General features: G+C 38.6%; 2 protein-coding genes and 1 pseudogene across 3 annotated transcripts in view; 2 read left to right on the forward strand and 1 right to left on the reverse strand.

The window, feature by feature from the left end:
- Positions 1 to 2205, forward strand: part of LOC108700555 — a 3202-nt pseudogene extending 997 nt beyond the window's left edge.
- A 16374-nt stretch (positions 2206 to 18579) lies between these two features.
- On the forward strand, positions 18580 to 59408 carry LOC108700181 (integrator complex subunit 6-like). 2 transcript variants are annotated; one of them, XR_005963894.1, is made up of 19 exons: positions 18580 to 18984; positions 19113 to 19190; positions 33969 to 34118; positions 34602 to 34691; positions 35838 to 36021; positions 37160 to 37288; positions 38564 to 38727; positions 41074 to 41226; positions 44140 to 44272; positions 45723 to 45817; positions 47324 to 47434; positions 48238 to 48453; positions 48885 to 49008; positions 49149 to 49291; positions 49615 to 49849; positions 51763 to 52140; positions 57110 to 57203; positions 58459 to 58819; positions 59085 to 59408. XR_005963894.1 is itself a non-coding variant. In XM_041575128.1 (18 exons), the coding sequence occupies exons 1-18, from the start codon at positions 18874 to 18876 to the stop codon at positions 58556 to 58558; spliced, it is 2688 nt and encodes an 895-aa protein (XP_041431062.1). In that variant the 5' UTR covers positions 18580 to 18873; the 3' UTR covers positions 58559 to 59408. The 2 variants fall into 2 exon arrangements, 1 of the variants encoding a protein (XP_041431062.1); XM_041575128.1 differs by having other exon boundaries at positions 58459 to 59408.
- Positions 59409 to 66211: 6803 nt separating this feature from the next.
- The window catches only part of mmgt1.S (membrane magnesium transporter 1 S homeolog), a 6571-nt gene continuing 693 nt past the window's right edge, over positions 66212 to 72089 (reverse strand). Inside the window, 3 exon segments of the mRNA NM_001092064.1 lie at positions 66212 to 66665; positions 68410 to 68513; positions 70272 to 70324. Of these exon segments, the coding sequence (NP_001085533.1) occupies positions 66503 to 66665; positions 68410 to 68513; positions 70272 to 70324 (320 nt within the window). The 3' untranslated portion in view covers positions 66212 to 66502.

Raw genomic sequence — 72089 nt, forward strand, 5'->3', positions numbered from 1 at the left:
AAAAATGCCGTATGTATGGACATAAAGAAGAAGCTTGTAAGGTGTGCCGGAATTGTGGTGAGACGTTCAACGATTCGAAAAGATTACAAAGAACCGAAAAGGTGCAATTTGTGCTTCAAAAGTAGTCATTTGTACGCCAACTGTCCACAAGAAGTGGAAAGACGGGGATGAGTGCTGAGAAAAAAGAAGTTTCGGTTGAGATCCTCAAAGAATCTCCGCAGTCTAAAGTGGTAGGAGAGAAATCTACTGCTAAAAGTGACCTTTGTGACTGACAGTTTGGTAAGTGTGCCTGAAGTACCAGTGAAAAGAAAACCATGTAAAAGAGGAGAGAATTTATAAAGGTACTGGAAGGACAGAACAAACAAAGAAATTCAGGACTATCTAACTACGTGGTCAGATGAAGACGAGATTAAGGCTGTGGATGAGTGTATTGTCGAAGCAAGGGCTACAGGTGACTATAGAGAAAGAGTCCTAGACTTTATTAGAAAGTTAAAATGAATGTGTTGTTAATAAAGTTCTTTTATTTCATTGGTTTCCAATGATGTTGTAGAGTTATGGTGGATCTTGATCTACTGTTAGCTTTATTACTGATTGAAACCTTTTTAGAACTTATATAGGTCTATAATTTTGGACATCCGAGTGATCTTTATCAGGTTTGGGGATTACGGATAAATTTGCTGTGAGCATTTTTTGCCCTGTAGCATATTATTAAACATGGTTACTAGATGTGGGGATGTAATGACTCTATATTTTTTATAGTAACAAGGTGGAAAGCCATCTGACCCTGGTGCTGTGTTATTTTTCAAGTGTTTTATTGCTTGTGTTACTTCCATAATGGTTATTGGTGTATTTAAATTAGCTTTTGCCATATTTGAGAGTCTAGGTAGGGTAATGCTATCTAGTAGTCGGTCCCTTATATGAGCTGGAGGGGTTGTGGGAGGTGTATACAGAGCAGTATAAAAGGACTTTACCATATCTACTGGGTTAACTAATTTAATACCCTCCTTTGATTGTATGTAAGGAATAGGGTGATAGCCATGGTCTTGACATAATTTTTTGGCTAACAACCAATCTGGTTTGTCTTTAAATTTAAATAATTTTTGTTTGGTCCAATTATATCCTCTGTCTGCTTTATTTTGTAATAAACTCTGCAATTTGTGTCTGGCTTCTAACAGACGGGTGAGGATTTGTTGGGTGGATATACATGTATGTAATCTCTCCTGGTCACCAATATCCTGCTCCAATTTTTTTACATTTTCTAAAAACTGTTTTTTCTTATGTGTCACTAATTTTATAATTTCTCCATTAAGAGTTGCCTTATGTGCAGCCCATATTATGGACATTGGGAGATTTGCATCCAGGTTATGAGCCCAATATTACTGTAGGGCATCTGCTATATTAGAGGAGGTTGTGGGGTTTATCAAAAGTGATTCATTCAGACAGCACATTTGGCGAGTAGTTGTATACGAAGTAGGGGTGAAACTTAGTGTTATTGCAGCGTGGTCGGAAAAAAAAAATAGGACAAATTTGTGTTCTCGTAACCACTGGGAGAATATGTTGAGGAACCATAAAAAGATCTATTCTAGAATAGGAATTATGAGGTATAGAATAAAAAGTGTACCGTATTCCAATTCAGCTGGGTGTTGATAGCGCCAAGCATCTGTTTAGTGAGATTCAGTGAGAAGTCTTTTAACTATTTTAGGGGTAGCATTTGCTGTGGTAGTCGGAGAACCTTTTCGATTTATGATAGGGTTGATAACTAAATTAAAGTCTCCCATCAATATTATGGTCCCTTGTGAATGTTGATTTATCAAAGCAAATAATTCTAAGAAGAATTTAGTTGGATTTATGGAAGGGGCATAAATATTAATTAGTGTATATGGTCTACCTTGCAGTAACCCTATCAAAATAATATAGTGACTCTCTGGGTCCGTAATTATTTTCTGCCCCAGCAAAATGGAAATGAGAATGAAAAGCTATTGCAACATCTCTTTTTTTCTGAATATAGTGGTGCAAAAATTTGAGTGTAAGATCTATGTAAATATGGAGAAGGACCCTTATGGGGGGAATGATTATCTATTATTATTTATTATTAGATTCGCAGTGTGTGACGATAGTGCACTGACTGCCCTTTTACAAATGATTTGCCTTTTCTCTGTAATATTCAAAGAGTACCTTGTACTTTGCCCTTATTAGAAGCAGAACCAGGCTATTGGGTTTATTTAATGTTTAAAGGATTTTCTAGTAGACTTAAGGTATGAAGATCCAAATTACAGAAAGATCCATTATCCAGAAAACTCCAAGCCCTGAACATTCTGGATAAAAGGTCCCATACCTGCACATAAATCCCAAACCAAAGAGGTAAGGAACAGCATGAATCTTATACAGTAAGTGCATTAGTATCTAAAACTGTATTTCACCAATGCAAACCTACAGTATTAAGGGGTTAAAAGAACTAATAGTTTCAGTAGTTTCCTAAAACAACAACATAAAGGCTTCTGAAAACAGAAGGTATTTAGTTGCCTCATGCCATATACATAGCACTGCCTAAATACCACAAACAAGAGGTTAATTCTCATGTGAGGCTTATTGGGCAGAGACATGCAAATCACTCTTTTGTGTTCCTTTGGCATCCAGAACCTACTCTACCCCTACTCTCCTACCCACTCAGAAACCATGTTCCAATATCTTGCACTGATGAGATCTAACAAGATTGAAACATGCTGTAGGCAAGTTTGGATATATGGCTCTGAACTATTAGGCTTTATCTGCGCTATTAAACCAGTGGTTCTGGATGCATAGTTGGCCAAAGGAACATAATGGAGTGATTTACATGTTTCCACCCATAATACCTCATGTGAGAGTTAACCTCTTGTTTGTGGTATTAAGGCAGTTCTATGTATATGGTACGAGGCAAGTGAATACCTTCTGTTTTCAGAAGGCTTTATGTTGCATGTCTTACACGTTAAAGTGGACCTGTCACCCAGACATAAAAAACTGTATAATAAATGTCCTTTTCAAATTAAACATGAAACCCAAATATTTTTTTTTATTCAAGCATTCATAGCTGTTGCAAACTCATTTAGAAATATCAGCTGTCAATCAAATATTGCCTGGCCCTCCTCTATGCCTTAGATGGCAATTACTTTTCACTTTCCATTCAGCACTTATAAATGTAACTGCACTCCTCATATTCCCCCTGTTCTCTTCACATGGTGTAACCAGTGTATGTGGATGGACATCAGGTCCCCCGTTCTGGTGCACAAACAAGATTTTAAGATGATGCAAGGCTTGCCTTAAGGCTAAGGCCACACTAGGCGATAGCGCCGCGATTTGACTCGCGGCGACTTTTCGCCGCGACTTTTAAGCCGCAATCGCTGGGGAAACTTTTGCGCTGGCGACTATGGGGAATCGCGTAAAATCGCCAGCGTAAAAACACACGCGGCGATCTTTTTTCTATTGTTGCTCGAAATTGCAATTTCGTGCGACAGTAGAGAAAAGATCGCCGCGTGTGTTTTTACGCTGGCGATTTTACGCGATTCCCCATAGACGCCAGCGCAAAAGTTTCCACAACTATTGCTTAAAAGTCGAGTCAAATCGCGGCGCTATCGCCTAGTGTGGCCTTAGCCTAATAACAATGTCCACAAAATGACTCCTGTCTGCTTGCTATAATTATAAATTCCCAGAACAAAGGAAACAAGATTCAAACACTTTTAACAGTGTAATTAAAGTTCGTTTTGCTTGACTAATGTGATAAAATAGGATTTGAAATTATTTTCTTTGGGTGACTGTTTCCCTTTAAGGGCTTTTTGGCTCCTTTTAGCCCATCTCACCCTTACTAGCCTTGGTTCTTTGCTTCAGTAGTTCAGTAGTGATTGGCGAATTTATTTGCCATGCACGGATTTGTGGCGAATTTCCATATTTCGGGCCCGCAAATGTTTTGGCGAAACTACAGTAAAAATGCGCTGTGGAAAATTTGCTGCAACAAAAAAAATTGTCACGTGCCCAGTGACTTCAATGCGTTTCACAAATGTTTCAGATTAGCCCAAAACTACTCACAAGCAAAATCAAACATCAGCAATGTGTAACAAAACTTAGTCCCAAACCAAGGACCGGCCCCATACTAGTGTTTATCAGAGTTTGAGGCCTTGGTATTATTAATTAATAAAGTGAGATATAATCCCAGGTAAATTGTGTCAGTATGAAAAGTCAGAGGCAGTATTTGATACTTATCTAGCCACTGAGATATCCTAACTAACAAGTCTGGGGAGCTGGAACATTAGATTAGTCCATGCGTCTCATCAGAAGGGCTTTATTGGGTGTTATTCCTTTAGGTATTGTACCACTGAGGCCTAAAATTTAGGTGGCTGTGCAGGAATAAATTGTTCTATATGATAAATATTTATTGTGCTTGTCACATAGTAACAATTTTAATGAAGACTGCTTCTCATAAGGAGGGTGTGGGTGTGTGTTGCCTAGCTTACTTAAAAGTTGACATAATACTAGGCTACATTTAGTTAAATAAGAACTTTTCATAATTTAACTGCAGATTTCTTCACAGATGGCAATAGAATTTTTATGAGATACAATATGATGTCACCTGACCAAATGTATTTGCTATAACACTGTTAGGGGCTGATTCATGAAGCTCGAGTGAAGGATTCGAAGTAAAAAAACTTCGAATTTCGAAGTGTTTTTTGGGCTACTTCGACCATCGAATGGGCTACTTCGACCTTCGACTACGACTGCGAATCGAACGATTCGAACTAAAAATCGTTCGACTATTCGACCATTCGATAGTCGAAGTACTGTCTCTTTAAGAAAAAACTTCGACCCCCTAGTTCGCCATCTAAAAGCTACCGAAGTCAATGTTAGCCTATGGGGAAGGTCCCCATACGCTTGCCTAAATTTTTTTGATCGAAGGATATTCCTTCGATCGTTGTATTAAAATCCTTCGAATCGTTCGATTCGAAGGATTTAATCGTTCGATCGAAGGAATAATCCTTCGATCGTTCGATCGCAGCATTTGCGCTAAATCCTTCGACTTCGATATTCGAAGTCGAAGGATTTTAGTTCCTAGTCGAATATCGAGGGTTAATTAACCCTCGATATTCGACTCTTGATGAATCGGCCCCTTAGTGTCTATGAACTGATGTATATAAAATGCTTTCATCACAGGAAGTTCCTATGCAACACTGCACACTTGTGTAAATGCTGAACAATTCTGACTATGCTTTTCTATGCTGCATGAATACAGTTTAGTTTATAACCTATTATGCACCTCAGTTTCTTTACTAATGTTATTGTAGTAAGAAATGTCCATTATTAAAGGGACTATAGTGACTTACCTTACACAGCACGGGAAATTATTTTTTCAATTCTGACAATAAATTAAAAATGACTGCATTATTATGGTGGGCTCACAATACTTTTACAACAAATGAATGGTGTAAGGTAATAAAATCTATGCTACACAGAGGGTTTATTTACTAACACAGGTGCTAAACTACACCAGATATCTGTCAGGGTGGCAGTCTTGGAGGGTCAATACACAGGACATGCTGCTGACTTTGTCTGAAAGGGCCTAATTGGCATCTTAAATCTGCCACCTTCAGAAGATTAATGCACATAGCTTTTTTATCTATCTATTTATTTTTTATTTTTTTCACTGCGAACGTAATTTTTTTTTAAAATCTCTCTTTATTGTTTTTGATTAAAAAAAAGGTAAGATGAGTACAGAAGGAAAAGGGGGGCTAGGAAATACATAAGACAATTCACATCAAATTCAATCGAAAAAGAGTATTGACTTATTGAGTAACAGTAATTCACCTCGAGTCACTTTTATACTATATTTTGATTAACAGACCAGTTTTACCATTACCCTATTAAACCTTATGCAGATTAATTCTCCAAATTCAAGTTGTCTAACCATGGTCTCCATATCTGGAAGTATTGTGGTATATTATTATGCAGTAAGCTCGTAATTTAGTAGTTTCTTGAACAAGTTTCCTCCATTCGATTTCTAAACGAGGTACCTGTAGCTTCCATTTTTTTGGTATCAATGCATGTAGTAAATATAATGTTAATCTATCTGTTATCATTTTATTCTGTCTGTTATCTATATGAAACAGTATTAAAGTAATATTTGAGTGATGTAATTCAGATCCTGTTATTTTATTTATCCTATCAACCACCTTAGTCCAGTATGGGATAATACCCGGACATGTAAACCATATATGTTTATATGTCCCTATTTCCGAGTTACACCTCCATCACTTCTCAGTAGAAGTTGGGAAGATCCTATGTAACTTTTCAGGGGTATAATACCACCTACTTATAACTTTGTATAACATTTCTCTAACTCGTGAAGCTCTAGAAGTTTTATGTATATTTCTCAATATTTTGCTCCTGCTCATCAGAGGCAGCTCCATCTCGAGCTCCATTTGCCATGCATCAAAGAACTTTGTGTGATAGTTAAAGCTTATATATTAGGGAGATAGGCCTATTTTGTAACTTATTTGAGTTCAATATATTTTCCCATGCAGACATTTCAATCTCCTCCTGCTTTATATTCAGTGCTTTCTGTTATTCAGAATGCTCGGGACCTGGGGTATTCCGGATAACTGATCTTTCCGTAATTTGAGTCTTCATGCCTTAAGTCTACTAGAAATTCATTTAAACACTAAATAAACCCAATAGGCTGATTTTGCTTCCAATAAGGAATAATTATATCTTAGTTGCGGTCAAGTACAAGCTACTGTTTTATTATTACAGAGAAAAAGGAAATCATTTTTAAAAATTTGGGTTACTTGGATAAAATGGAGTCTATGAGAGACAGCCATTCTGTAATTCGGAGCTTTCTGGATATCGGGTTTCCGGATAAGGGATCCTATACTTGTATAATTATTGCTTCCAACTATGTCTTTAGTGGCGTCAAACCCTGTCCTCAGACAATGAGCCCCACCTCGTACTGGCTCTTTTTACCATTTCATAAGGAGACCTGCTAAATTTTTCACTGAGCTGCAGCCTGATGCATTTTTCACTGTGTACACAGACCTGGTCTGACATCATGGGGGTACAGAGGGTACTGTAGTAAAAGACCCTGTGGCAGAGGGGGGCCCAGAGATGGAAATGCATGATTCATGAAAGGGTCATGAATTGTGTGGAGTGGGCAGGGTTTGGTGGATTGTGAGCAGAGTTTTAACATAACTGAGTAATGCTTGGGCATTTCTTTTATACTGACAATTTTTATTAGTTTTCAACAGTACAATCATTTTATGGTATATAATGGTTTAAAACATTGCATACTCATTACATTTGCCAAAATAATATGCACACAATTCAACAAACAAACAAACAGAAAAAATAGGGTAAGGGTAGTGTAACCTGTATTATATCTGTATGTCTCTCAGGGTAGTTGCAATTCATACAATACATATAAGCTGTATATACTGTAAACTAGATATTGATGCTTGGGCATCTCAAAGACATGGTCCTGCATGAAGGGCCTTTTTTTCCATTGGGTCCCCATTTTACTTGAAGGCAAGTGAACAACCAGAGATCAAATGGACTAGTCATTGGGGCTCTCTAGGTGTTGACCCTGCTGATGTAGTTAGATAATCCACATCTTATACTGACTTCAATTAAATTTACAGAACAAAGAAGGCCTGGAAAAGTTTTGACTGAGCTGCAGCCTGATGCCTTTTTGTCTGCTCTAGAGCAGTGTGGCCATCAGGGGGGTATGAGGGTACAGTTGTCATAGGCCTGGTAGAAAGGGGAGCCCTGAGATGAAAACATATCATTTGGGGGGGTCATAACAAGGTCATGGCTTGTGCATAATGGACAGAGTTGATTTGGCAATGGGCAGGGTTTGGCATAATTAGAGAGTGGCAGGGGCATTTCAAGAGTGTTGTTGGACATGTTAGGTAGCTTTTTCAGTGGCGACCCACTAGGCGGCTAGTGTGATTATAATTGGGGCCCTCTGGGGAGGCCCCCTGCTAAACCCCATCCCTTACAAGGTTTCTTTTTATAGCTACATATGCATTTTTAACTGTGCTGCATCTGCTTCCCTTTAAGAACAGTAAATGTAATACCTATGGCATATGCAGGGAATGTCAGCTGGGGATTACTTGAGAACACTTACACGAGCATAACTAAGATGTTCTCACCTAACTGCACGAGTCTCTGCCACAGACAGCACATTTAATGTTCTTGGGAATGGGAAGTGGACACATGCAAGCAAGCAAATTTTTTGATTTAGTCACCAAATATCTCCCTTAAAGAAATGCAGTAGTCAGAACACCATTGGCCATAAGGTTTGAGTAGAAACTAGAGAAAAACAAAGAAAAACAGTGGAAAGAAATGATAAATATGCCTTTTTAAAACAGTTGCCCTAAAATAGGGGTACCGAAAAGGGAAACGGATCTTCCTGTAAATTTTGAGCTGATGGCTAACAGATCACAGCAACTCAACAATTAGGCCATTCTTATTGGTACATTCCATTCAGGCTTTTACAGGCCCGGATTTGTGGTGAGGCCACAAAGGCCTGGGCCTAGGGCAGCAAATTATTTGGGGCAGCTCCCCAGTGCTCCGGCGTGTGCGCACAGCCGACGGGCACTAGGACCGCGTGGCCTAGGGGCACCCACGATCTGAATCGGCCCTGAGCATTTAAAACATTTGCTTGAGAAACAGGTGTTGTTGTTTTTTTTTTTTTTATTATTAATGCTTGACAAATTACAACACAAGTAACAGTTGGCAATGAAGTTACATATGCAGTACGTCAAATAGATATATACAAAAAAATCAAATCAAAACAAATATTCAGATTCACGGCATACATACTTGTGGGCTTCATCTTCAAAAACTTTTCAGTTCAGTTGGTTTTAGATAGTTCAGCAGAAATAAAGACTTTTTCCATTTTCTTTCTATTTTCTATTTGTGATCGCTTTTCTAATATTGAAATGTAAAGTTTCATTTTTCACCTTCTAAAGCAGCTTAGGGTGAGGGTTGCAGAATCTTTAACTGTTCTAAACTGATACATTTAGTTGATACATTTGCTTCATTAAAGGCAGCTGTTAGAATTGATACAATAGTTGCTAAAATTCCACCGATACTGCTGAGAAATGTATCCTCTAATGGAGCAAACTGTAAAAGTTCAGATTCTGCACCTGGATCACTGAGCTGCCAGACTCAAACACTAGAGACAGGAACATTTAATACATTTCGGGAAAACGGTAAAAAATAAAAGGTGAAAAACTATTGAAAAAGGTCTTTGTTTATGATGAACAATCTGAAAACAACTCAACTGAAAAAAGTGTTTGGAAGGTTAACTAGCCCTTTAAAAAGTGTGGACTATGCGGACTTATCAAGGGTCGAATTGAAATTTTGAATTTATTTTAGTGTAATTCAACTAGGGAATAGTCCAAATTCGTTTTGAGTTTTGAAAAAAATTGAAATTTATCATGTACTATCCCTTTAAGAATTCAAAATCGACTATTCGCCATCTAAAACCTGCTGAATTAGTATTTTAGCCTATGGGGGACGTCCTACCAGGCCCGGACTGGCAATTTGTGGGTTCTGGCAAATGCCAGATCGGCTGCTATAAGGTCCCATAGAAAGTCAGTATTTAGTGGGCTGCTGGGGGCTGTTTGGGCCTCTTTGTGGGCTGATTGGGCCTCTGTGTACCTGAAATTGCCAGGGCCTATTTTAATTCTCAGTCCGGACCTGAGTCCTACAATCAATTTAAAATCAGCAGAAAACTGCACCGACTAGAGCGATCCTCCTCTTGCTTTTTCTTTCTTCTCGTGGCTGCTTCTGTGCAGTAGAGTAACAAATGGAACCTTAATGAAAAAGCTGGCTATTTCATTCTACTGCTCATGCTACGTACCGGGAAATCTGAAGAATTTAAAATAAAAAGTGATGCAACTGGTGTGTGTGTTAAGAGGTAGGTAAGTTCTTCTTTTATCTTATTTAAAAATACAAGTATTTTTAACAACACATTTATAAATGATACTGCAGACTTTCATAAAAAAGTGCCATGTATTAGTATAATTATATCTTACTTTTTACCATGAATGAAGCATGCCGACAGATCCAACAGGGAGGATAATGGCAGAATACATGCTGACAAACTTGTTTTACTGGACCTAGGCAACAAGTGGTAATGTTTTTGTAATGTCAAGGTAATCAGTAAGGCAGTTTGCATATTTTATAAAGTTCAAGTAAGTAGCACGCTTTATGAACTAAATTAAAATGCCTGCCTGCTTTCAGAGTTCACATTCAAATGAACCTTTAGTATGTTTTACAAGAAACAATTCTTAGCAACCTTTTAATTGGTCTTTCTTTTTTATAGTTTCTTAATTATTTGCCTTCTTCTTTTGACTTTTTTCCTTTTTCAAATGGGGGTCACTGATTTCAGAAGCAAAAAAAAAAACAAAACAAAAAATGAACTATTGCTCTGTGAAACTACTGTTTTTTTGTTATTGTAATACTACTTATCTTTCTATTCAGGCATCTCCTATTCATATTTGAATGTCTCACTTATACCGCTGCTTGGTTGCTATGGTAATTTGGACCTTAGCAACCACAAAGCTGCTACAATTCCAAGCTGGAGAGCTAAAAATCTAACTAATTAAAAATCTACATCATCATAAAAAAAACTCTCTACATAATAAACATTTTTTTTAAAGGTGAACAACCCCTTTAGGGGATGTTGCAAATGTCTATGAGTTATTATGGTTTAATTTCAGTCTGTGGAATCATATATGTTTGTGTAGAAAAAAAGTACATTTATATTTATTTATGGAAGTTCGGATAGTGTCTATATACCTTTCACTTAAACAGGCATTTAGGTACTATCATGCATATCTTCAGCTATACAGGTATGGGAACCGTTATGCAGAAATCCATTATCCAGACAGCTCCAAATTATGGAAAGGTCGTGTCACATAGACTCAATTTTATCCAAATAATCTAAATTTTAAAAAATTATTTCCTTTATCTCTGTAATAATAAAACAGTACATTGTACATGATCCAATCTAAGACATAATTAGTCCTTACTGGAAGCAGAGCCTATTCGGTTTATTTAATGTTCACATGATTTTCTAGTAGACTCAGGTATGTCAGGTTTGAAGATCCAAATTACAGATCCATTATCTGGAAAGCCCCAGAACATTCTGAATAACAGGTCCCATACCTGTAAAGCATATTTCTGTGACACATTGATGGTATATAAAAGCAATATATCTACCATATATTAGGCCTATTAAAATTTTACAAGACTTTGAAAAGTACTTTATATTACCTGCTTAAAAGCTTTGTCCACTCCACTACATTATTCAGGATTTCTTTAAAAAATGCAGCTCCTGTGCAAAGGCAGAAGCAGCCATAACAGCTGAAATATGCTTTTAATGTGCCTAGTTTTTATTTTAGCCTTTTAGGTGTCTAATCTCTTAGTGACGGTAAATAAGTACTTTCCCAGTGTTGCCATGGGATTTTATATCCAGTGCTACAGGGGTAGTTACAGATAGAAAAGCGCTGGTGAGTTATGCACACTACACAGGATCCAGTGCTGATTCAGGCTGTCTGCTTATTCTCCACCTTGCTTAATGAGCTCTGCAGATACATGTATCAACTACAAAATAAAACATAGAAAGATGAGCTTGCATCCAACAAGCCAAGAGCAAACACTGACATACTTTTCTGATATGGTTCAGCAGGAAACACAGTGCAAACTGAAGAAAAAAACCACAGTCACTAAATGAAAAGTTTGGATTGTCTTACTGCCAATGATTTTTTCTTGTGTTGTCAATCATAAATAACACATTGTTTTTCTGAGGTTAAATGGTCTGCTGTGCCTCGGTTTAAGAAGGAATCCATCAGCCAGGTCTGTGTTAATTCACTTCATAATGAAACGATTCGCCTTTACATTGTGGCAATGTAGCACTTTTAGGATTAGGTTTTCTACGTACGAAGTGTTTTCAGAACTAACGTTAGACTCTGAAAGGATAATTTAAATCAACCGAATGCTTGCACAGAAGGGCGTTATACTTGCACTGTGCCTAAGGATTGGCAGGGTTTCCAAAACAATACAGGATGCACACCACAAATGTTCAAGTTACTGTGTATATGAGGTCAGCCCATGAGAAACTGCAAATTAGATGCAAGAACCAAAGGAAACTCATACAAGGACATGGAGAACTTATACTGTCCTTGGAGATAGTGCCCTGGCTGAAACTGAACAGGCCCAGATATGTTGACGTTCAGCCTTGATTTTGTGGGTGCCTGAGCCACCTCAGATAACCTCAGTAAATGTAAAAGGTATACCTGGGTTTTTCTTCTTGTTGTGTTAGATATTGTGCCAAAATTGGATTATGCTTCAGTGTCTTTGTTTCCTTGGGTTCTGTATTAGTAGGGGTAATTAGTAGAAAAAATGTTCAGTCCAAAGAAGAAGACGTTGTATTTTCAGTGTAAATATGCTTTTTGTATGAACTCTGAATCCAGAAAAATGACTGTACATCAGGTGAATCTGACATCACCTTGCACCTCCCTGCTTTATTTCCTGGGAAATTAAGAGCACTGCTGTCATAACCATTTAAGGACAGCAATATAGCTATTGCAACTGTCTGTGCTTTTCTTTTGTTCTTAGGTGTGCAATTTTTTTCTTTAATAAGAAGCTTTATAGATCGACTCTGATGAAGTTCACTGTACATGTGAAAAATCTTTTTTTATCTGTTTACTTTAAGGGAAAACATTGCCCCCCACAATGCTTAACTCACAGATAACAATGAAAACCGATAGTTACCTATCAAACCTTGAAAACGTAACTGTCTTTGAAATCAGCCTAAAAGCCACTTTATCAATAATTTTTCTTGAAAGAAATTGGTGCAATAAAACGTTGAGAAAAAAATAGAGCGTCAGTTCGAATCGTGTAACTTTTTCGAATTGACGCTCCGAAAAGTTTTGAGTTGCCTGAAAAACTTGAATAATTCCGATTATCGGACAAAAAACAGTGTAAACAGCCCAAAACGTTCAAGAACCAGAAGAAGGCATAAAACATATGTTCCAAAGGTAAAAGGGACCATCTGCCATTGACTTTTACATGATTTCAACAGGTTTTAGATGGAGTATTTTTGGATTAGAATTGAGTTTTTTCCACTGTAAAACATAACTATAAAATTTTAGTATTAGTATATAACCCTTAAGATTCGCTCATTTGGCAAAAGGGTCGGACTGGACATGGGGGGGCCCACAGGGTAACTATACTCCGGGCCGGGCCCCCCCCCTATGTAATGCGTGAATGTCTGGGCACACGCCGGTGTGTGTTTGCAAATGCCGGTGCGCATTCGATATCGGCGCACCGATCAATTTTTATTTGGGGGTAAGGATATCGGGGGAGGGGGGCAGGGCCAGGCGCTGTTTGGCGAGGACCTGCGGATCTTTCACCAATATGCCAACCTTAAAATTGGTGATAGGCCTTTTTCAGCCGGATTCGGATTAGGCCAAATCCTTCTGCCCGGTTGAACCAAATACTCATATGCAAATTAGGGACGGGGAGGGAAACCGCGTGACTTTTTTTCACAAAACATTTGCATATGCAAATTACGATTTGGTTCGGCCGAATCCAAAATAGTGGATTTGGCGCATCCCTAGCATTAAGTGAATACTAGACAGAGGGTGGGTCACAGGTCTGGACTGAGAAAAAATATAGTATCCCAAAACGCTCCGCCCGCTTGGCTCAGGAAAAGGGTGCAACTTTCCTCGATCAGGTCACCAGTATCCTGATATCTGTAACTTGATTTGTAGAGAAATGAGGAGAGCACTCTGCAAGCAAATATGCTGTGGTTATCTTTTTATTGCTTGACTACTTGTACACGACATGTTTCGGGCCTATATGCCCTTTATCAAGTGTTACAAACAAACAGAACGTGCAGGCTTCTTAAAACACCCCCACCATCCCCCACCAGTCAGTGATTGGTCTTCAGAGAACCCAGGGAGGTGTGTGTGAAGGTCCATCTATCCAGTCCATATACAGTTAATTAATCAACAGGTGTGTGGATCTCTTGGAATGTAGATACAAAGTCTCTTAATGTGCATTTCTTCAAACTTTCCACGCAATTGAAACATGGTAACAACATTTATAATAACCTCAGTGTTCAAAAACATTTCGATACATTTTGATACACTGTTACGTTTACACTGTTAAAAAAAAAAGGAAAACATTATTTACAAGAGTTACCACCTGATATAAGGTAGCACTAGTACTGCACACTTCTGTGCCTACTAAGGACCGAAATATACATTTTATATCTACTATTAGTTATATGTTTAACACCAGCTTATAGATATCTTACCATTACTTTCTACTTGTTAACGCAGCTGGTGTAGTCTATAGTCAAATTCAAGACCTGCAAAATTAAAGAAAAATGTAGTTATAGGGATGGTTACAGGAATGGTTTTAAACTCCAAAAATCATTTAACCCTTCTGGGATTTGTGTGTTTAATTTTTTATCCATTTCCCTTCTGCTTGTAGTAATTTCTTATGTCTGTCACCACCTCTTCTATCCTCTTCGATTGTTTCTAGTACACACCATCTCAGTTGCATGGGGTTATGTTTATGTTCATAAAAATGTCTAGAAACTTGTGTGTCGTTCTGTGTATTTTCTTTAAAGTTTCTGATGTATCCCTTGTGTTCTTGTATCCTTTTTTTGACTTCTCTCTTTGTTTGTCCTACGTACCCCATGCCGCATGGGCACTTCAGCAAATATACCGCATATGTAGAATTACATGTAGCATGACTTTTAATGTTAATGTTATGTCCTTTAGTAGGATGGTTAATCGTTTTACCTTTTATTATTGAAGAGCAGCAATTGCATTCTAAACATGGGTACGTTCCATATTTAGGCTTCCCTTTAAATTTTCTCTTTTTACATCTTGTATCAGAGGGGCATAGCCTATCTTTTAGAGTACGGCCTCGCTTATAGCAAAACAGAGGTGGTTGTGTAAACAGGTGCCCAAACTTTTTATCTGATTGGATAAGGGGCCAGTATTTCTTAACAACTCTTTCTGCTATGTCGCTATATTGATTAAAAGTGGAAACAAATGGCATTTTCTGTTTAGCTTCAATTTTAGGTTTTGTAGTCAGTAAACTTTCTCTTGGAATGGTTTCAACTTCTTTTATAGCTTTATTAATCACAGTTTGTGTATAGCCCTTTTCAGTAAACCGTTTACTGAGGCTCTTTTTTGCCTCCATATAGCACTCTGGACTAGAGGAAATCCGTTTAGCTCTCACATATTGCCCCTTGGGTATGGCTCGTTTTACCTTAGAATTGTGGAAGCTTTTAGCATGAAGCAAGTTATTCCTGTCCACTGTTTTCCTGTATAGGCTGGTACATAGTTTACCATTGTTTAGGCTAATTTTTACATCTAAAAAGTTAATTTCTAGCTGTGAACATTCATATGTAAATTTTATAGTCTCGTGGTTCAAATTCGCATCCTTCATCATACTCTCTAGTTCTCCCATAGGGCCATTCCATAGTAAGAGGATGTCATCCACAAATCTAAAATATTTGAGTATGTATTTACAATACAGTTCATTTTTCAAAAAGAACCTCCTTTCCAGGCTATGTACAAACAGGTTGGCGAATGAGGGTGCGACCGTGGCTCCCATTGACGTGCCTTGTGTTTGCCAGTAGAATTCATTATCAAAGGTGAAGTAGTTTTTAGTTAGAACCATATTCAAACAGTCGAGAATGAAAAAAATTTTTTGGTTTGGTAAATTGGTTTCTAATAGCACTTCTTCTATACACAACATACCTTCATTTTGTGGGATAGACGTATATAGGCTTTGAATATCTATTCCACATAAGATAACATCGGTAGGTAATGCATTCAATTCATTCAGCCTGCATAAGAGATCTGTAGTGTCCCGTAAGCATACACTGATTTTTGATACTTCACTCTGTAGGAAGTGGTCTACGAATACAGACAGGGGTTCTAGCACTGAGCCTATGCCCGAGACAATGGGTCTCCCTGGGGGATTGACTAAAGTCTTATGTACTTTGGGTAGGGTGTATAAAACAGGAACCCTTGGATTATCAGTTATTAGGAATTTTTTCTCAGTATCGTTTACTATAGAGTTTAGCCATGCTTCTTCTACCATTAGGTCTACTTGTTTTTTAATCTTGGCGGTTGGATCATATCCAATTTTATTGTAGTGCCCGGGGGTGTTAAGCTGTCGTAATATTTCAGTATTGTATTGGTCCCTGCTTAGTACTACAATACTCCCCCCTTTGTCAGCCTTACGAATGATAATATCATTATTTTCTTGTAAGGTTTGCAAAGCTGCTTGTTCGGTACGGGTTAGATTAGGTTTAGATTTACCCTTTTTGTTGGCCCATACTTTTTTCATTTCTGTAATTACTACATGTTCAAATGCTTGTACGGATTCGTTCTCTAGGTCTGGTATAATAGTGCTTGGTTTTTTAAAACAACTTACAGATTCAAGTGTACTGTGGTCAGAGAAGCACATTTTCAATTTAATCTTACGAATAAATTTCAAAAAATCAATTTCCCAGTCCTCCATATTTGTAAAGTACGTGGGTACAAAGCCCAGTCCCTTATTTAAAAGGGAGAGTTCAGAGGATGATAGTTCGTACGAGGATAAGTTTATTACTAGGGTATTTACCTCTGTGTTTTCTTGTCCCTCCGTGGGTAATTGTCCCTGGGAATCGGGGTTCTCGAGTTGTTCCGTCGCTGCGGTCTTTCTGTGGCGTCTTCCCCTATGCGTGCGCCTAAAAAAGGCCGCTGTGTACTGCTTGTATGTGCTGCTTGTGGGAAATACGAGCTGCTAGGTAGATCCTCGTCGCTGCTGAACTGCACCACGGGGTTGCGCCTTTCTCTCCACACTCCTCTGTATTGCCGATGACCTGGCAGTCCGGCCCTCGGGGATCCCCCTTCAGAACGCTTGGAAAAGTTTGAAGAAATGCACATTAAGAGACTTTGTATCTACATTCCAAGAGATCCACACACCTGTTGATTAATTAACTGTATATGGACTGGATAGATGGACCTTCACACACACCTCCCTGGGTTCTCTGAAGACCAATCACTGACTGGTGGGGGATGGTGGGGGTGTTTTAAGAAGCCTGCACGTTCTGTTTGTTTGTAACACTTGATAAAGGGCATATAGGCCCGAAACATGTCGTGTACAAGTAGTCAAGCAATAAAAAGATAACCACAGCATATTTGCTTGCAGAGTGCTCTCCTCATTTCTCTACAAATCAAGGTCTGGACTGAGATGCAAAATAAGCCCTGGCATTTCAGCTACACAGAGGCCCAAACAACACCTCACCAGCCCACTAAATAGTGCCTATCTATGGCAACTCACAGTAGCTCCTCTGGCATTTGCCAGAACCCATAGATTGCCAGTCCGGGCCTGGTGGGTCATTTCTACTAATTTTGTGAGTTTCTCAAATTGCCTCATTGACGCAGTGCCCAAAAGGGCAACTGCAAGTGTTATAAAACCCACTGAGCTGTAAATCACACAGAAGGCAGACACTGGCATTATTTTAGAGACAGGTATGGGACCTGTTTTCCAGAATGCTCGGGACCTGGGGTTTTCCGAATAACAGATCTTTCTTTAATTTGGGTCTTCAAGTCTACTAGAAAATCTTTAAACGTTAAATAATCCAATAAGGATTAATTATATCTTAGTTTGGATCAATTACAAGCTACTGTTTTATTATTACGGAGAAAAAGGAAATCTTTTTTAAAAATTTGGATTATTTGGATAAAATGGAGTCTATGGGAGACAGCCATTCCGTAATTCAGAGCTTTCTGGATATCGGGTTTCCGGATAAGGGATCCTATACCTGTAATATATATTAAATTAAATGCTGATTAATTTGGAGAGTATGGTTAATTGTGAATGTTGGACATTGTTTCAATTAAATGTGGGCTGCAGTTTAGTTATAGTTTAACTTTGCCATACAAATGAGTTTGTACCAGATAAAACAATTCTTTATTTCATTACCAGACAAGAATCAACCACCTACAATGGACTTGAACTTGCCCAAGGGACAAAGGAAATCTTATGCAGCGCGCCACGTGATCTTGTGAGGAATGGTTGATTGACAGCTCGTATCCAAGGAAGAGCTTCTGCAGTAACAGCCCCACAAGCAAATAAACCATGGGCAGGCTAAACTAAGGTCATTTTCTGACCCAATAACTATGCTTTGTTTCCCTAGTAACCTGAACAACAGCGTCAGGAAGAATAATGACCTTCCCGGCGGCAAGAGACGGTTTCACCCAGTAATCAGATCAGTGCGGATTACCCAGAACCCGCAAGAGGTCAGATAAAATAAAAAAATGGCGGCCGCGCAGTCTGAACTACATTTCCCCAAACTCCACGCGGAGCTAAAATAAATAAATAAATATATAATAAATACATAAGCCCCACCCTTTCTTATTCACATACCACGCCTGGACGTCGCGTGGAACCAATAGCAGGGCAGAGCGATAATCAGGAATATGCTAATTTCGGCTGAGGGTTGCCAGCCAATAGGGCGGCGGGGCGGTCACATGGTGCGCTGGTAGAGGTTAGGAAGAGAAGTTATCTATCAGTGAACACAGTACAGAGACTCAGAGCTCAAGTGAGCCGCACGGGGGTAGCCCGTTTTTTTTTGGGGGGCCGGGGACCCACACATTACATCTTTCCCTCTACTGAGACAGGGGTCCAATATCGCCGTCCCACCAAACAAACTCTATAAAGGCAGCAGGCTATACCAAGGGGTGGGCACAATAAACCACCGCAGCGCCAGGGTAGTCCAGGCTGGCGGATCCATCGGGTTTCCGCCTATAGTATGCGCTGAAAATGCCGATCTTACTTTTCCTCATAGACACGTCCGCCTCTATGAACCAGCGCACTTACTTGGGTACCACCTATCTGGATATTGCCAAAGGCGCGGTAGAGATATTTATGAAGGTAACAGGAATTGTTGGTATCTCCCAGCGCGGGGGAGGGCTGATGGGTTTATTTTATTTGTGGGTGATTTATGTAATTGTATGACTGTGTATTCACCCCTGCCTTCCCTTGTGTTTGTGTCCCCGCAGCTGCGTGCCCGGGATCCTGCTAGTAGGGGCGACAGGTACATGCTGGTTACATATGACGAGCCACCACACTGCATCAAGGTAAACGCATATCAGCTACTACCCCGACTCCGTGGCGGGTTGGATCTGGGAAAAGCTAGGCCCTTTAGTTGCCTCCAGCCGCACCTGTAACAAGACATCTTGGGAACGCTCCCTAGAACTGAGGAAAATGGCAGGGCGGACCCGGGAGCTTTGCAGGCCGCGGCGGGCGGGGTGTAGGGGGTGGTTTCGGCGGGAGTAGACGGGTCGCAGCCTCCGAAGATGGCGGACATCTTGCTTTTGTATGGGGCTGAGGCGCCCGAGATGGAGGCGGGGGGAGAGCGCATTGGTGGGAGGTGCTTATGATGTCACCGCTGCTCGCGGAATCATTGGCCATTGTTGACGTGTTGAGACCGCCCTTTCCTGTTTTATTGAAGTGGGCTGCACCATGATTGGCAAAAAAATAAATAAGCAACGGAGATTGCACGAGTCAATGAGAACACGCTTTGCCATATGTGAGGCTTCAGGGAACTTTAGGTGTTTACTTACATCGGTTCTGCTTTGAACAAGTGCAGTATAAACTATATATGATCCATTCCCTTCATGCGCGCGTTTATTCAAGTTTAATTAATGCATTTGAACTGTCCATATGGTTAGTTATACTTTATAATTATCAGTGAATCCAATTGTTCAACATGAGTTTGGGGAATAGGTCTTGTCTGTTGTTTTAATTAAAGGGGTTGCTCACTTTTATATTAACTTCAGTATGATGCACAGAGTGATTCACTGAGACAGTTTGCAAATGGTTTTCATTTTTTATTTGTATTTTTTGCGTTATTCAGCTTTTTATTCAGCAGTTTCTGCCATCTGGTTGCTAGGGTCCAAAATGACCCTAGCAACCATGCATTGATTAGAATAAGAGACTGGAATATGAATAGGAGAGGCCTGAACAGAAATGAGTAATAAAAAGTAGCAATAACAGTTACAAATGTGTAACCTTACAGATCATTTGTTTTTTAGATGGGGTCAGTGACCCCCATTTGAACGCTGGAAAGATTCCGAAGAAGAAGGCTAATAATTCAAAAACTAGAAAAAAAACAAAGACAAATTGAAAAGTTGCTTAGAATTGGCCATTCTATAACATATTGAAAGTTAACTTAAAAGTCAACCACCCCTTTAAGTCTGGAATTTTGTTCATTTCTGTAGTAGATGAGGCAAATGGTATGAACTGACAGCAATATCACTTTCCATCCCACCTCCCAAGTATAATGAATTCATCCTTATCTGTAAGCCGGATACAGACTGCACCTGGGTGAAAGGCAGGGGTTACTTTATAACGACCTAGAGAAAACAATGATCCAAAAAATAAAAAAAACAATTAAAGTGTATCAAAGTAATTACAATATAATGTACTGTTGGCCTGCACTAGTAATAGTTATGTGTTTGCTTCAGAAACATTACTATAGTTAACATAAACTGCTGTGTAACCACAGGGGCAACCATTAAAGCTGGAGAAAAAAGGCTGTATTTAAGGGCAGGGGCACAAGGAGATATTAGTTGCCCAAATCGATTATTCTTCGGGCGACTAATCTCCCCGAACTGCCTCCCTGCCGGCTAGAATCTAAATCGCCAGTGGGATGTCACTTGGAGCACTTAATTTTCCGAAGTCGCCTAACAAGGAAATTTCATGTGACTTCAAGATAACGAAGCGCTCCGAGTGCCACCCCCTGCGATTCAGATTCTCGTCAGCGGGGAGGCAGTTCAGGGAGAAAATTCATCCGAAGAAAAAGTGTTTTGTCGCTGGCCGACTAATCTCCCCCAGTAGCTTTGTGTGCCCCTGCCCTTATGGTGTGTTATCTGCTGTGTCTCCTGTGACTTTTTTCCAGCACATGTTTGTATTAACTATAGTGGTGTTTCTGTAACAAACCCAGAACTCTTAGGGGCCGATTCATGAAGCTCGAGTGAAGGATTCAAATTAAAAAAACTTCGAATTTCGAAGTGTTTTTTGGGCTACTTCGACCATCGAATGGGCTACTTCGACCTTCGACTACGACTTCAAATCGAACGATTCGAACTAAAAATCGTTCGACTATTCGACCATTCGATAGTCGAAGTACTGTCTCTTTAAAAAAAACTTCGACCCCCTAGTTCGGCAGCTAAAAGCTACCGAACTCAATGTTAGCCTATGGGGAAGGTCCCCATAGGCTTGCCTAAGTTTTTTTGATCGAAGGATATACCTTTGATCGTTGGATTAAAATCCTTCGAATCGTTCGATTCGAAGGATTTAATCGTTCGATCGAAGGAATAATCCTTCGATGATCGTAGGATTTGCGCTAAATCCTTCGACTTCGATATTCGAAGTCGAAGGATTTTAGTTCCTAGTCGAATATCGAGGGTTAATTAACCCTCGATATTCGACCCTTCATACATCTGCCCCTTACAGTGCAAGTGCAGAGCAACAGTACATTACATTTTAATTACTCTGATGCACTTTCATTTTTTTTTGTGTTCCTGTTCCTTTAAGCCAGTGCTGTCCAACTTCTGTGATACTGAGGGCCAGAATTTTTCTTGCTTACATGGTGGAGGGCCGATAATGGAAGCCAGTCTTAGCCACTCCCTGATTTTAAACGACACCACTATAAACCACACCCATGTTACCATAAGACCATGTACACATTAATTGTAGTAACACACCAAAAAAACAATTGGTGCTCACTAAAGGGATATCACTGATATGTGAAAAAAGTTGTCGTCGTAAGACATACCCTTGATTCTATATGCCTCCTCTTCCCTTGTGGATAAAACAGCACCCCCAAGCACATCATTAAACACCTTAGGGGCCCCTGACAATAATTTTTAAATGCTAACAACCCCCCACAAATACCAGGCTCATGTTCCACAGGCAGAACAGGACACACACAGGCAGAGTATGGCACACACAGGGAGCATATGGCAAGCAGTGTATGCAGGGGCGATCCTCGGCATTTGCCACATGAGGCGGCCGTCCTCCCCCCCCCCACGTCGCTAGTGTAGAGAGCGCAAATGCATTCTCTGCACTAGAAAAGCTGAATTTCCGGGTTAAAAAAACGGAAATTCGGCTCTTCGTTACCAGGAGCGGCATTCTTGCTGCATCTGGCAATCTCAGAGGCAGTTTCAGTCTGGATCTCGGGTGTTAACAGTACAGGGCTTTAGGGTGTGAACAACAGAGGTGTCAGAAGTGTGAACAATGCATGGGAGATTACATGTGTGAACAATACAGGGGATTAAAGTCTGGATTTGAGGTTTAAACAATACAGGGGCCAGTTAATCTCTGTAGTGATACCATTTAAAATTCGCACATGGTAAGCAGGCACAGGGGGTCGCGGGCCGCATGCGGCTCGTGGACCGCCAGTTGGGACAGCCCTGCTTTAAGCAATTCATAATGCATACATATGGATTTGCTAAAAAATAATGTATTTCATATTTGCTTAACTTTAGTTGAACTAAGGCGTATGTGGGTGTTTACTGCACCAATTATGATGTCACATGGGTTGGTTAGGGCTTTAAGTAGACAAAAAACATTGTGTTAAATTATCCAAAACAACCCCAATAAACAAACTTCCATTACTGTGTTCTGACAATGGTTTATGGTAAAATCTGCTTGGAACAATCATATGATAGAGAATGGACACTGCTGTCACATAATTCTATTTTCCAGTCCCACAGTTGTGTGCTGTGGTAGTACTAGAAAATTCTATAATTATAATTTTAAGAACCACTGATAATCGTGCTCGCGGCTGCTATTTAATTAGCACAGCTGGCTGAAATGACAGATGATGCAAAATTAGTAGGACATTTTTTTTCAGAAAAGATGGGAACCCTAATTGTTCACCCCCACCCCAAGTTAATTAAGTCAAATTATTTGAGCTAAGTTAAATCATATTTACTCCACATTGCAGGGAGTCTGCTATGTGAAATGTGTATATATCCATGTATGTATTTCTACCCTTTAGGTAAAGGACATAACAGTTCCTATCAAGCAGTGGGGACACTACTGATTGTAGTGTCAACCCTGTGCATTTTACTGACAATTTTCTGGCCATTCAAAAAAGTTATTTTTTAAATGCCATCAAAATAAATGCCATCAAAATACTGGTTGTGGTTTTGCCAGTCTGAACTGGTGAACTACTTTATACCATCTAATGCCAGATGTTGTATCTGTACTACTTATACCTAATATGTACCTTATTTTCATACTATAGGTTACTAAAGATAGTCTGACTTTACAGCTGGACATATTATAAATTGAATTATTCTATGAGCAGCTAAAAAGCATAAAAATATATATATGTGTGTGTGTATGTCCTAACTGTTTTCTCTGATTGGAAGCTTTTGGTAATACTCAATTTAATTAAAAACAGGAGGATTTAAATACCAACATAGACAAGTGCAACATGTTGTTTGTAGACTTCTAAAAATGAATTTATTAGTTGCTATTAGCAGCTGCAAATGTTCATAAAATCAGCCCAATAGTTTTTTGTAATGAGGAATTGCACTTTTGCTCAGCTAGCTATAACACTCTTGCATTACTTTTTTGTTTTTTCTTGCTCACAATAGATCATTTTTGAGAATGCTCAAGATCATCCTAGAGTGTATTATATAAATTTTTGGAGGTGGTATCAAATTTCTTTTAATTGTCCAGGCAGCAGTTTTCTCTTAAGTGTAATTATCACTGTTCCTTGTATGCATATTTAAAAGTTGTCCTGTTGTTCAAATGCACTAAGACATTATCTGTAAAACACCCCATGTGTCAGTCATTGATGGGCGCAAAGGAGTTATAGCTGTCTGTGGTGATCCCCAAAACGGAGACATGCAATGTGACAGCTCTAATTGATAGTGGCTGATACACAGAATTTTAGACTCAAACCTTGACTTTGTTCAAGTACTGTATAATGTAATTGTTGCCTTGTGCATGTCCTTAAACAACAGACAGCAAACCTAAAGATAGCCCCATAGGACTGAATTAATAGTACTGTATATTGCTGTCTGTATGGGACTGGAAAATTAACTTTTTTAAATTGCCAGAAAATCACCAAGCGCTGGCTCTACAATCAGTTTGCGTTCCCACTGGTTGATAGGTGTTGTTTGCTTCATCAAAAGGGTAAAAATAATAATGATAAATGAAGATCTGCAAAAAAAATAGATGTATAGTATACACAATATGTATTAGGCATGTATGAACACAACACAAAGTGCATAGTGCAAACTGAGCACATGTTGCAGTCAAACTTGTCAGTGTGGGAACTTTGTGGTTTCCGGAATGCGTGTGATTAGTTTGGAGCAGGTCTGTTGTGCTTATTAACCCAGCCCACTGTGGGAACATTGGAATTACCTCCATGTTCAGGCTGGCTGTAGCTCCAGGGTATTGCTGTCTGCATGGCACTGGGAAATTAACTTTTTTCAATGGCTAGAAAATAGTTCGTAAATCACCCAGGGCTGACTCAACATCAACAGGTACACTTGCTCATGATTCATTAGAGCAGACTGGACAGATTCAGTGGTGCTTAGCCCACCTTCATGGAAGTGAAAATAGCATGTTTGGGTACATTTAATGAATTCCATCAGTATGTGCAACAACATTTGCTTCAATTTTAGTGTCACCACGTATGCAAATTGCCCCTTTCTGTTAAGGGTATTGTAAATCTTGCATGCCATTTGTAGGATTTTTTTTTTTATAAACAGTTTATCTAATCTTCCCATAATACACCCTTGCATTCTGTCTTAAGCACCAGAAGCTGAAATTGTCAGTCACTGACTAGAATACACCAAACATACAACTCTGCATGTAGAGGCAGCATTTTCTAAAGTTGTAAAATATACCTACCATAGGAGCACAATCATTAAGGGATGCTATTAACAATTAATATTTTTTGAAAACTATTTCCCTTGACTTAGTGTAACAAGGTCAGATGATAGATTATTATTTAGCCTTCTCCTCAAACAGGTCTTGCGTATCTTTAAAGACACCCCTATATACACATGAGAACAGTAAATCTGAATTGTGTTGAAACTGTATTGTCCGTTTTTGTAATAAAAAAAAGTCAAAATTTTTGCCATTGTAAGGATCTAATTGAAAATCGGTTTTTTGTTTTTTTTCCCACCGAATTCAAAACCCCCTAGTGCACCTTAAAGGTAGATCATGAGCTCTGTATAAACACACCCGAAGCTGAAACCCTTTTAAGCCTTTGAGCTAAGGAGGAGTGCTTATTTCACTTTCAGTCTTCTATACCTCGTTTCATACACCTTCATACAAACCGTCCCTACACCAGAAAATTGCTTGTATTGTAACCCATTTGTTACAGAATAGAGAAGCACACCTACAAATGACTTGCAGAATTATGACTTTAAAAAACAATATGTATGCAATATGCTTTTGTACAGTACCATTTAGCCATATGAATGGGCATATGTATCAAAGAGTGACGTTTGAGATCGCCACAGTCTGCTAGAGTGAAATACAGCCTCTCTTTGTTCATTTCTATGGCATTTTTAAGGGCTCTTACAGACTAGCATTTGGAGCTGCGCTCCCCTGCGTTCCGTTTTTATGCGTTCAGCCGCAGGGGAGCGCAGGAGTAGATGCATTCAGTTTTTTTCAATGGGGCTGTACTCACACAGGCGCATGTAGGCACCGAACGCAGGAAAAATGCAGCATGTTGCATCTCAACCTGCGTTCGGTGCCTACATGCGCCTGTGTGAGTACAGCCCCATTGAAAAAAACTGAATGCGCCTACTCCTGCGCTCCCCTGCGGCTGAACGCATAAAAATGGAACGCAGGGGAGCGCAGCTCCAAATGCTAGTCTGTAAGAGCCCTAAAGGCGTATATATCAAAGGATGAATTTTCACTTTCACCCACTGATAAATATTCTTTTGAAAATCCCATAGAAATGAATGGAGAGGGGCTGAATTTCACCCTAGCTGACAGTGGTAATCTCAGAATTCACTCATTGATAAATATACCCCAAAGAGTGTGCTCCTGAAAGGGCTGCATTGCATAAATCCATTTTTGTGTTTATGTGTGTGGTAAGGAAAAAAGTGTCATATTGCTTGCCTTTGTTAAAGGAAAACTATACCCCCAAAATGAATACTTAAGCAACAGATAGTTTATATCAAATTGAATGACATATTAAAGAATCTTACCAAACTGGAATATATATTTACATAAATATTGCCCTTTTACATCTCTTGCCTTGAACCACCATTGCGTGACTCTATCTGTGCTGCCTCAGAGATCACCTGACCAGAAATACTACAACACTAACTGTAACAGGAAGAAATGAGGAAGCAAAAGGCAGAACTCTGTCTGTTAATTGGCTCATGTGACCTTACACATGTAAGGTCACATGAGCCAATTAACAGACAGAGTTCTGCCTTTTGCTTCCTCATTTCTTCCTGTTACAGTTAGTGTTGTGGTTTGTTTGTGTGCACAGTGAATCTTACGATCTCAGGGGGCGGCCCTTATTATATAAAATGGCAATTTTCTATTTATGATTACCCAATGGCACATACTACTAAAAAAGTATATTATTATGATAATGGTTCATTTACATGAAGCAGGGTTTTACACATGAGCTGTTTTACTCAGTATATTATTATGATAATGGTTCATTTACATGAAGCAGGGTTTTACACATGAGCTGTTTTACTCAGTATCTTTTAATAGAGACCTACCGTATATACTCGAGTATAAGCCGAGTTTTTCAGCATCCAAAATGTGCTGAAAAAGTTTACCTCGGCTTATACTCGGGTCAGCGGGCAGTAGCCGAGATTGCAGTCACTTTTAATCATTCCTATACCAACAGTTCACTTGGGGAGAGACTGCAATATCCCACAATGCCCTCTGTTGGTTTTATGAAAGAATAACAGTGCGCCCTCTGTTGGTTATATCAAAGAATAACAGTGACTGCAATATCACACAGCGCCATCTGTTGGTTGTATCAAAGAATAACAGTGACTGCAATATCACACAGCGCCATCTGTTGGTTATATCAAAGAATAACAGTGACTGCAATATCACACAGCGCCATCTGTTGGTTATATCAAAGAATAACAGTAACTGCAATATCACACAGCGCCATCTGTTGGTTGTATCAAAGAATAACAGTGACTGCAATATCACACAGTGCCATCTGTTGGTTATATCAAAGAATAACAGTGACTGCAATATCACACAGCGCCATCTGTTGGTTGTATCAAAGAATAACAGTGACTGCAATATCACACAGCGCCATCTGTTGGTTGTATCAAAGAATAACAGTGACTGCAATATCACACAGCGCCATCTGTTGGTTATATCAAAGAATAACAGTGACTGCAATATCACACAGTGCCATCTGTTGGTTATATCAAAGAATAACAGTAACTGCAATATCACACAGCACCATCTGTTGGTTGTATCAAAGAATAACAGTGACTGCAATATCACACAGCGCCATCTGTTGGTTATATCAAAGAAGAACAGTAACTGCAATATCACACAGCGCCATCTGTTGGTTGAATAAAGGATTAACAGTGATGGCAATATCACACAGCGCCATCTGTTGGTTATACGAAAGATCAGGTTTTATGACACACAGCACTCTCTGCACAATTCTCTGTCACCATCAACTTTGCAAAGAAGTCCGGTCGATCGCTGGGGGAGTCTCTTTGGCGGAAGGTGCGCTGCTGGGAGACAGGGCTGTAGTTGTGTCTAGGCTTATACTAGAGTCAATAAGTTTTCCCAGTTTTCGTAGGTAAAATTAGGTACCTCGGCTTATACTCGGATCGGCTTATACTCGAGTATATACGGTACATTGTTTGGGGGGTATAGTTTTCCTTTAAGCAATTTCCACCAGCTCCAGCTACTCTTAAAAGATGATTATACGATAAAGCAGTATATTTTGATAAAGAATGTATATTACGGGTGCATGGAATCTCAGAAACCAGCACAATTAGCATTAGAACTTTAACAATCAGCCTGCCTTGTAGCATCAGTTTATATGCCTGGAAAACCTCATTTTTGGCTTGATAATTTGTGATGGCTCCTAAACTTAGTTTCTCAACAGCTGCTCAAACCACACTGAATGTGTGCGTGTCCCTGACACTTAAGAAAATCCAAGATGGGAAACCTCCGTAACAACTAGCCTGGATTATTGATGACTATTAAAAAGTAGCAATAACAATACATTTGTAGCCTTACAGAGCATTTGTGTGTTAGATGGGGGCCAGTGACCCAATTTGAAAGCTGGAAAGAGTCAGAAGAAGAAGGCAAATAATTCAAAAACTATAAAAAATTAGGACCAATTAAAATGTTGCTTAGAATTAGCCATTCTATAACATACTAAAAAGTTAATTTAAAGGTGAACCACCTCTTTAATGTCAGCTGTGGGTTACTGCACTGCTGCACAATTGTCATTATTAGTAAATTAACTCCAGTAAAAAAAAAAAAAAAATACGGAAAGGGGGTTAAGACATGTACGTTTTTTGTAGTGGGGAGATGAAAACTGTATTACATATATGAGACCCTACCTGTGCATTGTAAAAAGTAAAAAATTGCTGTTTTAAACCAAAACATATACGCTTAAAGGAACAGTAACACCAAAAAATGAAATCATGAAATGAAAACCTGCATTGTCAAAACTGATCTGTTTGCTTTAGAAACACTACTATAGTTCATATAAACAAGCTGCTGTGTAGCAATGGGGGGGGGGGAATTGAAAAAAAGCTATATTGACACCTGCTCCCATGTATTCCATCACAAGCCAGACACAAGTTAAGCAGATGTTTATGTGCAATGCATCAAAATACCTGCCAAAAATCCAATATTTGCAATACTTCCTGCAGAATAACTGCTTGAATACAAGGGTTATGGGACCAATTCAAGGCTAAGTAAAGTAAAAGTTCGGACCGCCATACCTACACCTTGGGGGTTATTCACTAAACTCCGAAACTGCCAAAAATCAGAAATAGTATAAAATCTGAATTTTTAGTGGGAAAAAACCCTAAAAAGTCAGAATCCAAAATTCCTGCATCTCAGACATGCCATGGTTGCATATAAGTCAATCGGAGAAGTCCCAAAGATATCTTGATCTGCACTGGGTTATGTGCACTAACTCAAAGATTTTGTGGTTTTCGGGCAAAAATCGAGTGGAAAATATGAAAAATTCATATGGTTTTTTTAACGATTTTTTCAGGGTTTTTTTTCAGCAAACAAAATTTTCGGAAAGTGTATTACTAAATAAGGAGAAAAAAGTACAAATTCTTTTCAGAAAATATTGAGATAAATTCGGACTTTGATAAATGGGCCTCCTTGTGTTCTTAGTGAAAAAACACAAATGCGGTAAACACAATGTGGTAAAACACAAACAAATGTTTTTTTTTGTTTTTTTTAATGCATATGCAATGCATTAAAAATGTACAAATACACTCCCTTATGCATGCTTTATTACTGTGCACATTTTAAAATAGAAACCATCTAGTTTCTAACCCCATCATATTTTTTAATAGAACAACTTCACCATTTTGACTATTATTGCTACTGCTGGTTTTTATTTTGACAGAGCTGTGTTCAGAAACTTTTCGCCTTTAAAGGAAAACTATACCCCAAAATGAACACTTAAGCAACAGTTCATATCATATTAAGTGGCATATTAAAGAATCTTACCAAACTGGAATATATATTTAAGTAAATATTGCCCTTTTACATCTCTTGCCTTGAGCCACCATTTCATGATGGTCTGGGTGCTGCCTCAGAGATCACCTGACCAGAAATACTTCAACTCTAACTGTAACAGGAAGAAGTGTGGAAGCAAAAGACAGAACTCTGTCTGTTAATTGGCTCATGTGACCTAACATATATGGTTTGTTGGTATGTTTGTGTGCACAGTGAATCCTACGATCCCAGGGGGCGGCCCTTATTTTTTAAAATGGCAATTTTCTATTTATGATTACCCAATGGCACATACTACTAGAAAAGTATATTATTATGAAAATGGTTTATTTACATGAAGCAGGATTTTACATATGAGCTGTTTTATGCAATATCTTTTTATAGAGACCTACATTGTTTGGGGGGTATAGTTTTCCTTTAATAGTACATTGGTACTCTTGTCACCACCTTTGGACTTTTGTACAAAGACACCACAGTCTTTTAACAGTGAAGAGCTATGTTTCCAGACATGCCCCTTTTAGATCACTATCTTCTTCCTTATTTAACAGCACACGGTGTAGGCAGCTGTATATTACATGAGATTCGGGACTGACTCACAAAATTGTATATATGGAGTATAAAAGTGATTTCTAATTAATTCAGATTCCGGAAGCCAACGCATTCTGTAGAATTTATCAGAAATGAGTCCCGTAGCATCAGGTTCTAGGAAATGTGACCACATTTTAATCCTGAAAAATTCTAAGGTCCGCATTGCAACTGTAGCCCAAATAAATCTGAGCATGTGAATTTATCACGGACACTTACGGTAAAAGATTACTTAACAAGTGTTGCTGTGGACAGGTATGAAGGCATGGATATATTATAGCTGTTAAAGGGATTCTTAGCCTCTGAGTTGGTACCCGAAGTTCAGTATATAAAATATTATACTTTTGTCAGATTTTTTTTTAAATGTAATGCTATAATTGCTGCCCTTCCATCTGTTTTTTTCTCAGTGTCCCTGATTTTTTTTGTTTTTAATATATCTGGTGTACAATCCTTTTGAGAACAGCCACAGGTCATGGCCTCCTGATGACCTTTTTATGCACTTGTAGGCAGATGTTTAACTTTAGCTTTAAAGGAGAAGGAAAGCTACCGAACCAGTTTATTAGCCACAATAGTGCAAGCTAACACTATATCTATTCTGCAGAATGCTTTATGATACCGGCATAAACAGCGGTAAAAGCTCTCTGTTTGTTTAGGATAGCGGCTGCCATATTAGCTTGGTGTGACATCACTTTCTGCCTGAGTCTCTCCCTGCTCTCTCATAGCTATGGGCTCAGATTACAGCAGGGAGAGAAGAGCAAACTGAGCATGCTCAAGCCCTAGCCCTGGAGGTTTATGCTGACAGCAGGAAGTCTGATACAGAAGCCCATGAGTACACATTAGAAGGAAAGAAATGCTGTGTTTCTGTTTGCAGAGGACTCAGAGCAACATTACTTTGAGGGTTTACTGGTGTATTTATATAGACCTTTCTGATAAAGCTTACTTAGTTTTAGCCTTTCCTTCTACTTAAAAGAAATACTGACGTCTACAACAAGTGATGCATACCATGGTGTATTGTTCATTAATCTGATGTATCAATAACAGTGATAAATGCAAACATTGACTGAAATATTCTTGCATACTGTTTTAGACAAGAGTGCCTGACATTGTTGGTTTAACCTTTTATTTGTTCTTCTCTAAAAGCTTAAGTAATATGAGTTAACAAAATATTCTAGGGGCTAATTAGATGAAAGACAACATTTTTGGAATTCAAGTAAAAATATTTTTCCTCAAGTGTGAATATTTCTCTGAGTTTGAGAATATTTTTTTAATGTTGCAACCTTAGTTTTATTTATCCCGATTATGAGTTTAGTTCTCTATAATATTAAAATGTTTACCTCCTCTAAAGTGGCATCTAACATTATAATCAATAGCAATATTCTAGCACATTTTTAAATTAAAGTATGGATTAACAATGTTTTAAGCCAGGGTATACAGTACAACCCCAATTTATTTCTAAGGGGGCCATATCAAAACTGTATAAAATCTGTGAAAATTGGTAAATCCGGGAAAGAAGCAGCACAGCTTGCCTGAATAAGATCGCAAAAAAAGAAAAATGGTGCCAGTTCTGGAAAATGTTTAATCCTGGGACAGAAAAACCAAGTTCTGCTGTAGTTTCTTTTAACAGCTGCTTTGCTATAAACTGGCTGCCTTGGAACAACATAGGCATAGGGTAAAACCTATGGAAGACTGCTTCTCTCATCCTCTTCACAAGATAAGGCTCACTAAGGCACAGGAAAAACTTAATTTATAAGTGATTTGTGAATTGTAGTGCAGATATATTGCAACTTTAATTAGGAAAACCATTATCCAGAAAGCTCCAAGTTATGGAGACTTCATTTTAAGCACATAATTACAATTTTTAAAAATTATTTTCTTTTTCTCTGTAATTAGAGAATACCTTGTATTTAATCCTAAATTAGATATAATTAATCCTTATAAGAGGCAAAACAATCCTATTGGGTTTATTTCATGTTTAAATGATTTTTACAGATTTAAGCAGAATCCGAAACCCAATTGGGCCCCTCAATGTTGTTAGATTAGCGATTAAGGAGCAAAGAAAGGTAGAATCACTAGGGATTGGAAAAGCATCCTGCATGATATAGTAATTCTTCAAAGATTTCTGTACAGTGAAAGTGCAAAGGATGCTTAGGCACCTGTATGAGTATGGTAGTTCTGAGCACCTTGGGCCTGTGCAAGAAAGAGGAGTGATAGCCTGAAGTAAACTATTCTAAACAGGCAAGTCAAGGGGAGCATAACTTTATAATTACCCTTCTTTCTGCCTTTAATGTATGTGAATATACACTTGCCAAACCATGATGTTGCTGCTATATCACATTTATCTTCATTCCCTAAATTAATGTCATGATGTGCACAGTGCTTAAAGGGATTGGTCACCTTCCAAACACTCTTTGATTTGTTGTTTTCAGATTGTTCTCCAGAAATAAAGACTTTTTTCAGTTCCTTTCCATTTTTTATTTTTTACTGTTTTTCCAAAATTTAAAGTTTAAGGTTGCTGTCTCTGGTGTTTGAGTCTCAAAAAACAAGAGACCTGCGGCACAACTGATGCAATTGATTAGGTGATAAACATTTATTCAGTTCACAAACAAAGCGGCATCGTTTCGGGCCTCTACTGGGCCCTTTATCAAGCTTTGATAAAGGGCCAGTAGAGGCCCGAAACATTGCCGCTTTGTTTGTGAACTGAATAAATGTTGATCACCTAATCAATTGCATCAGTTGTGCCGCAGGTCTCTTGCTTTGTGATATACACCAATCCGGTGGTTCAGACCTGGAGCAGCACTCCATTGTTGCGATTCTGGTGTTTGAGTCTGGCAGCTCAGTAATTGAGGTGCAGATTCTGAACTGTTACAATTTTGCAACAAAATTTTAGACTTTTCATGTTTTTTAATTGTTTGGAACAGTTTCCTAAGCCTAGCCCCCTGCTCTCCTGCTGATCTGTCTGACTACTTTTCTGAGCTGCCTGACTATTGTTACTTTGTATCAGCAGCCATCTGTCCTCAGCCTACATCCTCCAAACCTCAAAAATTGATTTCCAATAAGGAACGGAACATCACAGTGCAATGCATTGTGGGTTATGTAGTTCCTGCATGCTGTCTGTAAGCTGTAGAGAAGTTGTTACAATGTGTAACATCAGTGTTTAGTCCCTCCTTCCCTGACAGGATTTCAAATGATGCATAAAGAGAAGAACTGTTTAACAACTGGATTTCAGCATAGAAAATGGCGTTTTTTTCCTACTCTGTGAAGAAACATGTAACTGTGGTGGGTATATTAGGGGTTTCTGTGTTATGTGGGCCTCTTTATCAAATTATGGTTTTGAAGCTGAAAAAGTGTTTGGAAGGTGAACAGTGATCATGCTTATGATTCATGGTGATGACATGATGATATTTTTATATGGTCTGTGTATTGTTAATATATATATATATATATATATATATATATATATATATATATATATATATATATATATATATATATATATATATATATATATATATATATATATATATATACACACACATATTTAATATTGATTAATTGTTTTGAATTATTTTAAGGCGGGTTGGAAAGAAAACCATGCAACGTTTATGAATGAGCTGAAGAATCTTCAAGCATCTGGACTCACAACTCTTGGCCAGGCACTGAGGTCATCTTTCGATTTGCTCAATTTAAATAGATTGGTATCTGGAATCGACAACTATGGACAGGTACAAAATACAATCTAATTAGGCGTGAAACTGATTGACACTCCTTTCTTACAGCAAGTCAGATTTGAAATTAGGGCTGCCACTTTTTTTTATATTTTTTTTATTTATTTATTTTTTAGATGAAAACAGTTATGGGGGGACGGGTGCTGTCAGGGGTGGGGACTGATGACGTGGCAATTGGCTTGTCATTCACTTCAATGTCCTGTCCAGATTTTTAAATTTGGAAATCCGGAGAGTAACTTTTCACCCAGAATAGGTTTCATGCATTTTGACGCTCTGCTTATTTTATTGTAATAATTTTGCCCTTAGGGGTTTCATTTTCCCAAAATGCTTAGCATGTTTTATTCCCTGTCAAATCTTGCTTTTGCTATATAATGAAGCTTGTATAAGGAACAGACCATGCATACTTTGGATATGTTGTAATATTTTGGAGAACTTAATCAAGCATTATATTAATCCAACTTTATTGCAATTCTCATTTAGGGAAGAAATCCTTTCTTTTTGGAGCCTTCCATTTTAATTACTATTACTGATGGTAACAAGTTGACATCAACTGCAAGTGTTCAGGAGGAGGTGAGCACTGTTTTATGGACTAGGAATTTCAATTATTAAATTACACATGTAGTAGGACAGTTACCTGTAACAATTAGTCAACAATTGGCCTTAATTTGTCAAATACAAATTAGAAAATTAAAGCAAATAACTTATTGTTGTTGCTGTGTTTTTAAAGGGGTGGTTTACCATTAAGTTAACTTTAAGGGGCACATTTACTTTGCTCTAGTGAAGGAATAGAATAAAAAAAACTTTGAATTTCAAATGTTTTTTTGGCTACTTCGACCTTCGACTTCGAATCGAACGTTTCGAACTAAAAATCGTCGAATATTCGACCATTTGATAGTCGAAGTACTGTCTGTTTAAAAAAAAAACTTTGACCCCCTACTTCGCCACCTAAAACCTACCGAGGTGCACTGTTAGCCTATGGGGAAGGTCCCCATAGGCTTTCCTATGTTTTTTTGGTCATAGAAAAATCGTTCGATCGATGGATTAAAATCGATCGATTGAACGATTTTTCCTTCGATCGAACTTATTGCGGTAAATCCTTCGATATTCGAAGTCGAAGGATTTACATTCGGCAGTCAAATATCGAGGGTTAATTAACCCTCGATATTCGACCATATGTAAATCTGCCCCTAAGTATGTTATAGAATGGCTCATTGTAAGAAACTTTTCAATTGGCCGTCAGTTTTTTTTTTTTTTTTAAATTTGTCTTCTGCGTATTCCAGCTTTCAAATGGGGGTCAATGACCCATCTAAAACAAATGCTCTGTAAGGCTACAAATGCATAGTTATTGCTACTCTATTACTCCTTTTCTGGCCCTCTCCTATTCATATTCCAGTTTTATTTATATCAATTCGTCATAGTTGCTAGGGCAATTTGAATTCTATAACTAGGATTGCTAAAATTGCAAACTGGAGAGCTGCTGAATAACTAAAAAAATCATACTCAAAGTTAATTTAAAGATGAACAACCCCTTTAATATGGGTATTCCACTGGTGCAATTTAGCACACATGTTGGCAAATCAATGAAGTTTTCCTGTCTTTCAATAGAGATGCAGTAATATAGGGTAATAGCCACTGCATTTTCAATTTCTTTAAGATGTATTTTTGCATTCCTCTGATTTGCTGCAAACTTTTCACATACATTTTTTTTCTTCTTAGCTACATCTTCCTCTAAATTCCCCTTTACCGGGAAGTGAGCTTACTAAAGAACCGTTCCGTTGGGATCAGCGTCTTTTTGCACTTGCGCTTCGCCTTCCAGGGGCATCATCTGTAGAGCCAGAACAGGTGGGGGGTGTGTCCTCAGACGAGTCTGCTATATCTCAGATGTGCGAAGTAACTGGAGGTGTGTGACATTCTAAAGCCTATATCTTTATCACTGTAACAAAGTTGTTCTCAAGTCTATGACTTGGATATACAAAAGGTTTATATTAGTTAATATTTAAGGCATCATTTTATTGGAAATAAATTTACCGTACTAGGAAAAATTGGTCCCAAAAAATAATTGCCTACCATTGTATGTAAGACATTTTTACTGCTGTTTAAGGAATTTGGACTTATATATTTGTGTGTTTTTTATATTATGTTACAATAAAATTTCAGCCTCATGGTATGAGTTGTTTCACATATAATGTGTTACTTGAAAGCCAAGAAATGCAATCAGATTGCAGATTTATTTTAATTACTAGTTCTAGGTTTATATACAGTCTAGGTTTATTTATTAGTACAGGTATAGGACCGTCATTCAGAAAGCTTTGAAATACAGAATGGCTGTCTCCCATAGACTCCATTATAATCAAATTATCCAATGTTTTAAAAAATATTTCCCTTTTCTCGTAATAATGAAACCATACATTGTACTTGACCCAAACTAAGATACTATTAATCCATATTTAAAGCAAAAGCCACTTGTTGGGTTTAGGACACACTTCCTCGTATAGTAAAATAAAAACCATTGTTTATTAATCCATTAAAAAAAAATACAGGTGGCTGCTGTGAAATGGATGCCTGACGTGTTTCATGAACCTAGGTCCTGAGCATTCTGGATAACCGGTCCCATATCAGTAATAGAGCCCTTAATTGTTAAAACAGAAGTCACTGGAACAAAAGTGTTAGCTGCTTAGAAATCTATAGAAGAAATCACTTGCAATGTGTTTAACCAGAATTAAAGTGTTCTTGCTCTTTGGATATCTGGCTGTGACATCACCATGTAATATTGTGTTGTAACAATAAGATTTAAAGTTTAGTTGGGATAACATTCACTGACAGAAATAAGCTAATTTCCTCAAAATGTTGAATCGCATCACTAACCAGTGTGTGGCTTAGTAAAATTGACTCAACATGTTATCAGTGTGAGTGCCATTTTTATAATTATTCATGACTTGTTGATAAATAACTTTATATGTCCTGCCTAGCATGTCCGATGTTTTTATTCAAGAAAATCCTATCCGTTGCTTAATACAAGGCCAATGCTGTCTTTTTAGGTCGTTCCTACTGTGTCAGGACACAGAGAATGTTGAACCAGTGCTTGGAGTCCCTGGTTCAAAAGGTTCAAAGCGGAGTTGTCATTAACTTTGAGAAGACTGGGCCTGACCCTACTCCCAACGGTGAAGGTAAGCAACCTTCCCATCCATGTTGTTCCATCTTGTTTGTGTGCCCATTGAATATTGTATAGTTCTGGTTATGTGTTGATCTAATGGATATTCAGCTTCTGTACTTGCAGAGAGTTTACATTAAAAAGAAACCTAGAATTTGACTGCTGTTTCAATCTGATTGTTGTCCACCTTTTTTTATCTGTAATGTTTTGTGGTTACCCAATTTTTTTTGTTCTTTTTGATCGAAATTGTTTCAAATTATTTATACAATATATCTTTAAGCATAAGCAAATATCCATTGTTTAGCAAATTACAGTATTCTTCCTTTTTTTTCCTTTTTAAAATAAAATGTAAGTTAAAATACATAAATACAAAGTAACATGACAAGAACTTCTTTGTGTCGGCGTTCTTCCAAAAGACAATGGGGCAGTCTGAATTTTATAGCCCCACTTCTATCTTGCATATTTTCTTTAAGCTGCAGAGTTACAACTTGCCTAATTGCTTGCTATTTAGTGAAGTTATATATCTGAGTATCCCTTCTTAGCCCCTAGACACAAACTAGTAGTGTTTTTTTCTATCAGCTAGCTTAAGTCACTAACTTTTAACAACCATGCAAGGGGACTGGATGTCACAATGGTCTAAATCAGAGTGATAATAAGCGTTACAGTCACTGGGCCTCATTTATCAACACTGAGCAAATTTGCCCATGGGCAGTTACCCATAGTAACCAATCACTGATTAGCTTTTTAAAGCCAGCTTCAAGTAGAACAATGAATGCAACAATTTGATTGGTTGCCATGGGTTACTGCCCACGGGCAAATTTGCCCACTGTTGATAAATGACCCCCACTGTCTCATTTTATTACTAGGCTTGCCAACGGTAACAACCAGTTTGAAAGAAATAATTCAGAAAACAAACGATTGACTGCAGAGTTGCCTAGATTGTATCCATATGCAATGCACCAAGCATTCCCAAAAATTATTTTAAAAATGTGATGTCTTCTAAATGGCTGTGTGTGTATATATAATTGCATTAAGGCAACCAAGTAGTAATAAAATGGAATTTGCTATAAATTGAGCCCTAAACAGGGCTCATGACTTTAATTTAGTCTATCTTGCCATTTTTTTGGAATGCACAGAATGTAAGCAAAATTCTTACTGAGAACCCCAGGCTTTACTAAATCATAACACTGTCTTATATCTTTATATCTCTGTGTTGTAAATTACAGAAAAAAGGTAACTATTGCAGTGAGTAAAGCTTCTCTCAATACTTTTTTTTCCCTTAACATTGTAGATGGGCTTGCTGATTCACTCAGACCTATTCATTCTTTTGCACCGCAAGCATGGCATAGTTGCCATAAACTCATATATGTGCGGCCTAATCCAAAAACTGGTGTTCCTGTTGGACATTGGCCAGTTCCTGAGTCATTCTGGCCTGATCAGAACTCTCCAACACTAGTAAGTAAAGTAATTTGTGTGAATATTCATTTTTGTTTTGGCTAAACGTGGCCATAGATGTAACAATTACGATCTATCCAAGAAAGATTGTTCGTTTGTTTTCTTTTCTTATTATTTAATACATTCTCTTTACATATTACTGTTAATGCTTTTTTTTTTTTATATAAAACAATGTGTCATACGAATCCATGACAACAAGGTATACTGAAACAGAGCAACATCTATGACTTGTATATTATATTGGACAGTTTGTCTTTATTGTAACACTTTTTCTTTGATGACACGTTAATAAAAATTTTGAGAAAGAGAAAAGGGTTGTTCAACTTCCACCACTTTTTTCCTGTTCAGTTGGTTTCAGGCCGTTCATGAGAAATAAACTTTTCTCTATTTGTGATTGTTTGTTTTTAATATTGAAATGTAACCTTTTATTTTTCACCTTCTTATATGGGTGGTTCAACTTCAAGTTAACTTTTAGTATGCTATAGCATGGCTAATTCTAAGCAACTTTTCAGTTGGTCTTCATTTTTTTCTTTTGTATAGTTTTTGAATTATTTGCCTTCAGGATATTCCAGTTTTCAAATGGGGGTCGCTGACCCATCTAAAACAAATGCTCTGTAAGGCTACAAATTTATTGTTATTGCTACTTTTTATTAATCCTCTTTCAGGCTTTCATAGTTGCTAGGGTAATTTGGACCCTAGAAATAGGATTGCTAAAATTGCAAACTGGAGAGCTAACAAGCAGAAGTTTACTTAAAGGAGAATTCAACCCTAAAATTAAAAAAAACCCTACCCTACATAGACCCCCCTCCCCCCAGTCTGGGCAAATGCCCCTAATATTTTGCTTACCCCTCGGTGCTGATTCAGGCATCGGAGTTCATGGGCACCATCTTCAGCCACTTCAGTAATCTTCGCAGTGAGTACGGTGTGTCAGCAATTTCGCGAGTTTCGGCGCATGCGCAGTTGTCGTGAGACAAAAAAATTGCGCCAACTGCGCATGCACGGCCATGCTGGTCTCATTCCGAAGATTTCCAAAGAGAAGAAGATGGCGCCCGTGAACTACGATGCCTTAATCTACACCAAGGGCTAAGTAAAACGTTAGGGGCATTTGCCCAGGGTAACACTGGGGGGGGGGGTGGAACGAGGGGGGTCTATTAACTTCAGAGTTGAATTCTCCTTTAAAGGAAACTATATCCCTGAACAGTATTTCTGATTGTTTTTTAATATTGAAATGTAACCTTTCATTTTTCACCTTCTTATATGGATGATTCACCTTTGATTTAACTTTTAGTATGTTATAGAATGGCTAATTCTAAGAAACTTTTCAGTTGGTCTTAATTTTTTTCTTTTGTATAGTTTTTGGATTATTTGCCACCTTTTGCCTGTTTCCAGGTTTGAAATCGGGGTTACTGTCCCCATCTAAAAAACAATTGCTCTGTATTGTTATTGCTGCTTTTTATTTCTCGTCTTTCTATTCAGTTAGGGTAACTTGGACCCTAGCAATCAGAATTCTGAAATTGCAACCTGGAGAGCTGCTGAATAAAAAGCTAAATAACTAGAAAAGCTATAAAATCCATTGCAAATTGTCTCCGAATACCACTCTTAAATTTAAAGCTAAACAACCCCCATTTAGTTGATACATTTCTTATACTTGGCCCAGTTGAGCAGAATTCCAGATTTCCATTAAAGGCAGCTGTCAGAGTTGTTACAATAGTTGCTAATATTCCACAGATACTGACATTATCAACTTAATTTAGCAAATTGTAACCGTTCAGAATCTGCACCTGGATTACCAAAGTGCCAGACTGAAATAAACAGACAGGAATTTAAATTTTGTAAAAAAAAAAAAAAAAATGTTAAAACTAAAACATGAAAACAACTGAACTTAAAAAAAGTGTTTGGAAGATGAACAACCCCTTTAAAATGGCAATATTCTATCTAGGATTATCTAATGATACATAATATTAGAAAGAACACGTTTATTTAGGTAAAGCGGTGTTTAGCATGTGGGCTGTTTTATGCAATATATTTATTTAATAGTGATGTGCAGGCCGACCCAATACCCGTGGGTCTACGGGCGGGTTCGGGCCGACCTCTCTCGCTCCTTTCTGGGTCTACCTTCCAAATGCCGGCTTCTGACTTCCGGATTGAGGTTTTATAGATCCTATAGAGCCTCTCGTCTCTGCCCTTTTATGACGTCATCGGCGGGATGACCCGGAAGCCGGGCGCGGGTGGTGGGCGAGCAGGTTATGGTCGGGAAAAGTCCGACCTGCATATCACTATTACTAAAGACCCTCAATGTTCAGGAGTATAGTTTCCCTTTAAACACTCATCTCTTTTCCTTTGCAGCCACCTCGCACAGCTCACCCTGTGGTGAGATTCTCATGTTTGGACTGTGAACCCATGGTTATTGACAAGCTTCCTTTTGACAAGTATGAACTTGAACCATCCCCACTTACACAGTTCATCCTAGAACGGAAGTCTCCTCATACCTGCTGGCAGGTGCGTTCTGTTAAGAAAATATATCATTCTAAAGTGTTTGGCATTCCCTTCAAAAAAATTCTTTATCTTTCTAACATTCTTCTACACTTGATACATTAAGGGGCAGATTTATCAAGGGTCGAATTGAAATTTTATTTTTTTAATGGTCAAAACTCGACTAGGGAGTTATTCAAATTCGGTTTGAGTTTTTCAAAGAATTAGATTTTTGAGATTTATACTATGGCCCTTTAAGAATTCGAATTTGACTATTCACCACCTAAAACAAACAAGGGAAAGTTGTGCTCACCACTATTTTTTAAAACCATTAGGCGGGGGTGCAATGAGGGTGTGACCACAAAATACATATAGTCAACTACAAGAGGTCCTCTGCACTCAACCCATTATCAATATATTTAAGACAGAGACATTTTGTGCATACTGCTACTAAAAAATGCCTTACCCTTTAAACAACACAGGGATTGTTTGTCCATATATTGCAATATATTTAAGCTGGCCAACTACGTCAAAGTCATCCCATATCTATATATATATATATATATATATATAGATATGGGATGACTTTGACGTAGTTGGCCAGCTTAAATATATTGCAATATATGGACAAACAATCCCTGTGTTGTTTAAAGGGTAAGGCATTTTTTAGTAGCAGTATGCACAAAATGTCTCTGTCTTAAATATATTGATAATGGGTTGAGTGCAGAGGACCTCTTGTAGTTGTTATTCACCACCTAAAACCTGCCGAATTGCAGAGTCCTGTGATTAATTTGGAGTAAAAACTCAAATTGAGTTTTTAAAATTCGAATCAAATTTGATTCAAGTTTCCGGGTCGATCCTATTCGCCTGAGTAGTACATTTCGATTGGTCGAATTTCGAGTTCATGGTAGTTTATGGCAGTTTTAATAAAACTCGCATGAATTCGAAATTCGACCCTTGATAAATGTGCCTCCCCATAGAAAAAAAACCTAACATTTCCTTACTTTTTCTCAACATAATGTCTGTTAGCTAAGTTTGGCGAAGTGTTTGCTGAAGTGAATGTGCATCATTTACGTGTTATACGGGGGAACGAGGCAAGTGGCAGACAAGCCATTGCTAATGTTTTGGGAAGACAGGCAGGAATAGCTGCTTCTCTTAAAGGGGATCTATCGCAAAAATTAAAATTTAATATAAGCTTCAGCATACTGAAATAAGAAACTTTGTAAATATAATTAATGAAATATTCTGCATTGTTTCTGAAATAATCACATTTATATGCACTATCCCTCGCTCAGCATCTTTTTCTCTTCAGTCTGTCTTCATGCAGGAGTTCGGTGTCAGATATTCATTGACCGTTAGATCCAAAATATCTTATAGGGTTGGGCTTCCTTTCCTAGCAGATGTTTTGGAGCTCACTCAAATAATTGATTCCAGTACAAACAAAATCTAACAAAATAACTGCCTTTTGCACAAAATCTGCATGTAGAGAGACTTGATGTCTGGTGATTTAAATAGAGTGAGCTCTAATACATCTTCTAGGCAAAAGGAGCCTCCCTATAAGATATATTGGATCTAACTGTTAATGACTATCTGACACCCAACTCATGCATGAAGACAGTATGAAGAGAAACAGATGCTGAGAGAGGGATAGTGAAGATAAACTAGATGCTGAGAGAGGGATAGTGAAGATAAACTTGATTATTTTAGAAACAGTACAGAATTTTTAATTGATTGTATTTAGAAAGTCTCTTATTTCAGTATGCTGAAGCTTATACAAAATTTTCATTCGCGATAGTTCCCCTTTAAGTATTGTTGTCTTTTTTTTTTTTTTACCTCTATGATGCTTAGCTGTGGCCTCAAACTGGCAAATGACCAAGGTAATCACTCCATGGGCAGTTTGATTTATATTAGGGATGCACCGAATCCAGGATTCGCATCGGGATTCGACCAGGATTCATGTTTTTTTCAGTAGGATTCAGATTCGGCCGAATCCTTCTGCCCGACTGAACCAAATACAAATCCTAATTTGCATATGCAAATGAGGGGAGGGAAATCACATGACTTTTTGTCACAACACAAGGAATTAAAAATGTTTTCCCCTTCCCACCCCTAATTTGCATATGCAAATTAGGATTTGGTTCGGTATTCAGAGGAATCTTTCACAAAGGATTCGGGGGTTTAGCCGAATCCAAAATAGTGGATTTGGTGTATCCCTAATTTAAATAGCAGTTGTCTAGAAATTATTGTGGGTGCACTCGCTTGTCAGGTGATTATCAGTGGGAAGTGTAGCAGTCAGTATTTCCTAGCAAAAGCTTACTGACACGCAGAAGCAACGTGTACTATTCAAAGCTTTCAGTACAGGTAGGGTCTATAGTATAACATGTAGATGAGAGAAAGGGGCGCTAACTAGTTAAAGGCAGTTATGTGTAAAACCAAATAATGCACATAAATAATAAAGTCCAAATACTCCAAAGGTCAATCAAATGTTCGATGCTCCCAGGGTTAAATGCAAATTATCCGAAAACTCCAACAAATGTTGCACGTGGAATGCTGCCTCCTTAATCAGCTGGGCCGAAGCAGACAAAGTCTACAAATAAACATAAAGGAAGGGACGCGCTCCCATTGTGTAAAATTGTATGAGCACCTTTAATCAAAGAAAGATATATTGCAGAAAATGATTATCATCAATAAAGTCTGTTAAATCTGTTTACCAACGCGTTTCGTCGTGTCCCGACTTTTTCAAGGGTGATGGTGTGGAATGTGCTCTTTATATCCGTTGAAATGGGCGGGGGAAGGAAATCAATTATGAAAGAAGTCATTCCCATTGGATAAATGTAACAATGTCTATAATATGTATGCACGTTATTTTATGTTAAAAAAGTCGACTTTTACGTACACACGCAGTCTTGGTGATAACCTTAAAATATGTTTTTGTCATAGGTATTTGTGAACAGTAGTGGAAAATACAGTGAGGTTGGTCAGCCATTTGGGTATTTAAAAGCAAGCACCACCTTAACCTGCGTGAATCTCTTTGTCATGCCATACAATTACCCAGTATTGCTTCCTTTACTCGGTAAGTGACACATCCTAAGAGTTTAAAAACATTTTTCTATGTTACAACTGGGATTTGGTACACCAATGCATTATTTTAATGTACTCTGCATTTATGGTTACTTCATCTATGAATCAGCAATATTGTTTGTTTGTTTCAGATTTAAGCAGGATTGGCTTTAGGCATTAAAACAAATGCTCAAAGTTAGCAGAATGAAATGGCAAAGATTTCATGGAATCTTTAAAAGGACTAATACTATATGCCTATGACAGGACTGTAGCAACTTTCGAATGTAAAAATAAAATTCTGCAATGTTTAGCAAAAAAATCCTAATTATTATGTTACTAAATCTATATGGATGTACAATTCTCATTTATAAACTGTAGTGAAACAGTACCGTCCAGGGGCCATGCCTTAAAGAATAAGAGAATTATTGTTAAGCTTTTTGCAAGCAATTTCTTTTCAGACAAGGCCTTTGAGTGCCCTTGTTTTACTCTACCACTAAGCACCTAAACTATTACTCTTAATTCTAAGAGTAATATTTTAGGTGCTCAGTTGGATTTAAACATAAACCAGGTATGTTCGCTTGCTAGCATTTTGGTCGCCTTCCCTTTCTAAGGATGCGAGCAGTGCACAGACTAGACACTTTAAGGAGAACTAAACCCTAAAAATTCTTATGTGTAAAAATGCCATATTTAATATACTGAATTTATTGCACCAGCCTAAAGTTTAAGCTTCTCAATAGCAGCAATGATCCAGGACTTCAAACTTGTCACAGGGGGTCGCCATCTTGGAAAGTGTCTGTGACACTTACATTCTCCGTGGGCTCTGAGCAGCTGTTGAGAAGCTAAGCTTAGGGGTCGTCACAAATTATCCAGCAGAAAATGAGGTTGGTCTGTAATATAAGATGATGCTACAGGGCGGATAATTAAATACTTATGCTAATTGCACTGGTTTCTATGCTGCCAAAGAGTAATTATCTGTACTAATTACTAATCAGCCTTATATTGTGACATTTATATTCTATGTGTACTGTATATTGTGAGTCGGTCCCTATGCTCAGTAAGTGACAGCAGCACAGAGCATGTGCAGTGAATCAGCAGAAAAGAACATGGGGGGAGCTACTGGGGCATCTTTGGAGACACAGATCTTTACTGCTAAAGGGCTGTGGTTGCCTTGGGCTGGTACAGAAGCACAAAACATAATGTACAACATTTCTAGCTACTTCTTTATTTAAGCTTTAGTTCTCCTTTAATCATGTAGGCGTGAAATTGCTATTGTTCACATGCTGTGTGCCTCACTGTAGTCAGAACGGTCTTGGAATAATATCACATGAGTCGACAACTAAATATTGAAGATAAAATTCTTGCAAAATACATTTTTTATTTAAGTTTTTTTTTTTCAAATAAATGTGATATTTGGATCCCTCTTTACCCAGTTCACATTGTGTTGTTTTTTAATTCTTATGCAGATGATTTGTTCAAGGTGCACAAACTGAAGCCAACTCTGAAATGGCGTCAGACCTTCGAAAATTACTTGAAGACAATGCCCCCTTACTTTTTAATGGTATGTGCTTATAAATTTGTTTCTTTGAACAATTTAATTTTTTTTTTTTGTTTTTTTTTACTTATCTAAAGGAGCGCCAGAATATCAGAAATCCAAGATAGAGCTGAAGGTTTGATATAGAAAATATTTCAGTTTTGCCTAGCACTGGGGAAAGGCAAGAGGAAATTTGTTACTTTGGCTAAATGAGTTCAAAGCAGCACATTCTAGTAATCATTTAACTGTATGTGTGTGGAGAGAGGTATGTTGTGCCTAGTGCTTTCTTTGCCTTTGTTGTGTTTGCCAGTTTTGACTGGCCACTCGGTTCCTTTGAGTCATGCATACCTGATTACTTGGCCACGATAGAATGTGAAAATCCTAGCGTTAAATTAATTCAAATAAAACCATTTTTGTTATCTTAAGGACTTCTACAGACAAGCGTTTCTTCATGTGGTATCTTGTGGTGCACTTGTGTTCAGCACTTCCCTACGGAAGTGAGTAAAATATATTCAAAATTAAGGAAGCACTGAATCCACTATTTAAGAATTCAGATGAATAATGGATGGAATCCTAATTAGCATATGCAACTTAGGGAAACGTGAAAGAGAACTGAGCACTGTCCCCGATATGTAATATAAGGCACTAAGTTTGCCTGAGAGCAGTAACCCATGGCAAACAATAAGATGCTTGCATTTAAACAGGTGACTAGTAAATTCTACCTGCTGATTGGTTGCTACAGGTTATTGCTCCAGGGCAAACTTAGTGCTGTTTATTACATAACCCCATATGTGTGCAGTTAAAAAAAGATTTTGATTCCTTGTTTGTTTGACAAAAAGGCACACAATTTTTAGGATTTGGATTCAGTTTGTAAAGATAGATTAGAAAAACACTCAAACTCACTGAAAGATAATTGTAGTTCGGCAGTCCAAAGTCTCCGGCCAGGTGCAGGAATCACTCCGTGTCCCACGCTGTACAATATAGAGAAGAGAATAGTGGAGTTCCGCACACCATGCTACGTGTTTTTATACTTGGATTAAATAAAGATTTTTATTTTTTAATAAGCCAAAACTGGTGTGCAGAACTCCACTATTCTCTTCTCTATTTTGGATTCAATTTGGCCAAATCCAAATCCTGATGAAAAAGGCTGAATCTCGAACTGAATCCTGGATTTGGTGCAATTCCTATTGAAAAGAACAGGCTGCATTAACTCCTGCAGTTCCTCAGTGGAACACATGACAAATCCACTGTAGAGGAACACAGAAAAAGTGCTTATCTCTAAGAGCCCTTAAGGGATCAACGTGGACTTTTGCAATTTACATGAATTTTCTATTTTAAGTGGTTCCTGATATATTAGCAGCTTTAGACTGCTAATAGCAGGTTTGGCTCAAATTTGAAATATATCCATAAACTGCAAAAGTGCTCTGAAAAGCACCCCGGTGTTGTGGTTTTAGATCTTTTTAAAAGGTTAAATGGGAAAAAGTCTCAATGGGAAAAATCTTTTTTTCATATTTAAATGTTTTCTTATTGTAGCCACTGAAGAAGGCACTACGAATGATGGGGGCACCAAATTTAATATCTGAGAATTTGGACTGTGGTCTAAGTTACAGCGTCATTTCATATCTAAAAAAGCTCAGCCAGCAGGTACACTTTCTTAATTTGTTCTTGAAAACAATATTCATTGCATGCTTGTATAACAAAAAAAATACCTAATTTAACTGAAGGTTCTTTTTTTGCGTTTTCATGTTCATCTAATGTCTCAAAGGCTTGCTATATAAGGATATGCAGAAAGATTTTCACTGCAAGGCGTTTTCTTTCTTGACATTTGAACACATATTTTTTGGATTCATCCATTTTACATACGAAGGTATTCACATGGCTTATTCTACACACATAGCTACAAATGAGTGGTTTTAACCCTCACTTAAAGGAATACTGTCATGGGGAAAACTTTTTTTTTTTAAATGCATCAGTTAATAGTGCTGCTCGAGCAGAATTCTGCTCTGAAACCGTTTCTCAAAAGAGCAAACAAATTTTTTTTTATATTTAATTTTGAAATTTGACATGGGGCTAGATATATCGTCCGTTTCCCAGCTGCCCAGTCATGTGACCCCCCCCAGATAACAGCTCCCTGGTAACATTCAGTTACATTGAGTAGAAGAAACAACAGCCTGCCAGAAAGCAGTTCCATCCTAAAGTGCTGGCTCTTTCTGAAAGCACATGACCAGGCAAAATGACCTGAGATGGCTGCCTACACACCAATATTACAAAAAAAAAATACACTTGCTGGTTCAGGAATGAAATGTTATATTTTAGAGTAAATTTATTTGCAGTGTAAACTGCTTTTAAGAAATAGCCTTCAAATTCACAGCTATGAATTAAAACTTGAGGTCAACTGGTTTAAATTTTTACTTAAACCTCTCAAATGCCTTTTTTTTTCTTTTTAGACAAAAATTGAATCTGAGAGAATAATCACTTCTGTAGGGAAGAAAGCCCCACAGGAGACGGGAATTAAAGTAAAGAATAACTCCTCCAGGCTGTCTTTGGTTCATAACAGAGATTTTAAACAGTTGCTACAAGGGTTTTGCAATGATTCATCTATCCGAATGTCTGAAATAAATGTTAAAGAATTCCCTGGCTTTCAAGTTGGGCTTTTAAATAAGGTATGTTACATGCTTTAATGGAATCCTAGTTACAATATACAGGGTAATATAGAGTGTTTGATTGTTTTTTTAATTACATTTTTAAGGACACATTATAAAGAATCATTTATTATATGTGATGTTTGGGTGGATGATGGTAGATATTTTGCTTTACCGTCCTAGGTCTTTGTTAGCATTCTGCTTTGTCACATGTAAGGCATTGCAGAAAATGAATTCATAGACATTACTGCTTCTAATTTATTTTAAAAAAAAATCTGTCCTTATACCATAAATTTTATCCGTAGGCATATTTCTTTTTATTTCGTAACATATCCTGTTATGTATAGTGTTATCTTTCCAGTTTTCACTTTTAGAGACACAGTACAAGATACAATGTTGGTCCAATTTAGGTAGACAAGATACATTTGATATATTCTATACTGTATTTAAAGGATCTGAAGCCCCAGACCTACAGAAATGCTTATGACATTCCACGCCGAAACCTACTAGATCAGTTGACTAGGATGAGGACCAATTTACTGAAAACACATAAGCTTATCGTTGGGCAGGATGAAGGTAACTGACATTTGTAATTTGTTTTAATCCTGAATGATAAATTGCAGCCTGATAAGGATGATGATACTTTTGCTGGATGCTTGCCCCAGTGATCCAACAGATCTCTTCTCATCATGAATGTTTTTTTTTTTTTTTCAAAGATTGTCTTCACAGTGTTCCAGTTGCTCAGATGGGCAACTACCAGGAATATCTGAAATCCATGCCCTCTCCCCTTCGAGAGATTGATCCAGATCAACCAAAGAGACTGCACACCTTTGGAAACCCTTTTAAGCAGGATAAGAAGGTACACAAATTCCCAATTATCTGTAATGTGGGAAAAAACTTCCCTCTCAAAGTCAAAAAGGTCTATTCATTCACAACTCACTTTGGATACCAGTAAGCACCTAATTTATTCAGATAGATGCTCTGTTGCTAGGTAGCAGCTGCCAATCTTTGATCAAATGTTCATGCAACAGTTTGGTAATACTCTGTACTGTTTTTGTATTTTTTTAAGTAAAAAAAACATTTTTTATTGTATTTCTGTTATCACTATCCCCACATCCCCTTTTGGTAAGGTAATTTCTTAAAGTTTATCACAGCTGTGTATTTTGTTTTTTGTTCTTTTAGGGTATGATGATTGATGAAGCAGATGAGTTTGTTGCTGGGCCTCAGAATAAAATCAAGCGCTCAGGAGAGTCGAACACTCCAGCTTCTCTAAAGAGAAGAAGGAGCATGTCTCCATTGTTGCTCCGCAGGCCCCAGACCCCACCTATTATCACTAACCATGTTGTAGGGAAGGGACCCCCTACTTCTGGAGGCTCCATTACACAAAACCTAATCAAGCCAATTCCTGTGCATAAAGGTGAGGCAAAAAACAGTGGTTATGCAGCCATAATGAAATGGTATTGGTGTGTGTGTGTGTAGGGGGGGTTGATACAAGATATTATTGTGTATCCAGGGATTTGCATAGCTGTGAAGGGAAATAACTTTGTTGAAAAAATGAAAGTAACCATATCTTTGCACCATGTAAAGATGTATTTGAAAATTAAAATGTCAACACGAGTAAAGTAACTATATGCTTATATTTTGTTTTTAAACGCCTGACCTTGGTGGCAACACAAAGAAAAATAAGAAAAACTTGAAAATTCGAATTTCAAATTTGAATTTTCAACCCATGATAAATCTGCCAATTAGTATCAGTGTTCTTTCATGTAGCAATTTATGCAGTGCTGGCCATGGGTTTTTGTTATCTCTGACAGTTGGGCTACAAAGGGCTTCTACTGGAAATGACTTAATTCCCCCTCCCCTTCATACACATATGGCAATGGGAGTGAATCATAATGCTATTTCTCTTACGGCCTCGGGGGACACAGGAACTGTAGGGTTAAGCTCCTCCCTCCAGGAGGCAGGACACTGAGAACAAAAAAATCTGGGCTCCTCCTCTCCCCCTATAGCCCTCCTGCTTAACTCCCACAACTCAGTTTTTCAGTGTCCTGCATGCTTAGATATCTTCAAGATGCTCCATTTGAGCCACTCGGTTCGGTTAACCTCCCGATATTGACTTGGAAGGTTGTCTTCCTCATGGCCATTGCATCGGCCAGGAGAGTTTCAGAGTTGAGGGCACTCTCCATATCTCCACCACTCATGGTCTTTCACCAGGACAAGGTGGTGTTACGGACGGTGCCTTCTTTCCTTCCTAAGGTGGTGTCTTCCTTCCACGTCAACCAACCTATTGTGGTGCCATCGTTTTGTCCAGAATCGAGGAATGAGAAGGAGAGACGTCTTCATTCCCTGGATGTTGTCAGGGCCTTGTCAACATATGTGAAGAGAACTTCTGCCTTTCGAAAGTCCGAATCCCTATTCGTGATTCCCTCAGGTCCTCGGATGGGGACAGCGGCGTCCAAGGCTACTCTGTCACGGTGGATCAGAGAGGCAATTCGGCAGGCATACTTAGCTGCTCACACGACTCCCCCAGAGGGGATCAGAGCTCATTCGACTAGGGCGTTAAGTACCTCTTGGGCATGGAGGAATGATGCTTCCGCTGATCAGCTGTGCAGAGCTGCCACATGGTCCTCCATCCACACATTTACTAAATTCTATAGTTTTGATACCTATTCTTCTGCCGAAGCGTGTTTTGGCAGGAAGGTCCTGCAGTCAGTCGTCTGTTCAGACTGAAGCAGGCAGTTGGTCTTTGTTTCTTCCCTCCCTAATTACGGGTTTGGGACTGCTTTGGTAGGTCCCTACAGTTCCTGTGTCCCCCGAGGCCGTAAGAGAAAAGGAGATTTTTAGTATAACTTACCGTTAAATCTCTTTCTCTCTAGGCACTCGGGGGACACAGGAACACCCTCCCTGAAACAGGTCTCCTTTGAGATCATAAAAGGGGAATGTGTTTTCCCGGGGTGTTGACCTTCTGGTTATATGTATATAGTTCTTGTTATTCTGCTTGCTATCGAAACTGAGTTGTGGGAGTTAAGCAGGAGGGCTATAGGGGGAGAGGAGGAGCCCAGATTTTTTTGTTCTCAGTGTCCTGCCTCCTGGAGGGAGGAGCTTAACCCTACAGTTCCTGTGTCCCCCGAATGCCTAGAGAGAAAGAGATTTAACGGTAAGTTATACTAAAAATCTCCTTATCTGCTGCAGTATAAAATTACACAATGGCGATCAAGTCATAATTTTGCTATTAAAAAAGCCGGAGGAGCCATTTAAACTTTTGCTTTATCTACTTTAAATTGATGATATTTTTAAAAAATTACCATAATTGTTTGGTGTTCTTTGTAGATGCCAATAATGTGCTACCTGCAGAAGGGAATGGAGAGAGGCTGGAGAATGGTCAGCCTGTCGACAAACAAATGGATGGATTGTCTCCATTAATTGTTTCTTCTGCTCTGGTTGAAGAGGTTGTTCTCTCTAATGACTTTGATTCAGTAACCGAGGAACTAAATTGCTTTAGTGATGATAGTTTGGATCAGAAGCCACTTAATCATGTGAAAGGGCCATCAGACAACTACATGCCTGCTGAAGAGTCTGGAGACGTTCAGGAATGCACTTCTGGAGCCTCTGTGCCAAACACTCTAAAGAGAGTGCACAGTATGACTGAAGGGTCTAATGCAGACATTAAAATTAAAGTCATGAAAGAAGTTCGGAAACCAGGAAGAAGTAAGTACAAACCAAAGAAACCATATGCACTCTGTAATACTGGAAAAAAAGTGGAAGTCTGTGTGTATGTATGTATTAATGTATGTATGTATATATATATGTGTGTGTGTGTGTGTGTGTGTGTGTGTGTGTGTGTGTGTGTGTGTGTGTGTGTGTGTGTGTGTGTGTGTGTGTGTGTGTGTGTGTGTGTGTGTGTGTGTGTGTGTGTGTGTGTGTGTGTGTGTGTGTGTGTGTGTGTGTGTGTGTGTGTGTGTGTGTGTGTGTGTGTGTATATATATATATATACACACACACAAAAGCCATGAATATCTTGTAAATTATATCCTTATAAACGGTGAGTAGTGATGTCATTTGTGTCACATGACTGACTAAAACTTGATTATTATAATAAATAAAGTACCCCTTGTTGGAAAATATGAGGATATTAGAAGTAACCTGTATAAAAGCACTTGGCCTTCGGTCTCGTTCTTTTATATGGTCATGGAACTCCTCTGTGACTTATTATATCCTTCTATTTTACAATAGGGGGTACTTTATTCACTATGTATATCCTATTTGAATACATGGTATCAATTTGCAAGTGACAAAGTTACATTAGTAGGTGGCATTTAAATGGTGAAAAACATGAGCTCACTGATCAGCCTAATATGTTGTCACAAAATTGAAACATGAATCTCAACATATAATAGTACACTGAAAGTCTATCATCCTAAAACGATGGCATTAAATGTTATAATGTAACTGGATCTATTACCAATGAGTTACCGGATATGATGGCACTAAATACTGTTATATTGTAGCCCAATATATTGTTGAAAGGTTACAAAGCAGAAATGTATTTAGAGAACAAAATTATTATTCAAAGATTTAGTGGGTTTACTGTGTACGGTATACAGTATACTTAAAATTAAGATCGTATACCCATCGGTTTTCAACAAACATTCATCAAAAAAATCCATTCACTTTCCTTAGTTGGGAGTGCTGTTTCCAGATCACCTCCTCTGATACCTAAGGATATTTTAGAGAGATCCACAGCCTTCAAACTTTTACTTGATTTATTGTGACATTCAGAAAAATGTCTACTAAAAGGTGGTACTTTCTTATCAGCTTTAATCAGATCAGAGGCATTGTTGATGCTAGAGACATGTTCCAAAATTTTCCACATGTTCCACAATATATTTATTCGAAGCTAAATAAGTTTGTCATCAATCTCCCATCATACATTAGGGATACCGCAGACCTATTACATAAGTGGGAACATGTTAAGGTTGATGACAAAACTATTTTAGTTGGATGTTTGTATTCCTGTATTTCACATAAACGGGGACTACAGGCAACCAGATTCTTTATGGAAACAGAAAGTGATTGGGATGGCCAATATATAGACTTTATGTCTGACTCAATCAACTTCTGCTTAAACCATAATTTTTTCATTTTCCATGATAAGTTCTATTTACAAGTAAGAGGTAGAGGTAAGCATTTGCACCCACCTACGCCAACCTATTCATGGGATGGTGGGAAGCACATTGAGTTTTGGGGGATCATATGTCCCAATATACTCAATATATATCCTCTTGATTTAGATATATTGATGACCTGATATTCTTTTGGACTGGTGGTCATGATATTCTGTGCGAATTTCTTCAGAAGTTGAATGGCAATGATCAGACTGACACATACAATTAGCAGTCAAAATGTCGATTTTCTGGATATCACAGTTTCAATCAAACAGAATGGCACAATATCCACTGATTTATTCTGTAAAACCACAGCAACAAATTCGATTTTACATTTTCAGGGTCATTCCAAGGCCACAAAAAGAGGCATCCCAGTAGGCGACTTTTTACGCCTACGACGTAATTGCTCTGACTTATCAACCTTTAACTTGAGATCATGCTGGTGGTGGGAGGTAGGGACGAATCTAACTGGAGGGGGTAGATTAACGAGTGACCTCCTAACAGCACTGATCTTTACCGCAGCACTGATTCTAACTAGGGATGCACCGAATCCAGGATTCAGTTCGGGATTCAGCCTTTTTCAGCAGGATTCGGATAAATCCTTCTGCCAGGCCGAACCGAATCCTAGTAGAGAAATTGCGTGACTTTTTGTCAGAAAACAAGGAAGTCAAAAATGTTTTCCCCTTCCCACCCCTTCGGTTCGGTATTCGGACGAATCTTTCGCAATGGATTCGGGGGTTCGGCCGAATCCAAAATAGTGGATTCGGTGCATCCCTAATTCTAACTATAAACTCAACAACTCAACTCACAGCGGACCTGGGAGCTGTTATGTAGTGATTCCCATTCACTAACGCCACTCTCTACATTCGTTTTTAAATAATATTTTCTGGACATACTGGGGGTCATTTATCAACATGACCAACCAATCAGATTGCTGTATTCAATTTTTCTACTTGCAGCTGGCTTTAAAAAGTTAATTGCTGATTGGTTGCTCTAGTAAACTGCCCTTGGGCAAATGTGCCCAGTGTTGATAAATGAGCCCCACTGTATTTTAATCAATTTTTAATAAAAGTTTAGTTTTAGTTCATAACAGAGAACCATTGTCCATTCAGGTGGGAATGTGCAATTATCATGGGACATTCTTTCTCTTTGCTTTAATTTCATACAGTTATTCTCTGAGGCTACAATTTTATTGGTATTTGTTATGTATAATTGCTTATCTTTCTGTTCAGGCCCTCTCGTATTCATCTTCTAGTCTCCTTTAAACTGTTGTCTGGCTAAACTAGGCTTTTGTTCAGCAGCTACCTGGTTCTTAAAGGAGAAGGAAACCCTGTAGAAAAAAAACCCTCCACCCCACGTAGACCCTCCTCCCCCCAGGCTAACTGCCCCCCCCCCATACTTTATACTTACCCCTCGTAGCAGATTCTGGCAGTGGACTTCACGGCATCCATCTTCCGGGTCCTCAGTAAGCTGACTGGGAGATCGGTATGTCGGCGCATGCACAGTTGTAGCAATTTGCCAGGCTTTCGACAACCGAAATTGACAGAGATTGCCGATCTCCTAGTCAGCTTACCAAGGACCCGGAAGATGGATGCCGTGAAGTCCGCTGCCAGAATCTGCGACAAGGGGAAAGTATGGGGCATTTCCCGAGGGGGGGGCGGTTAGCCTGGGGGGAGGGGGTCTACATGGGGTGGGGGGTACAGGGTTTTTTTTTCTACAGGGTTTCCTTCTCCTTTAAGGTCCAAATAATTCACAAACCACAACACATAATAAAATAAAGCCAAAATTCAGATTTCAGATCTCAGAACATCACTTTACATAATACTGAAAGTTAAGTTAAAGGCGAAGTAACCATTTAAGTCCGAACGAATGCTATAATTCTGTTTTGTTTTTTTTAAATGTCGGTAACACTAGGAAAAAAATTGCTTTCAAAATGTACATATTATGCTGTCCATAACGCTGGCCAGTCCTCCATGGTATTCCACTGATTGGCCTGAGCAGACAATGCCATTGGTCTTGTGTGTGCATGACCTCCTTCCATTGATCTTAGCCATAGCTCCTTTTCACTTCCTCATGTGCCAGGATAGATTATTTGCTATCTCAGAGGACCAGGATGGACTGTTTAAACCCACTCCAGATCATGAATTACTCAAAGGCTCAGTCAATATGGTCAAAAATGGCCAAACTATTCTCCACATCTGGGCATGTTTGGGCAGCTTTAGTCTGCACTTGGCACTATTTCTACAAAGCTTTTTTTCTTCTTCATTTAATAGATTGATACATGTTGCTATCCTAGTAGGGCTTTTGGTGCAGTTCATGAATATGTATTCTGAGCACTATGACCAGGGTTGATATTGATAAGAAATGGCTGATTGCAAACACTATCTCTAATATCATTTTGGCTGTGTATCATTGGCACTTTCAGAAAACTGCACATCGGTTCAGATCAGGGGTCCCCAACCTTTTATACCCATAAGCCACATTCAAAGTCAAAAGAGTTGTGGAGCAACGCAAGCATGCAAAACGTCTGAGGGTGCCAAATAAGGGATGCGATTGGCTATTTGGTAGCCCCTATGTGGACTGGCAGCATATAGGAGGCTCTGTTTGGAAGTATGCCTTGTTTTTAAGCAACCAAAACTTGCCTTCATGCCAAGAATTCAAATATAATCACCTGTTTTGAGGCCACTGGGAGCAACATCCAAGGGGTTGGTGAGCAACTTGTTGCTGGTCCAGAAAAATACTAAATTACAAATTGTATTGCACACCTGAATATATGTGAGCACAAACCTAGACTTTTCTTTCAAAGGAAATAATTTTGCACATTTATGATTGAAATATTTAGTACATAAAGTTGATTTCTATTTTGTTCTTGCTGCCCTTACTTGGGGAAGAAGACAGTAGTTTGGTCACTAGTCTTCTAGAGAGTTGCAATGTTGATGCAAAGGTTCATAAAGCAAATTTCAGGCGAGCTTTGAGATCTATTGATGTATTTAGCAGAAAAAGCCTTCGGGGAGTGGAGTTTAGTTCTACTTTAGACTATTGATAGACAATTGACTTTGTTTGATTCGTTTTTGCTGGGCAGGGGACTGTTGTTGGTTATACGGGGAGCCATTGAACTGTGAAACTTCTCTTTAAAGGGATTTGTGGAACCAAAATATAATGTTGTTTAATGGCACTTAGATTTTGGGGGGGGGAGGGGCAGCAGATAAGAAAATATGGGTCCAATAGAATTCAGGAGTGATGGGAGAAGGGACTTGGAAGTTGTATATTAAAGCACCAGACCACTTGTAAGGTAGGGCCTGTGACACATGGGATGTTTTATCTGTGCTGTGCCCAGGTGTGGTCAAAAATCTATACTATACCTGTATTGTGAACTTGCTGCTGAAGTACGACAGTCTGTCTTGTCCCCTGAAGTATAGTCATCTGCCTTGTGATCATTTCAAATGTTCCTTTGTATACAGTGTTGCTTATTTAAGGAGTTACATTTAACAATAAAAGTACGCTTTTTCCAGATTACGAAAAAATATTCACTCTCCTTGAGGAAGTGCAAGGTTCACCCGAAGTGCAGAAAACCTTTATTGAATTTACTATCAAAGAAGCCGCAAGGTTGGTAAATAGACAAACGTTAATATTTATTACTGATGTTTCTCTCTCTTAAAACTAAAAATGGATTCTTACTTTTGAGATTGTATGTACGTATGCATTGGTGGAGTTATATAAGGCACTATGTCTCATTTGTTTGCTCTAGCAGAATGCTTCTGGGAGACTGACTTTTATGCTTTGATGCTGTACAGCTATGATTAAACTTAGATAGTTTCACCAGATGTTTCAAATGATCTTTGTAACCATTCATTTTCCTTTGGATTAAAGAACAAAAAGTTCCCCAGGGGTAAAGGAAATGTATTTGGGACATTAACCATTAGTAATTAAAGGGATACTGTCATGGGAAATGTTTTTCAAAACGCATCAGTTAATAGTGCTGCTCCAGTAGAATTCTGCACTGTAATCCATTTCTCAAAAGAGCAAACAGATTTTTTTATATTTAATTTTAAAATCTGACATGGGGCTAGACATATTGTCCGCTTCCCAGCTGCCTCCTGTCATGTGGCTCTGATAAAATTCAGTCACTCTTTACTGCTGTACTACAAGTTGGAGGGATATCACCCCCTCCCTTTTTCCACCAGCAGCCAAACAAAAGAACAATGGGAAGGTAACCAGATAGCATCTCCCTAACACAAGATAACAGATGCCTGGTAGATATAAGAACTAGGGATGCACCGAATCAACTATTTTTGATTCGGCCGAACCCCCAAATCTTTCGCGAAAGATTCGCTGAATAACAAACCGAATCATAATTTGCATATGCAAATTAGGGGTGGGAAGGGAAAAACATTTTTTACTTCGAGATTTCCCTCCCCGCCCCTAATTTGCGTATGCAGATTAGGATTCAGATTCGGTTAGGCCGGGCAGAAGGATTCGGCCGAATCCTGCTGAAAAAGGCCGAATCCCTAACCGAATTCAGGATTCGGTGCAACCCTAATAAGAAACAGCACTCAATTGTAAAATCCAGGTCTCACTGCGACACATTCAGTTACATTGAGTAGGGGAAACAACAGCCTGACAGAAAGCAGTTCCATCCTAAAGTGCTGGCTCTTTCTGAAAGCACATGACCGGCAAAATGACCTGAGATGGTGCCTAAACACCAATATTACAACTTAAAAAAATACATTTGCTGGTTCAGAATGAAATTTTATATTGTAGAGTGAATTATTTGCAGTGTCAACAGTGTAATTTAGAAACTAAAACGACGTCATGAGAATTCCTTTAACCTTTTGTAATATGTGTTGATCTTGCTCTACAGGTTTAAAAAACGAGTCTTAATTCAGCACCTAGAAAGAGTTTTATCCAATCTGGATTACAGTGGTTCGCCAAACATCTTAAATCATATCAACAGCAGATAACACTGTGCCTGGATGATAATGAGGCCCAGGGATGAGTTTGCTGTCGCAGAAGGAAGATGACACGGTGACCTCCTTCAACACCTTGCACCTCGGGACACTTTCTGGCCAGAGACAGAGGGCAAGAGGCAGAGTGAACGGTTTATGAAGTTGAGCTCTAAGCTTCAGGACTTGCTATGAACTCTGAGGCTTTTTCTGTGTGGAGGGTGCCGCCCCCTGACCAGGATGGAGAGAATAAAAAAAACCTTGGTGGCCCTCCTACAGGTGATAAGCTTACTCATTTCTCAGTACAGATCATGACTATGCTGTAGAGAGAATCTGAGGGAGCAAGAGACAAAAATGAAATCTTTTTGGGTCAGGGCAGAGTGCGCCATCTGCTGGGCTGAGGTGGCATGAGGTAGCTTGTCCCTTTAACCGTCTCAGAATAGCCATTCTGTATTCAGGACAGTTAAAGACAGCTCATTGACTGTGTCCCTCACTGTAGGCCACTAAACAATCTACCTCAGACTCTCTTCTGTTTTGTCTGCAGACTTTAAGAAAGTGCACCTGAGACTCCCAGGTCCCCGACTTCTTTCATCCTGTGAGCAGGACGGAGACTCGTCAGGTGGCATTGCACTCGCTGTGCTTTGGAAGCACTAGAAAAGGAAAAAATTTTTTTTTTTTTATATTTTTTTTTTTTATAAATATGTAATTTTAATGTTCATACAGAGGAAAAAAATATTTTAAAACCAGTATTGTTATTAGACCAGTAATTTGTGATATTTTATCATGTATAAAGTGGTTCTGAAATGTGTACAGATATATATGCATAAATATATATATATATATGTAATAAACATTTTTATTAATTTTTTAAATGGTGCAAAATCTCAATCTTTTCGAGGACTGATGTCATTATGCATATTTTTTATTTTGTGTAAATAGAAACAGGCAGTGATTTTATCTTTTACTGTCTGCCACGGGCACCAAGAATTCCTAGGAAATCTTTTCCCTACAGCGGGAATGTGGAAATATAGAATCTATGGTGGGCACTCACTTTCTATACCAGTTAAGGGGGTAAATATACATTATTTAGTAGAGACAAGGCTAAAGCAACTAGAGGCTTCTGCAGTTGAAATAAATACATTATTCAGAGGACTAGAGGAACTTATTAAAGATTATTCAGTCCCCTCTGCATCATTCTTGTGCAAAAACAAACGAGATGCTAAGTCATTATTATAAAAACGTATTTACGAATTGCCACAGCCCCCTACAATAGATAAATTGTTAGATATCTGAATATGTTGGTTAAAAATGGGGAAATGCATCTGGATGCACAGTTCTCAAGTTTGTTCAGTGTGAAAATAAAAACTGGGTAAATATGCCGTGCAAAATAAATAATATTGTTAGCCAGAAATGTCATCCAGGGACTGGCCAAGCCAACTGGGCGCCCTAGGCAACCTGGCCGGCAACCTTGCTCCCCCCCTGTGCGTATGCACCCTGACGTCGAGGGTGGGGGGTGCCGTGACATTGGGGAGGGGAAGCGGCGGAGGGGAGGGCCTGAATGGGGAGGGGAAGTGGGGGAGGCGGCGGAGGGGAGGGCAATCGGCAGAGGAGAGGGCAGGAGTGGGGAGGGGAAGCGCCAGAGGGGAGGGCCAGAATGGGGAGAGGAAGCGGCAGAGGGAAGGGGCCAGAGTGGAAAGGGGAAGCAGCAGGCAGCAGAGGGAAGCATTACAAACTAGGGGTAGGCAGAAAAGGTACCTGCACAGCACCCCTCCCAATTGTTGTGCCCCTAGGCCTCTTCTGCCTACCCCTAGTTTCGACCCTCTTATCCATAGTATAAATCTAAATTGAATCTAAACTGCATGCTAAAGATCAATTGCAAACTCACTGAAGAGTTATGTCCCCCTTTAAGTCACTGACTAAGAGAGTGCGGTAAAGCAGGAAGTAGTGTTCTGTTAGACATCTGTTCAATCCACCCTTTATAGATTACATTGTAACTAACAATATTAGAAACATTTTTATTTTGCACAGGCTATTGATTTACCCATTTTTTTATTTTTACACTGGACCATTCCTTTAATGCTTTTATCATCCTAAAAATAATATCCTATTTAAATCTCTTCCAAAGCTATGAAATTGTAATTTCCACCAAATTGCCACTGTGTGTTCAAAAACTGGAGCTTATCTGACTGTTTGCCTCCAGGCCAGCAATAAAACAAACCATTCAATCGCATAAGAAGCCACTGTAAATCGGTACAATGTTATTCTGGCCTGACTTGATATTCCAAGTTGGCAAATAGTATTGGGCTGCATTAGGCTCATGTTGAGAAACAAATCTCTTTTGACAAAGGTCTGTGTTTGTGTGCACTTTCCCATTTAGCTGTTTGTCTATATTCTTCTTATCACGTAGTGTGTACAATAAATGGGTAATAAATTGAACATACTACATTGATTTTAAAAGAAATCATAAGCTTCATATACAGGCACTGCTCCCTTAAATGTGCATTCAGCTCAATACACTGCAATATTCACATCCGGTTCTCCACTTTTAGTGAACGGGGTTTGTGTGTAGCATGTACTTTCAAAGATCTATATCTGAGCAGTATGGGGAAGAAATTAAAAGAAAAAAGGTCTTATTTCCCCACTCCCTCACTATTGCTTTTTGTATTTCTCTTTTTTTTTTTTGTCTCTGCATCTCTCACAAAGGCCTATTCTTTCTCATTATACTCCCTTCCCACCCCTCTTTTTTTTCAAATATTTTCCAGCATTCCTTTCCTTTTTCTAATCACACTAATTTTTCTGCCTGTGCCACTACACACCTCTAACCAGATGGATACTCTGTGCTTCCCCGCTAATGCACCTCCCTGTGGCAGCAGACAACTTGCAGACATCAGTGATGTGATACTAAAAAGGGCCATTTTGGATATCCGAAAGGCCAAGCCTAGATACACAATACACAAAAGCCATGCATACCTTGTAAATTATAGAGAAGATAGGAAACAAGAAAAAAGGACCGCTACTGCTCCCCACAGGTACTTTTCCAGGTGCTCTGTCAAGCAGTATCCGACTGCTAAGATACAATAAGTTGAGGAACAAATAGACGGCACTTCTGGAGAAGATTTATTACTGCTGTATGTCCTGACGCGTTTCGGGAAATGATCCCTTAGTCATAGGTAACAGTGCATACCAAACAGCCACATTTTATACAGAAAATGACAGTGACCCCTAGTGGGTACTCAATAAAAACATATTATTTTTTATTTAAATATCTTTAAAACGTCTTGCCTGGAAATACTGTTAAAAAAGTTAAAACCCAAACAAACTATAGACATATAGGTATACATAATGTGTCTCGGTCTAGTTCGGTTTAACGCTGATTAGAGGTAATGAAGTGGAGGAGGTGGGAGGGGGGAGAGGAAAAAGAAGGAGGGGGGGGGAAAAAAGGGGGGAAAAGAGAAGGGGGGGGTTGGAAGAAAGGTGAGAAATGAACGACAAGTGGAGGTTAACACCTACTCTGCTTAAGGTATTATAAGGATGACGAGTCTAATATAGATAACTGATGTCGTGTCGTGATGTCATCCATGCATTAAATCTTAGAGAGGCCTTCTGGATTCTTAAATTAGATACCAGAATTCCTAATGGTCTCAATTTTAAACACGACATCAGTTATCTATATTAGACTCGTCATCCTTATAATACCTAAAGCAGAGTAGGTGTTAACCTCCACTTGTCGTTCATTTCTCACCTTTCTTCCAACCCCCCCTTCTCTTTTCCCCCCTTTTTTTTCCCCCCCTTTCTTCCCCACCCCCTTTTTCCCCCCCCTCCTTCTTTTTCCTCTCCCCCCTCCCACCTCCTCCACTTCATTACCTCTAATCAGCGTTAAACCGAACTAGACCGAGACACATTATGTATACCTATATGTCTATAGTTTGTTTGGGTTTTAACTTTTTTAACAGTATTACCAGGCAAGACGTTTTAAAGATATTTAAATAAAAAATATGTTTTTATTGAGTACCCACTAGGGGTCACTGTCATTTTCTGTATAAAATGTGGCTGTTTGGTATGCACTGTTACCTATGACTAAGGGATCATTTCCCGAAACGCGTCAGGACATACAGCAGTAATAAATCTTCTCCAGAAGTGCCGTCTATTTGTTCCTTGTAAATTATATACTTATAAATGGTGAGTACTGATGTCATCAGTTATAAATTTTGAGTAGTGATGTCATTTCTGTCACATGACTCACTGAAACGTTTGTATTATAATAAATATTGCAAAATATGAGGCTATTGGAAGTTACCTCGGAGTTCCATGACCTGTATAACACTCGGTCCTCTGCCTCGTGTTTTTATATGGTCATGAAACTCCTCGGTAACTTATCCTTATATTTTACAAGAGGGGGTAATTTAATCACTGTATTAAAGCCCAAACACTCCATTGATTAATGGACTAAAGCTGTGTTTAATTTCACAGCACATCACTGTGAATTACGGATGCACTGAATCCAGGATTCGGTTCGGGGTTTGGCCTTTTTTAGCAGGATTCGGCCGAATCCTTCTGCTGAACCTAATCTTAATTTGCATATGCAAATTAGGGGCAGGGGGAAACAGTGTGACTTTTTGTCACAAAGCAAGGAAGTAAAAAATGTTTTCCCCTTCCCACCCCTAATTTGCATATTCAAATTAGGATTCCGTTAGGTATTCTACCAAATGTTTCACGAAGGATTCCTAAACAGTGGATTCGGTGCATCCCTACTGTGAATACGGTGTTTTGATCCCCTTGAAAGCTTTCTCAAGGGTTCAAAGGGGGGACTGAAAAACTGGTTTCAAAGTGATGTGAAATAAAACCATTAATATAAGTTAAGCAGAGGACTGCTGCTCCTTTATCAAATCTGCTGTTGTGTTCAGAATAATAGCAGTCCAACATCACTAACCTGATCACTGTTTGCAGTGGAAATTATATTTCTACATGGCAAATAATTTACTAGTATGTTTAGTAGAAAACCAACAGACCCAACAGTCATATAGTGATTGGTGAATCTGACCCTTTGGTTTGGTTTTGAGAAAATAGTGACAAGTTTTTGCATTTTAGTAAATAATCTCCTTAGAGTAAGGGGGGCTGCCCACTACCTCTCACTGTTTTTAATCTTGGATTCAGTTCCTTAACTGTATAATGTTTTTAGGATGAAGGGACATTGTTGGTCCTAATCTACAGCTAAAAGCATAGTGTCCAGTTTGTCACACTGTAATTTAGCTGACAGACAATCAACAGAAACCAACAGGGTGCAGAGACCAATTTTCCTCAACAACCTGATGACTGTGCTTATTTTATGTTTTCACAACTTCTCTAAATTGGTGGATACATTTTATAATTTAAAGGGGTTGTTCACCTTCAAACACTTTGGGGCCGATTCACTCCGCTCGAGTGAATGATTCGAATGAAAAATACTTCGAATTTCGAAGTATTTTTTGGGTACTTCGACCATCGAATGGGCTACTTCGACCTTCGACTTCGATTCGAACGGAAAATCGTTCGACTATTCGACAATTCGATAGTCGAAGTACTTGCCCTTTAAAAAAAACTTCGACCCCCTACTTCGGCAGCTAAAAGCTACCGAAGTCAATGTTAGCCTATGGGGAAGGTCCCCATAGGCTTGCTAAACATTTTTTGATCGAAGGATTTTCGTTCGATCGTTGGATTAAAATCCTTCGAATCGTTCGATTCGAAGGATTTAATCGTTTAATCGATCAAACGAAAAATCCTTCGGTCGTTCGATCGCAGGATTAGCGCTAAATCCTTCGACTTCGATATTCGAAGTCGAAGGATTTCAATTCGAGGGTCGAATTTCGAAGTATTTTTTACTTCGAAATTCGACCCTTAGTGAATCTGCCCCTTTAAGTTCACGGTGGTTTCAGATTGTTAACCAGAAATACATTTACTAATAATTTTATATTTGTGATCTTTTTCTAATATTGAAGTGTAGTTTAAATTTTCACCTTCTAAAGCAGCTCTGGGAGGGGGGTTGCAGACTCTTTAACTGTTCTAAATTGACGTTGATACATTTAGTATCTTTTTTTTCATGTCGAGCAGAATTCCTGGGTTTCAATCAAGGCAGCTATAAGAATTGATACAATAGTTGCTAATATTCCACTGATGCTGCTGAGAAATGTATCAAATTGTAAGAGTTCAGAATGCTCCTGGATCAGTGAGCTGCCACACTAGAGACTAGAGTCTTGCGTGGGTCCATTTTTTTGAAACCCACATGTTCCCGCAATAGGCCAACTAACCTTCCGACCCAGGGGACACGTGAAACTGGAAGTGACATCATAGTGCGAATCTTCCCAAAAAATTTAAAAAACTGAAACAACAATGGTTCGGGATCAAGCCCACACACTTGTTGGGTAGCCAGCCAGGTTACCCACGGACTGTCTGCACAGGCAAGAATTTTGGGGCTTATTGCCTGAAACCCAACCACTTTATGGGTATTCTGTAGGTACACGATGCAAGACTCTACTAGAAACAGGAACATTAAACTTTAAATCTACATTTTGGGAAAACTGTAAGAAATAAAAGATGGAAAGCAACTGAAAAGTCGTTTATGGTAAATCTAAAAACAACTGAACTGAGAAAAGTGTTTGGAAGGTAAACAACCCGTTTAAGGCAATGACAGCGAATGGCGGTGGTAGAAATTGTCAGACGGTAAAGTGTCAGCTGAGCCTCCATCATTAGAATCAAGAAGTTTTAGTACAAATGAGTGGCCTAATGGCACAGCAACACTGGTGCAATTTAACTACAAATCATACCTTCAATGGCTATAGAAATCTCTAGTACTAAAGGACATACTGTAAACCGTGTATAATTAGTTATGATTTTTTATTTTATAATGTTAAAAGAATATAAGAATGTTACTTATGTGATAGCAGACGACTTAAAATGAGTAGTATAAGACTACAAGTAACTTGTGCTATTCACTCCCACGTGTAATTCCATTTTTATTATGCCACAAGCACTTTCAAAGATTTCCTCTAGATGAATATAGTGTCCTGTTAAATTGTATAATTTCTAGAAATGAAAGATTAAAAGTCACAGGACAAGTTGTGTATCTTGCTAAGTGTACAATTTAAGTAGTGTCCCAATGTTGGACTGGCCCACCAGGAAAACTCCCAGTGGGCCCCTACTTGAATTTTACTGCACTATATACTTTGAATGCTAATAGATAGTGTACGACTTTCATATTTTAGCCAGAGTGTGGTACTAACACCTCATTTTTTGTAATAATTAGTTTTAAAGGCAAACTGTGCGCTGGCAATTTCTTTCTTTTTGGGTAGGACTACACGGACGTTTGTCGGGGCGAATCCGAAGTGCTGCGACAAAACGCATGCGATCGAAATAAGGTAAGAGATAGAAATGTCGTATGAAGTCGCAGCGTTAATCCGATGCGTCACGACTGTCGGATGCAGTCGTGCGATTTGTCGCAGCTCATCGGATCGCGCTGAAAACGTCAGTGTAATCCTACCCTTAGTATACAAATATTGACTTTTTATCATTTATAGCAGCTGATCAATGCCACAGCGTGGATTAGACAAAACGCTGGCAATTTCTGTGTCTGATGAACCCAGTGATCAACAATGACCTCTATATGTAAACTAAATACTAAAAATGAGGTGGCGTTGGTCCAGGAAAAGAAAACTACTGCAGCATTGTTTAATGATTCATAGATAAAAGACATCTTTCACAGCGTAATTGTAGCAATAAGTTACACTGCATTGCCAGTCCACAATACAGCCCTTTTCATGATCAGTGTACAAAGAAAGTCCCCCTTTTATAAAGTCTGGAAGAACAATATAAATACTGCTCCAGAAAAAGAAAAAAAAACACTTTAAAAAATAATAAGTGGGTACATCCTGAACGCCATAGTTTGTACAGTGTCCTGCTCTATAATCATCTGTAAAAATGTCTGTGGTCTCAGCGGTGCATTGCTTCTAGTTTGGAAAGCTTTAGTGACGAGTTGGATGAGAATGGAGCTTGATTTCGATGGCAGTCCTCGGACTCTGGAGGCTGGAACATTATCCGCCCGCGATGGTTGAATACATAAAACGATGGATGGTTTCTTAATGTGTCAAACGTCCTATAAAATACAACGATACAAAAGCATTAGCAAGCAGTTATCCAAACACAGGATTTGTGTAAAGGGTCGGTCATTTTCAATAAACGCATGTTGTAAAGTTACTTGCAAAGTCCCTTCTCAATTTGCCACACTATCAAAACCATCCAGCTTCAATTAACACACCGGCTCGCACACTTCTGTTGTTATTCTGACTTCTATTAATCACAGGATATGCAAGGGATTTTGGGACTTGACAACCTGGCTAGAGATGACTATGGATAAAATGTTTCAATGAAATAAGTAGTCAGAGAAAGTTACAGGGATTCGGTAATGATTTTTATGATGTCGTTTTTATTTCTAAATTACACTGTTTACACTGCAAATAATTCACTCTACAATATAAAATTTCATTCCTGAACCAGCAAGTATATTTTTTTAGTTGTAATATTGGTGTGTAGGTGCCATCTCAGGTCATATTGCCTGGTCATGTGCTTTCAGAAAGAGCCAGCACTTTAGGATGGAACTGCTTTCTGGCAGGCTGTTGTTTCTCCTACTCAATGTAACTGAATGTGTCTCAGTGGGACCTGGATTTCACTATTGAGTGTTGTTCTTAGATCTACCAGGCAGCTGTTATTTTTTGTTAGGGAGCTGCTATCTGGCTACCTTGTTCTGTTGGGGGGGAAAGGGAGGGGGTGATATCACTCCAACTTGCAGTACAGCCGTAAAGAGTGACTAAAGTTTATCAGAGCACAAGTCACATGACTTGGGGCAGCTGGGAAACTGACAATATTTCTAGCCCTATGTCAGATTTCAAAATGAAATATAAAATAATCAGTTTGCTCTTTTGAGAAATGGATTTCAGTGCTGAATTCTACTGGAGCAGCACTATTAACTGATGCGTTTTGGAAAAAAACAAAACATTTTACCGTGACAGTATCCCTTTAAGGTGAATGTAAGACAAAACTCCTGGATTGGTCAACCAATCAGGGTATAAAAATAAAACTTTTTTTTACCCGTGATCAACATTCGGATGTAAAATGAGCAATGACTTTGCTCATGAGGTTGAGGATCACTGCTCTAGACTGTTCTTGTAGAAAAAGCAAGACCCTTTATCTTGGGGATTTGCATCAATAAAATCCTCTGCAACAAATCTCCAATTTAGATTCACACCAAACTCTGCTGAAAAAGGCTTGGATTTAAATCTGGGATTCAGCGCATCCCTATACATAAAAAGTAGATTACAGATACAATTTCAAAAGGATTTTGCATTTACCCACTAAATTTATTTTGATGCATAGGTGCATGGATTACTTTTAGAACAGACGTATTGGTATATTAGCAATTCTTTTAAACATTTGTGAGTATCCAATCTTAACCCTCAGAGTCACTGTTTCTAAGCAACTGGTTAAAGGGTAAATTAACCCTGCAGGTGAAGGAAAACAAACACTTCCCCTAATGAGCTTGACCTCACAGAAGGGTGTGATATAAAATACGGATTACTGCACTATTTATTATTATGTCTCTTTCTGTCTATCCCCAAGCTTTTTTAGCACTGGTTCATCTACAAACATAATCACTGCCGATTAGTATATTAGTCAGTATTAACAATATCAGATCATAGAGAATCAAATGAAGCAAAAGAAAAAAGCTTAATCACTTTACAAAACGAAATAAATTGTATATAAATATGTAACATGGTCATTATATTAATCTGTTTACAAACATACAATATGAAACAAAATTGGAGATAATGACTAATACTTACTTATTCCTTAATTCTGAAGTGGCGTCCATGTGTTTAAACTCTCCAGCAATGTGTACAATGCCATAGCAGGCCACTATAAATGCCAGTAAAGTTTGGAGGACTATCTGCAAAAATAAAAATCAGAGATACTTGTTAAAAAATGTAACTTCAAATGTGCCCAAATCCACTTAAATGTCATTTTAAAAAGGGGTGGGGCAGGTTTTGTTACGCTGCTGGTGCAATCAAATACAAGGAAATCTGTAAAGGGTATAATTCAGATTCTGCATTTTCATTTTGTAGATTCTCTGTAATACACACGATACATCAACATATTTCGTAAGGTTTTCATAAGCAAAACAAAGTACACTGTATGGCAGAATAATACAGCTAAGCACGTATCCTGTCATTTTCATGACACTGGGGCTCATTTATCAACACTGGGCACATTTGCAAAGTTACCCATAGCAACCAATCAGTGATTAGCTTTTTAAAACCAGCTGCAAGTACAACAATAAATGCAATAATTTGATTGGTTGCTATGGGTAACTGGCCACAGGCAAATTTGCCCAGTGTTGATAAATGACCCCCACTGTGTCTTTAAAGTCTGTGAATAAGCCATCATTTAAAATCAGTGCAATATGGCACACACATTCATATTTAGCAGCAGTTTTTTTTTTTTTAACTTGTAGAGGGCCCTGGCCACCAGTAGGGAGGACGGGGCCCAGGAAATGTTACGGAGCCCAGTGATTTCTGATAGCAGCCCTGCTGGCAGCTCCAGGTCTTAAAAAGAGTTGGCACTATCACAGGAAACTTTCCCACAAGTCTGATAGTAAAGTGGCAATGTATTGATCCAACAAGAGTACAACTCTAAAGTGGTAGACTATAAAGTAGCTAAATCAAATGAGGTCTCAAAAATATGCCCCAAACCTTCAGCTAAGGGAGTGGACTAATACCATATTACACTAGAGTAAGCACTCAAAACATCTTCCAGACAGACGTGTAAAGAAGTCTGTCGTTTATTTGGTACACTTTAGTACTTTAGCACAGCCTTATGCGTTTAATTTCTCCCAATGGCAAAAGCCATATGTGTTAGGCTCAGGTTTATGATTAAACACACACGGCTTTTGCCATTGGGAGACTGACATCTCCACTGTGATTGGTACTTGTAATTGAGTGCTCATTGGTGCTTTTTCCTTTAAATATTCTGTGTTGTAACATAAATATTGTTGGAAGAGGATCGCTCTGTGGTGCTCGCTGGTATAACCCTGGACCAGTTCCTGCTGATAGGAGCACCGGCCTGGGGTGCCTAACATTTGGCACCGCAAAGTGTACGAAGACTTTCCTTCTCTTTAAAGGTTGCACGTGTGTATTTACTAAGCAGTTTTGTCGCAGTTCTCGACGCGTTTCTTTTTTAAATAAAGCCGCCACAATAAGATAGCGGTTTAAGCTTAGGCAATGGCAAATTATACGCGGTGGTCAGCACCGTGGCACGAACCACGCCGAAATCGCTTAGTAAATATGCATACGTGTCCAAAGCCTAAGTGTCTGGGATATACGAAATGTGTAGGGCTGTGCTTTAATGTACCAAATAAACTACAAGCTTTTTAACAAGTCTGTCTGGAAGAATGCTCTTTGCGTGCCTGCGCTACTGTAATAGTAGAGGGATGGAAATGGATGAACAACCTCATATTAATAACCCTGTTAACAGGTGTCCCAATACTTTTTGCCTGCATTGTGTAATGCATCATGTAATCATCAACCTTTACAGGGTAAAAAAAAATATATATATATATATTATCACATTTTACAGCTATAAATATTCCCAAGATGAATTAAAGAACATCAAAACATTCACATTTTCATGCAAATAATGTTACACTTACATCTATTGGCAGTGTTTCATCTTCCTTCTCGGTTAATCTCATGTAAGAACGATCTAGAAGCCAAAACGAAGGGGGGTGGAAGAGAAACAATATTAAATCTTTACCTACATATATTGTGCAAAGAAATTGAATAATCGGCTACTGCCATCAAAAAGAGATATTGCTCTCCTGCTAACAAAACAGTCGAGGGCAGCAGCCCCGGTGTGAAGTGATTTGTGGGCTGACCCGAAGCCCACCGGCGGGTTCAGCACGATTTCTGCTCTAAATTTGTGGGCCATGGGTGCTCTGAACTTTAATCTGTGTCCACCCCACCCACAACCTTCTAGTGCCCCACTCCCACCTGGATGTGTTCCTTTTTATATACTCGTGCCGGCATGTCCTGCCCCCTTCTGTGATGTCACAGTCGGGTGGGCATATAAATTTTACCAGTGGGACTTGACTGAAGGATGGCACAAATGATTTGAAGAATATGACTGTAAAAGCATCACCGGGAAAACTGCTTACTGTAAGGCACACAAGGGTGCATACTATGAATTCATTTTTTAAAAAAAACATTAAAAACTATTCCTGTGCAACCTGCACCACAAAAAAAAAAAAAAAGACAGCAGATGACCGGTGGCATGGGCAGATTTAGGCATTTCCCTGCAGGCTGAAGAACAGCAGCAATTAATATAATTGGTGCACCATTTACCTAAGACCTAACCTATCAGTTATGTGCTGTGTAAATGTGTGCTCTAAAGCCAAATTCATATTGGATGGCTGCCCCATGTCTATGCAGCTTATTTATTCAAGCTGCAGCAGTGTTTCTGTTACCCGTTGAAATATAACAGTGTTAACCTGCACTATATGAATTTGTAATGGCTTTTAACAGATTTCCAGCACCACCAGTGTTTGTATGGCAGATATAAATGCTTGTATTGCACGGAGTAGCTTAAGTTTAAGCTTACAGACAGCATGCAGGAACTACATAACCCACAATGCATTGCAATGTTTTGAAATCACATGTGCAGGGAATTGTGGGGTTTGGAGGATGCAGGCTGAGGACAGCTGGCTGTTGATACAAAGTAACCGTAGTCAGACAGCTCGGCTAAGTAGTCAGAGAGATCAGCAGGAGAGCGGGGGGCTAGGCTTAGGGAACTGTCAGAAACCATTTAAAATCATGAAAAGTCTGTATATTTTTTAAATGATATATATTGCAAAGTTGCTTGGAATTATGTTTACTTGAAAAAAAAAAGCTTAAGTTATGTGTTTGTGGAGTTCCCCTTAAAGTGATGCTGGCCATGGTAATATTTTATAGAAAAGCCATGGAATAGCAATTGCAACGTTTAGTCTCCCTTGCATTTAATAGCTCCAAAAGTGGGGGGGAAAAACACTCGAAATTGCTCCTGATTCATTTGATCAGAAATGACCTACAACCGTGTTTAAGCAATCTGATCTTTAAAAAAAAAAAGAATGAAAGGTATAATCACAGGGGTATAATGGTAGGGTTTGTGCCAATGCCAAAAAAATGTATATAAATTGGTACTACTTCAAAATGATTAATAATGCAAAAACAAATACTAAGTAAATCTTGGAGGATATACTCACAATTCACCCCAGTCCCAGGGTGCAAGTCCAAGACTACATTTCAAAAGAGAGATGCGAGTACCTCCAACAATAATAAGTCAATCAGTTTAAAAATGGAAAAATTTATTAGGACATAAGAGACAAGACTTAACGCGTTTCGTGCCTGCTGGGGCACTTACTCATAGGCCTATGAGTGAGTGCCCCAGCAGGCATGAAACGCATTCGGTTTTGTCTCTTATATTCACCGGGGTG

Source organism: Xenopus laevis, chromosome 8S (assembly GCF_017654675.1).
Source record: "Xenopus laevis strain J_2021 chromosome 8S, Xenopus_laevis_v10.1, whole genome shotgun sequence".
Taxonomy (NCBI): Eukaryota; Metazoa; Chordata; class Amphibia; order Anura; family Pipidae; genus Xenopus; species Xenopus laevis.

What these genes read in the sequence shown, in the direction of transcription:
- LOC108700181 (XM_041575128.1), top strand. Translation starts at nt 18,874, where the DNA reads ATGCCGATCTTACTTTTCCTCATAGACACGTCCGCCTCTATGAACCAG. An exon ending in AGCCACCACACTGCATCAAG is followed by an intron (nt 19,191 to 33,968) that starts GTAAACGCATAT and finishes AATTATTTTAAG; the next exon opens with GCGGGTTGGAAAGAAAACCA. An exon ending in CTTTTAAGCAGGATAAGAAG is followed by an intron (nt 49,292 to 49,614) that starts GTACACAAATTC and finishes TTGTTCTTTTAG; the next exon opens with GGTATGATGATTGATGAAGC.